The sequence below is a fragment of the Pantherophis guttatus genome, chromosome 1 (genome assembly GCF_059756535.1).
Source record: "Pantherophis guttatus breed Tessera chromosome 1, ASM5975653v1, whole genome shotgun sequence".
NCBI classification, from domain to species: domain Eukaryota; kingdom Metazoa; phylum Chordata; class Lepidosauria; order Squamata; family Colubridae; genus Pantherophis; species Pantherophis guttatus.
In genome coordinates, this window is record NC_142063.1 from 104400180 (window position 1) to 104472268 (window position 72089).

At 39.7% G+C, this 72089-nt stretch overlaps 1 protein-coding gene across 1 annotated transcript; it reads left to right on the top strand.

Moving 5' to 3' along the window:
- Positions 1–25365: 25365 nt before the first annotated feature.
- Positions 25366–53526, top strand: TH (tyrosine hydroxylase). The gene is made up of 13 exons (XM_034416882.3): positions 25366–25589; positions 33394–33600; positions 37248–37422; positions 39346–39434; positions 39813–39880; positions 41590–41640; positions 42563–42708; positions 44710–44845; positions 44943–45012; positions 47607–47663; positions 48098–48193; positions 48610–48743; positions 52717–53526. Exons 1-13 carry the CDS (start codon positions 25500–25502, stop codon positions 52874–52876), a joined length of 1479 nt encoding a protein of 492 aa, XP_034272773.1. The 5' UTR covers positions 25366–25499; the 3' UTR covers positions 52877–53526.
- Positions 53527–72089: the final 18563 nt, after the last annotated feature.

The following is a 72089-nucleotide window of genomic DNA, read 5'->3' on the forward strand; positions in this document are numbered from 1 at the left end:
GTTCATTTTGGTGATCTGTATTTTATTTCTGTCGATGATTCAGCCCAAAATTTCTACTGAATAAATAGGGATAGGGACTCAATGCGCTTGCTGCAAGCAGGAGTTGCGTCACTGGTAGAGGAATCAGCAGGAAGGCATTTTTGCATTTCCCTGTTCCTGTTTAACAAATATGCCTGCTCAAGTTTTTTTTTTCATTGAAAGTGATGTTTGCTTAGACTGAATGTGGCGATGTGATAGGAGCTATGATGAGATATGTTAGGCTTTCTTCCACTTTTATATATGATATGACGTAGGTGCTTGGGCCCTCTAGTACTCATTATTTTGTTTATTTATTTGATGTATTTGACTTAACGCAGCCTCCGCCAGCCTGATTTTCTATTGAAATTTATGTTTCATTAGGTATATTCAGAGGTGGTATTCAGCAGGTTGTGACCAGTTCTGGAGAACTGCTGGCAGAAATTTTGAATAGTTCGGAGAACCAGTAAATACCACCTCTGACTGGCCCTGCCCCCATTTATACTCTGCCTCCTGAGTCCCAGCTGATCAGGAGGAAATGGGGATTTTGCAGTAACCTTCCCCTGGAGTGGGTAGGGAATGGAGATTTTAAAGTGTCCTTCCCCTGCCATGCCCACCAAGCCATGCCCACCAAACCATGCCATGCCCACCAAGCCACACCCACAGAACCAGTAGTAAAAGATTTTGAATCCCACCACTGGGTATATTACATTAAGGTTGCGATCTACAGGCTGTTTTTTATTTCTGAGTTTCTGCTTCTTCTTTAGTTTCATTCTTCAGAAGTTTATCTTATGTATCAAAAATGGGCTGAGAAACTTTCATCCCATCTCAATGGATCTATACCTATATTTCTCACTTCGTGGGGTAGTCCAGGGAACCAGTGGTGGGATTCACCGATTGTAACAAATGTTTTAAAAATTGATCAAAGAAAATATTTTAGGATTTGAATATTCATGGACAAAGCTTAACTAATATTTAAAATTCAGTCCTTCACTCACTATCTGTTCTCCCTCCCTCCCTTTTCATGGTACGACTATTGATATGCTTTTTCTTTAGGGATAGTCATCCCTAAATCTCTATGACAGAAATTGAAGAATTTCCTTTATGCATACCTATTTCTCTGCACTACATCCTACAACATCTTGAATCTCCAAAGACCTACGCAAGGGTCCTCTTTGTAGACTTTAGTTCAGCATTCAGTACCATCATTCCAGACCTCTTCTAACTAAGCTAAACCAGCTACAGGTACCTGAACACACTTGTAAGTGGATCATAAGCTTCCTAACAAACAGCAAGCAGCAGGTGAAGCTAAGCAGAATCACATCAGATGTTAATGTTAATGTTAATTTTATTTATATACCGCCCTTCTCCCGAAGGACTCGGGGCGGTGTACAGCCAATTTAAAAACATAAATATACAGACATCATCATTAAAAGTAATTAAAATCAATTAAATAGTTTCGGCCAAAATTTAAAACCCCAAGTTAAAATTCCAATTTAAAAACCATTTAAATAGACAGCCCCTGTACAACAGCCCCTGTACAGACAGATACCTGTACAATTGGGCCCCCCAAGCTGTGCGCTCTCCCCACTTCTCTTCTCTCTGTATTCCAATGACTGCATCTCTAACCATCCATCTGTTAAACTACTGAAGTTCGCAGATGACACAACAGTGATTGGTCTCATTTGAGACAATGATGAATCTGCATACAGACTGGAGGTGAACAACTAGTCTCATGGTGTGACCGGAACAATCTGGAACTGAACACACTCAAAACCGTAGAAATGGTGGTAGATTTTAGGAGAAACCCTCCCATACTTCCACGTCTTACAATATTAGACAACACAGTATCAACAGTAGAGACCTTCAAATTTTTAAGTTCTACCATATCGCAAGATCTAAAATGGACAGTTAACATCAAAAATGTCATCAAAAAAGCACAACAAAGAATGTTCTTTCTGCGCCAACTCAGAAAGCTCAACTGCCCAGTTCTACAGAGGAATTATTGAGTCTGTCATCTGCACCTCTATAACTGTCTGGTTTGGTTCTGCAACCCAACAAGACAGACACAGACTTCAGAGGATAATTAGAACTGCAGAAAAAACAATTGCTATTATTCCCATCACCCATCTCCTTCCACTTATGATTGTATGACTTTGTTGCTTGTATCCTTACAATTTATATTAATATTGATTGTTTCCTGATTGCTTATTTGTACCCTATGACTATCATTAAGTGTTGTACCTTATGATTCTTGATGAACGTATCTTTTCTTTTATGTACACTGAGAGCATATACACCAAAGACAAATTCCTTGTGTGTCCAATCACACTTGGCCAATAAAAAATTCTATTCTATTCTATTCTTAATTTTCTTTGGAAATCAAAACTGGAGACCCTTATATTGGAACAATTACATTGAACACATACTAGCATTTTACCTTTCAGTGCTACAATATTATTTCACTGATCATTTCAGAAATAGATCTTTCATAAGTGACCACCTCTAATGGTTGTTTTCTATGCATAGGAAGAACACTATATTGAACACTATATTGAGCACATTATAATTTTATATTGTAAGGCACAAATGGCTGCTTCTGCATCATTATTTTTGCTGCCTTCAAAACTTACTATAGCTTCCTTATCAGAATATGTGTTTAGGCATTTGGTCACTAACTGTTAAGAACATTTGCCTTTATTTAAGTCTGTTTATCTTCTTTGAAAATTTCATTAATTAAATACTATTTATTTTTTAATATTTGTTCATACAATCAAATCATAGGTTGTTCACTAAAGGAAAATGACTCTAAATCTGTTCCAGACCAACATGGGATAACAGGTAGATTCAAATATCCATGTTTCAGAAAGTCAGATTATGGATCATATGTTAGGTTGTGCATTTGACCAGGACAGTTTGTAAAGGTATGGATCCAAACAAGCCAGATGATGTTTATGGCCTCATAATCCAGATCCCTCTTTATGTAAGTTGCTGCAGATACAAAGAAGAGCATCTTGGATTGCACTACTGGGTCTGCCATCTTGTATATTTTGATCAAGCCCTACCTTTGAGATGGCTTGGTATTTAGCCATATTATGATAAGGGATAGAAGTACAATGAAGGCTAAAAGAATATTAACCCTACCATTCCAGCCATTGTACATATATTTAAACAAATAAAAATAAATATTCCATTATATAAAAATATAACATTTTAGGAACCAGGTTTATTAATAAAGGTATAATGAAGTTATTGCCAAGAGAGAATTAGCTAAGTTACCCAGAGATATCCTGCTGAATTCCTACATCACAGCAGAGAGAAATTCAGCTGCAAATAGGCCAAAATGAATACGGTATGTTATCTGCAAAAACAAAGCCAACATGCCACTGGACACCAGCTGTTGGGAAATAGGAGTGAGATAGGGCTTATTTTTTCTCATATCTGAGGTATTTGCTTGGTCACCGAAGAAGACAGGTTGGTGCACTCTATGGTCCTCTGGTCTGATTCAAAGATTCTTCTTATGTTCTTAAACACTGGATATCAAAAAGTTATACTTTTATATCTTATGAATCAGTGGCGGGTTTGCTACCGGTTTGCCCCGGATCGGGCAAACTGGTAGCAGCGGCGGGAGGTGCAGTTATGTATGTTCTAAAACATATATTCAGACAATGTTAGTATTTAATGTATGATTACATAAATGCATCTAGAGAACTAATGGAAGATCCTATCACATATCTTTGTTCAGAGACTCCAAATATAATCAGCACTGAGGTTTAACCTCATAAGTCACTCAGTTCTTTCTCTCTCTCTCTCTCTCTCTCTCTCTCTCTCTCTCTCTCTCTCTCTCTCTCTCTCTCTCTCTCTGTGTGTGTGTGTGTGTGTGTGTGTGTGTTTGTGTATTTCCTTTTTCCCCACTTTCAATTTATATTAGTTTTAGTGATATTTAGGATCTGGCTGAAGTGACATTTGCCATGTTTCTACAAAAAAATATGAAACAATAATATTCTGCTAAACCTTTTGCTAGCCTCATCTAATCCTCATGCCTTGCTAGTTCTCTCAAGGATTAAAAAAATCATTTCATGTTTAAAGTAAGTTCATTGTTCTTTTTATAAAAATGATAAAAGCCAACCCTACAGGCATTCAGTTCAGTTTCTCACCTAGACTAGATAAACATTTAAAGATATCATGAAACTCATTGCACCAAAGTAAGGACATATTTCTTCTACGGAGTTGTGGATATGTTTGTTCTCTGATGCCATTGCCTTTTTATTTTTCAATTCTAAGCAAAGAGTATTTTAGATTATTTTTTCAAGATCTCTAAATTGTCAAAGATATTTTAGGGCTGTTTTTCATAAAATCCAGACAGCCACTTTGCTCCTGAAAAAGAGAGGAAATTATTCACAAAAGGGTAAAATCTATACAAAAAACCTGGATACCTGATTCTGGAATTCCAGTGTTTGAAAAATAATACCATATTATAACATATAATAGCATTACAACAATATTTTCAAATTACGGTATGTTTTAAAACAATCTTCACAATATTTACAATTGTTCCCAAATAATAATTCCATAATATCTGAGACACAGCATTAGCATCAGTTGTACACCAAGCTAGGTCTTTCTCTAAGAATTACATATTTTGATTATTGGAGGCTAACATTTTAGAAGTGCAAGATTTCAGTGGGAAATCTCTCTTCGAACATGTATTTTAGAATGTAAGAAGGGAGTGTGGGTGGGGGAAGTGGGGGTGTCAGAGCCAGCTTCCCCAGAAATCCTTCTGATCATTAAGAGAATCAATCCTTTATTATAAATCTTTTTTCTCAGTGAAGTCAGTCCTCTTTTGCATTATGTCTGTCATGCATTGGCTCAAGAATATTGCCAGAACATCGAGTCTTGTCACGAAATGGAGGCAACTCTGCATATTTCTGAAGACCTTTTATTTTCTAAATGAATGATTTAAATTAGTTCAACATTTAGCCTATTGCTAAAATGCACCAGGTAGATTTCTATGGAGATTCTCAGTCATCCAGGTCATGGTTGTCCCAAAGGTGCTTTTTCAAGAGGCAACTGGACTTCCTGGTTTTTCTTAGAAGATGTTTAGTTTCTCATCAGTGGTGGAATTCAAATTTTTTTATTACCGGTTCTGTGGGCGTGGCTTGGTGGGCATGGTGTGGCTTGGTGGGCAGGGCAGGGGAAGGATACTGCAAAATCTCCATTCCCACCCCACTCCAGGGGAAGGATACTGCAAAATCCCCATTCCCTCCCCACTCCTGGGGGAAGGAAGGTTCTTCCCCACTCCTGGGGGAAGGAAAGTTCTGACAGGTTCTCCAGAACCTGTCAGAACCTGCTGGATTTCACCCCTGTTTCTCATCCAAGATGTTTCACTTCTCATTCAGGAAGCTTCTTCAGCTCTGACTGGATGGTGGGGAATGGAAGTATTTATATTCCATGCAGACAGCTGATCATTTGCATTATTTTAGAGAGTCGTTGAGGACACTTGGAGGTTTGTCTGTTCCTCAGGGTCACCTGAGTAGTGCAAATGGGTGAGGAGCCTGTTTGAAACTGCTGAAAGGACCCCTGTAGTCTGCATTTTTTTTGGGAAATCCATTCATACTCCCGCACCATTTGAGGGTGTTCATCCCAAAGTGATAGCGAAATGTCTATGTAGATTCTCAGTCATCCAGCTCATGATTGTCCCAAAGGTGCTTTTTCAAGAGGCAACTAGACTTCCTTGTTTTGAATGCAAATGACTGTGGGCATGGAATACAAATCCTTCCATTCCCCACCATCCAGTCAGAACTGAAGAAGCTTCTTGGATGAGAAATGAAACTTCTTCTAAGAAAAACAAGGAAGTCCACTTGCCTCCTGAAAAAGCACCTTTGGAACCACCAGGCAGATGATGAAATGAGCCTCTGAAGATCAATTCCATAATCTGGGTCCCAAGAACATGTTTGGTGTATCTGCTAACCACACTTCCAACATTTGTGCAGGAAAACAATTACCTGCATCTTGGAAATATACTTTGGTGAATCCAAACCTAATTAGGAAATAAACTAACTGGAAATAAACTAACAAGGTGATAAGAAGACCAATATGCTTATTTTCCCCTCTACAGAATGGTCTGTATTTAATGGCAACACTTAAAAATAGGAAATGGAGTACACATGCTTAACCTGAGTTAAATCTTTGTATATAAAAACAGGTTATATACTTATAGATCATGAATCCCATCTTAGCCATGAAAGCCAGTTGGGTGACTTTGGGCCAGTCACTCTTTCTCAGCCCAACCCATCTCACAGAGTTGTTGTTGTGAGGAAAATAAAAGGAGAAGGTGTGTTGAATGTTTGCTGCCTTGAGTAATTTGTAAAAAATAATAAAGGTGGGATAAAGGTAAAGGTAAAGGTTCCCCTCGCACTTATGTGCCAGTCATTCCCGACTCTAGGGGGCGGTGCTCATCTCTATTTCAAAGCCGAAGCGCCAGCACTGTCCGAAGATGTCTCCGTGGTCATGTGGCCGGCATGACTAAATGCTAAAGGCGCACAGAACGCTCTTACCTTCCCACCAAAAGTGGTCCCTATTTTTCTACTTGCATTTGTTTTTGAAAGAAATTTTATTTTTTAAAACAAAACATAAAACATAAATCCATCATCCATACAATTGCAAACAGTGTGTCAGTCGGTTACAAGTCTTTTATGCTTCCTTACCATATTCATTACTTACTAATTATCTAATTTCTCATATTACCAGTCAAATGAATATCTTTGTAGTATAATCCTCATTAATTATTCAACTATGGCTTTCCCCTCTTTTCATAAAAATTATTTTCAAATATTTATATTATAACATTCATTTCTTCATCCTAAATTAACAATAGTCATACAACTTTGTATTTTATTTTGTATATTTCTATCATTCTTATATTATAATGGTCTCGTACCTATTTCATTTCCATGTTTTATTCTCTAGCCATTGATAAAATAAATCCCATATCTTACAATATTGTTTATCTTCTTGTTCTCTAATTTCAAATGTCAATTTGCTCATTTCAGTGCATTCCATAATTTTCTTAATAACTTCATTTTGCGTTGGTATTTTCTCATTTTTCCAGTTTTTAGCAAACACAATTCTAGCCGCTGTTAATACATTCACAATCAAATATCTCAATTCTCTATTGTATATTTCTGGTACAATCCCTAATAAAAAAATCTCTGGTTTAACTTGCATTTTTTACGTGCTTTCGAACTACTAGGTTGGCAGAAGCTGGGACAAGTAACAGGAACTCACCCTGTTTTGCGGCACTAGGAACTCACCAACAGGAACTCACCCTGTTATGCAGTCCACTGAACTGCAGACTTTCGATCGACAAGCTCAGCGTCTTAGCCACTGAGCCACCACATCCCTAAGAAGGATACAAACAAACAAATAAGTAAAGTGTAATATTTATTTAGCATGAATTCCAGGTAGGATGTAAATTTGTGATCAAACTCTGTGTGCGTCTGATTGTAATCTGGAAGGTTAAGATTAGATGGCAGCAACTCATGTGATCTTCAATGGTGTTGAATGCACTCCTTTAGGCAAGCATCATCTGACCATGTTGACTCACTGCACCAAATCTCTACAGCAGAGGTGGGGAACTATGGCCCTTTTATGACTTGTGGACTTCAACTTCCAGAATTCCTGAGCCAGCCTCTGCTCTACAGGAAGTCAACTGCTGGTGGCTTTATTGGGGCAGTGTGAATAAGTCTTTGAGGTGAGATGGCTTTGGCCACTTGATCCTAAGTGATTGGAATTAGAGATTTGGCAGGGATCTGATCCGATAAATGTCCAAAATCAAAGGCAAGAGCATAGGAAAGTGTTAAAAGAACTTTCCCTTAGTATCCGTTCTTATATAAAGAATAAAAAAGATAACAAACAAGGTAATCCTTCTTTAAATATCAAAATCAGCAGCTGAGTCAGTGGGAGCCTAAGACTGGAAATGTCACAGAGGAATTTAGATTCTCGGAGAGATTGCGAGCCTGCAATTATTGTTAAATCACTTGTGTGGACCCTTTTGGCCTTCTTTGCCCCAGAACATGGTGGGAGGCGGGAAGAGAGAAAGCAAAGGCAAGTGGAAAAACAAAAGTGGAATGGCTGGTAAAAGAAGTCCCATTGGGACTTCATATCCAAAATATGAAATGGCGATTCCCTTCAGGCAAAGGAGAACTGCAACAGTTCCCTCAGGAAAGTATGAAGTTATCAAGGGGAATTGAAGAGGATAAGAATCCCAAGTATAACAGATGTCCAGGCATGCAGGCTGAGGCTGATGGAAACTGGAATCAAACAAATCTGGATGGAATGATTTTGTTGAGGCTGAAATAAGAATTATCATGATGCTATTTGCATATGGGTTGGAAAATAAATCCCCATATTTCAAGAATAAACAATGGATCAGGAATTATACTTCACAACATGTAGTAGTTGCATGTGTCTTAACTTTAAATTAAACCATCTTATCCATCTCATGTAGTATCCCTAGATGTATCTTACCATCCTCTGGTTGCAATGATAAGATGGAAGTGGCAATGATAAGTGGCAAAAGGCTAACAAAAGAATGGCTGAAGCAAAAACAGCTACACTAGGAAGATTTCTCCAATAACTTTTTCAAAGAAAGTAAGATCAGACTGCTATGAGTTCGGTACACTGTCTTCACTTATACAAAATCCCAAGTTCCTGAAATATTTGGGATTTCCTATTTCAAGCTTTCCCAGTCTGGGTCCTTGCAGATATTTTAAAGAGTTTCTTCTATGTAGCTGATGATTTTTCATTGAGGTTAGGACCACATTTAGGCTAGAAAATCTTGTGGCCTTCAGATGCTTGGTTGACTTCTCCCATATGTTTTCCAGGCAGCATGGATATTAATGAGGGCTTACAGGAAGTGCAGTTCATCTACTCAAAATTATATTAGGCTGTATTTTTTTCTAGACTTCTTATATAGCTACTAATTTAATTATTATAGTTCTCCTTTTTTCTGAAAAAAAAATATTCAAAATATTATTCCAGATTTTTGTGGTTAGTCCAGACTTTGAACGGTCTCTGCCCCCTTCCAGCAGGTGGCTCCAGGTTAGCAGTGCCCATCTCACCGCGGAAGCCTCTTTTTCCCATGTGGCCCATCGCCTCTCTGTGTCCATGAGTTTGCGGGAGGTAGAGGCACAGGGCTGTAGGTTTCCTTGGCTATTTCTTTGGAGTAGCACTGCTGCCACTGCCACATCGCTGGCGTCTGCTTGGATAATGAAGAGTTGTTTGGAGTCAGGATGCTTCAGCACCAGTTCCTTTGCAAACAGTTCTTTTCGTGTTTCAAATGCCTTTTGGCAGGTTAGGTCCCACTGTAGGGGTTGTCCATGATTGTCATGGGTTTGGCAATTTTCATGAAGGAGGGGATGAATTGCCTGTAGAAATTTGAGAACCCTAGGAAACCTAAACAAAGATAAAACTGGCATCAATGACATCATACATCCCTATATCTGGTAGCAGATATTACAGCCTGAACACTGAGTGTTCAACAGCTTTTTATATTCTTCTGAGTGAATGTATTCTTATTCAGGGGTGAAATCCAGCGGGTTCTGACAGGTTCTGGAGAACCGGTAGTGGAAATTTTGAGGAGTTTGGAGAACCGGCAAATACCACCTCTGGCTGGCCCCAGAGTAGGGTGGGAATGGAGATTTTGCAATATCCTTCCCCCAGGAGTGGGGAGGGAATGGGAATTTTGCAGTATCCTTCCCCTGCCACGCCCACCAAGCCACGTCCACCAAGGCACACCATGACCACCAAGCCATGCCCAAAGAACCGGTAGTAAAATAATTTGGATTTCACCACTGTCATTATCCTCCATCTTGTAAGATGCAAGGGAAATTATATTCTATTAACATAAATGCACTTTTTTTGATGCCAGTGGGGACTTCAGAGAAATTTCCCCTCCATATCCTTTCAGAGGTGAAGAGGCAGCCTCCCAACATCACTGGAAGGATGGGGGGAGGGTGAGAGGTTTGGACCCATGGGTATGTGTACCCCAACCAATCCCGTCTTTCCCTTGTGATACTGTGGGCAATAGAAATACATTCCTCTCTTCCTTGGGGAGGGGAGTGGTCTTGTGCACTCTTGTGCATACAAGGTAAGAACCTTCAAAATTCTGTTCTTTCCCTCTTGCAGTCATAAGGAATAGGTTATTGAAAAGCTCTGTTTACAGGTGGTACCAGGCCCCCTTATTATAGATTCTTGGGATATGACGGGCATTCTCCAGACTTATTTCAACAATTGAATCCCTTGTTTCCGTATAGCAAATGTCATTTGAACAGCTAGCAAGAAGGAAGCATACTGAGTTCAGTAAGACCTTTATGGAATGAAGTAATGAATACAGAAGATCAGGTAGATGTGTGCTTATTATATTATTAGAAACCAGTTGATCACCTATACTGCTTAACACAGATTTTGCTGTAACCTGGAGTATTATTTAAAAGAAACCTGGAAACTATAACCTTAAAAAAAAATGCAAATCCAGTCTGCTCAGTCAAAAATTAGAAGGCAGCAAAAGCAGTTAAAAGAGGAAGTCGGATGGAATAAGAGAAAAGAGGGAATGAACATGCCAGCTATAATCACCCATGCTTCCTTGTCACAATACAGCTGTTGATTGGCTTGCTTGATAAATTAGTCTCTTAACAAAGTTGGAACATTATTTATTGTCTGACACATTGGTGATTGGTTCAGAAGTGGTCATTTTGTGTGCACCCTGGAGCAGAGAAAATGAATTCTGTATAGAATTTTGCCTAACTGAAAAATTGTGTAACCCCTCTGCAAAACAACCTATCTACTTGAATCTTCAAAATATCTGATTTCCGAAAGGTTACATAATCGGTACATCATAATATAAGCATTAGGTTATAAAATGTTGGTTGTAATTTGGCTGTTTGGCTGGGGATGTAAATTTGACTGTGCAAGTACATGCATTGTAGAGGTTTGAGACTAGAGTTCATCAGAGTCTACAATACAGTTACAATACAGAGGAAGAGATTTGAGCTCTCCTTTCTCTTCTGTAGTCCTGAAAACAAGTCATGCACATTTGTGGAGCACATCTGTAAGAAAGAGAGAAAAATTATTGGTGCTAAAGTAAATTTGTTTGTATTCAAGTTCTTTGTTATACTTGACAAGGGAATGCCCTTAAGCTTTACCAAAAACAGGAAATTACTCTAGGATTATAAACCCATTACTCTTGAAAACGTCATCAAATGGGCACAAGATTTGAGGATACAACAGTACATAAGACAAAAGCAGAGAAATGATCCTGGGAGTTTCAGTGGAGAAAAGAGAAACTATACCTTAAATAGTGAATTTTATTATAGAAAGCCTGAGGAGACAGAGGGAATGGGACAGGAGGACAGAAGGAAGAGCTACTACTATGAAAATAATGTGAGAAAATGGTCACATGAAACATTTACCCTAGTTCACGCAAAGACAAAATAAGGAAAGGGGAAGTACATTCACATTTGCAAGATTCTACTATTATAGCTGATACATTAAAAATAGTCCTGACTGTATAATATTTTAGATTTTAGATTTCATATTTTATATTTTTATTTCGGGTGGTTTTTTTTAATGGAAATGTGATGTGAATGTGCCATACAATAAATAATAATAATACATATTGGCTTCATAGTTTTTTGTTTTTTTTTAAATTTGATTTATATGCCGCCCTTCTCCGAAGACTCAGGGCAGCTTACAATGTGCTCAGCAAAAGTTTGGTCTAGTGTACCTTGTTGGATTGACAAAATCCAAGAAAGTTCAGTTTGAACCCAAGGCATATAGAGCTTTGTAGCCACTACTGAGTAAGTGTGGATCATGGAAAGATAGCCATCACATCCCAATGAGCAATCTGGGGCAGGTGGCTCAACTTTGGAATTGATTAAGTGTTCACAATGATTGGTCATCCATTCATTTTGAAAATACATAATGTTAGTTCCAAGTATAGCCAAAAATAGTTCTTCTATCATTACTTTTTTCTAACTACTGTCCTGCTTCCTTGCTATCAGTGTTTTAAATGCCTGTTTTATACTTAAAAGTTTCTGTATTGACTGAAGACAACTTCTGTATTTAGCTCCGTTGTTGAGTCATTAATATCCCTTTTTAAATGTTTTGTTTACTTCCTGCCCTTTTTCTGGGCCTTGTCAATTTTAATTGTTATAAATAGCATTTCCATGTGAAAAGTAAGATATGCTTTCTTTCTTATTTTGCGACTAAATAACAACAACAACAAAAGATCACTTCCCAATAATCTAACAAAGCCAAAACATTGTCTGCATTTTTAGAAAAAGAAATGTCAGCCAGCACTTCCCATCAGTGAACATCACATTTTGATGAAACTAAGAATAGTTTGAGATCAAAACTTCTTAACAACATTGTTGGAAGAAATGTCCATCTGGGTTCAGTTCCAAGTGGGAAGAAAGACACTGGAAACATGGAGACTGCTTGGAAAGATGGTTTAATGGTGGACAGGACCACGTGGTTTGAGGTCCTGGGCAAAAAGAGCACATGGGTGAGAGAGGGAGAGAGAAACCCTCTGTTGGGCTTTAAACTTGCTTCCTGTTCCTGTGGCAAGAAATGTATCCTGATTGGTTGTCAGACTCCTATGCTTGGTTGAATCTTGCTGGGTGATGTAATCTTCCCAGGTGCCATGTGGTGAGATAGGTAGAGGGCTAATCCTATTATGTCCTGAGCGTGAAGGACTTTTGTGTTGTAGATAAGCTGGCCCAGCCTTTTGTCTTGTAAATAACCAAAGTATCTGCTGGGGGAGGGAGCTGAGGCTGAGTTTCTGTCTTAAGATTTCTATTTCTCTTTTAGGAGAAATATTCTGCCTTTTAAATATTTCCTAGAATATTTCATTTTTCTAGGAGAGGGGTGGGTACTAACTTCCTACAACATCCAATCATATAACATTTGGGGTGGGGGTGGGGGACAACCACATTCAGTCCTCTTATTAGAATGTTTATATTTTTTCATTCAGTATTAGGTACCTGCCTGAAGTATTATCACAATATATTTACCTTTATAAAAGGCAGTTCTGTGTTTGAGGCAGAAGATTACTCTTAGTGAAGACTTTTTTTTTTTTTTTTTTAATTTGATTTATATGCCGCCCTTCTCCGAAGACTCAGGGCGGCTTACAATGTGCTCAGCAATAGCCTTCATCCTTTTGTATATTTATACAAAGTCAGCTTATTGCCCCCACAAACTGGGTCCTCATTTCACCTACCTTAGAAAGGATGGAAGGCTGAGTCAACCTTGAGCCTTGGCGAGATTCGAACCCTGCAGTAATTGCAGGCAGCTGGTCTTAAGCAGCTTAATAACAGGGTGCCTTAAACCCTAGTACTACCAAGGCTCTATGTCTGTATTTTCTATGTCTGTGTAAAAGGTGGGGGCCCACTCTAGGTGAAATGATCAACAAAGGACCTTCAGAACAGATAAAGGATCCTTGTAGTTCCTTACTAGCAGTGGAAAACAGATTGAACAATAACATGGGTGGATTGGTAGTTTTACCCAAGGTGATGAAATGTGTTGCATTTGTTTTCTAAGGAGTTCCCAATTTTCATCTATGCCTAAAAATTTCCTCTTGACATAACATACTGTATAGGATTGTTGTAAGAGTAAAAAAAAAGTGTCACATTGAACAATTTGGATTTTAATTAATAAAATACAGAAATATTGAAAAGTTGAAATTTACCATTAAATGCTCTTTTCTATGTTCATATCTGGGTGTAGTATATACAGTGATACCTTTTGTAAATTCAGTTTTAAAAGTTATTCAAATCACTCTTCTGTTTTGATATTTGTATGTTTTTTATAATATCAAGATGTCAAACGGTTTCATTTGTATATCCAATATATCATTTTTCCATATCATTCTTGCAATTTGTCATGTTTAAATCAATATTCTAGTCAATTTCAATCTTATCCAGTATGTTTTGTTCCTCTTCTGCCGCAACATTTGTACACCATCCTCTGTGAAGTTAAATACTTTTAAAATTAATTTCTGAGTCCATCATTCAGAAATGTTAATAAAAACTACTGATAAAGTGTTTGGCTCCATTTTGTAGTAATGTGTCAAATTAAAATATTCTTCTCCTTTAATTGTAATCTTTAGTTTCTTCCGGTCCCTTTTATTGTCCACAATTCAAAGACCCATGTTATTATGTTTTTTTCCAAAATAGTATAGCCACAGTTTCTCATAGGAAGGACTCTTATAATTAATATTAAATTCTTATTTCAAATCCATCTAGACTCTTAGTTTGGTTTTAGCTTTCCAAAATCAATACTCTAAACACTCTTTTGCTGTTTATTCCAAACATGTAATATGTTTAATCCTTAAATTCATATTTAAAACTTCTTTTATGAAGTTTTACTTAGTGAATGCAATACACTAAAATACAAACTTCCAAAGTTCTAAAGATACTTTAAAGGTTTTTTTTTTTAAAGCAGTAAAAACTAATTTCAAGGTGATTAAGAAATGAGGCTCCATTTTAGCTTTTTGTCCACAAAAGTTGCATTATGACTGTAAATTTAGAGCTTAATCCCTCAATTTACAGCCACTCAACTCATAAAATGACCATAAAACCCTCAGTTCCTGAGGTCTAATCACAAGGAATGGCTGCTCAGTGTGCACATGGGCAATTTTCTCCTTTTTTCCAGATAAATTTCGCTGGCCAAAGCTCCATATCCAGCCATCAATCTTGGCTGTAAGGCTGTCTTGTTTTGGCAGGATGTCTAGCTTGCCATGGTCTCACCAGAAGTCCCTAACAGAATTTGTCCTGATTAGTATTGAAGGTATGACTTACTTCTATAAGTCACAGCAGGAACACTTTACCTTGAAGTGAATGAAACTTTTTGTCTATCTTTCATTTTGCAGTAGCAATAGCACTTAGACTTATATACTGCTTCATAGTGCTTTACAGCCCTCTCTAAGTGGTTTACAAAGTCAGCATGTTGCCCCCAACAATCTGGGTCCTCATTTTACTGACCTTGGAAGGATGGAAGGCTGAGTCAACCTTGAGCCTGGTGAGATTCAAACTGACAAATTGCAGGCAGCCAGCAGTCAGCAGAAGAAGCCTGCAGTACTGCACTCTAACCACTGCGCCACCATGGTTCTTTTTGCTGTTTTTTTTTTTTTTTTAAACTCCCATGATAAAAGAGCTTTGCTCAAGCAGTTGCGATTCTGGGTAGGCTTCAATCAACAAGCAAGAAAAAAAATGCAATTAAAAACAAGAAGGATTAATTAATAGGCAACCCGAATCCTCCAGGTGGCAACTCCAGTCAACCTGGCCTCAACATTTCAGAAAACTGTGTTTTTAGAATGCTGTAAAAGGCCAGCAGGATTGGGAGCAATTGTACATTGGAGACCTTTTCCAAAAGGCAAGTGCTTCTGCTCCATCATTGAATTCAATTCCTGTGTTTGTAAGTCTCCTTGAACAAATGGAGGAAATACAACTCCAAGGAATTGTATGATGGGAGAGGTGTGAGTAGAATCTTCTTGAAAGTGAAACAACTAAGCAGAGTCTGATTATTCCTCCATTGATTTCAATCGGGGGTTCCTGAGCCTGCTTTTGATTTTAAAGCATTTTTTGTTTGTTTAACTAAGGCAGCCTATGTTTATTTGCAGGGAAAAACATAGACCCTGAAGGGGCCTGTCTTTAGAGCCCTCCTTCTGGAGTAGGACCATTCATTTCATTGGGATGACACAAAGAATTTGCCTATTTGCAGAATGCAATCAGCAGCCGACTTGCTATATAATGAAAGGGTCTGAAGATCATGTAACTATGCAGGATTTTAATTCTATTTTTCCTGTTGTCTCTCAAGTCCGAGAAAGGTTGCTGCTGGTGGCGCTAAGCCACGAAGAAGAATCATTATGGGTTATTAAACTCTATTGCTTTTGCTTTTCTTGATTGGAGCTGTAAAGGGAGAATGGCAGAGTTTTCAGTGAATGCCAAACGGTGCTGTAATTGCCTCAAGTGACAGACTGTAATTATTCAAGATTATAGGAGAGAGAGAGAGAGGGAGAAGGGAGAAACTATATGGAGATTGGGCTTCACAAATAGATCTGTATGAACTTTTCTGTTGGTTGTTTCCTCTTTTCATCATCTGTAAGTAATTGTCCTCTATGCATTTTTTTTTGTAGATGATATATTAATGTACATATGTGAACAAGATGGGACAATATTACCTGACGCTCAAAATGGAGAGCACAATTCAGTCTCTTACTTTGCGACAAGCAGTTTTGGCCAGAAATATTTTGCTGCTTGGACCAAAGCTGGCAATCAGCATTATTTTTCCTCCAAAGGTTTTTGTTATCTGCAATACGCAGTTTCCTCTATTGCACTCAATGGTGAAGGATATATCACCCAATATACAGCTTATTTCGCAACCCCTTGCTGAACCACCCAGCATCTAATATCAAGGCAGATGTTTCATTACATTAAATGTCAAGCCTTGGGCCAATGGATAAGACCAGTCCTGTCCAGATGTTGGTACTGGAATGAAAAACAACTTCATAGTTGCATAAGGAATAGTTTCTCTTTTCTACAGTCAGGTCCATAAATATTGGGACATTGACACAATTCTAACATCTTTGGCTGTATACACCACCACAATGGAGTTGGAATGAAACAAACACAATGTGCGTTAACTGCAGACTGTCAGCTTTAATTTGAGGGTTTGTACATCCAACTCAGGTGAACGGTGTAGGACTTACAGCAGTTTGTATATGTGCCTCCCACTTGTTAAGGGACCAAAAGTAATGGGACAATTGGCTTCTCAGCTGTTCCATGGCCAGGTGTGTGATATTCCCTCATTACCCCAATTACAATGTGCAGATAAAAGGCCCAGAGTTCATTTCAAGTGTGCTATTTGCATTTGGAATCTGTTGCTGTCAACTCTCAAGATGAGATCCAAAGAGCTGTCACTATCAGTGAAGCAAGCCATCATTAGGCTGAAGAAACAAAACAAACCCATCAGAGAGATAGCAAGAACATTAGGCGTGGCCAAAACAACTGTTTGAAACATTCTCAAAAAGAAGGAATGCACCGGTGAGCTCAGCAACACCAAAAGACCTGGGAGACCATGGAAAACAAGTGTGGTGGATGACCGAAGAATTATTTCCCTGGTGAAGAAAACACCCTTCACAACAGTTGGCCAGATCAAGAACACTCTCCAGGAGGTAGGTGTACGTGTGTCAAAGTCAACAGTCAAGAGAAGACTTCACCAGAGTGAATACAGAGGGTTCACCACAAGATGTAAACCATTGGTGAGCCTCAAAAACAGGAAGGCCAGATTAGAGTTTGCCAAACAACATCTAACAAAGCCTTCACAGTTCTGGAACAAGATCCTATGGACAGATGAGACCAAGATCAACTTGTACCAGAGTGATGGGAAGAGAAGAGTATGGAGAAGGAAAGGAATTGCTCATGATCCTAAGCATACCACCTCATCAGTGAAGCATGGTGGTGGCAGTGTCACAGCGTGGGCATGTATGGCTGCCAATGGAACTGGTTCTCTTGTATTTATTGATGATGTGACTGCTGACAAAAGCAGCAGGATGAATTCTGAAGTGTTTTGGGCAATATTATCTGCTCACATTCAGCCAAATGCTGCAGAACTCATTGGACAGCGCTTCACAGTGCAGATGGACAATGACCCAAAGCATACTGCAAAGAGCAACCAAAGAGTTTTTGAAGGGACAGAAGTGGAATGTTATGCAATGGCCAAGTCAATCACCTGACCTGAATCCCATTGAGCATGCATTTCACTTGCTGAAGACAAAACTGAAGGGAAAATGCCTCAAGAACAAGCAGGAACTGAAGACAGTTGCAGTAGAGGCCTGGCAGAGCATCACCAGGGATGAAACCCAGCGTCTGGTGATGTCTATGCGTTCCAGACTTCAGGCTGTGATTGACTGCAAAGGATTTGCAACCAAGTATTACGAAGGGAAAGTTTGATTTATGATTATTATTCTGTCCCATTACTTTTGGTCCCTTAACAAGTGGGAGGCACATATGCAAACTGCTGTAAGTCCTACACCGTTCACCTGAGTTGGATGTACATACCCTCAAATTAAAGCTGACAGTCTGCAGTTAACGCACATTGTGTTTGTTTCATTCCAACTCCATTGTGGTGGTGTATAGAGCCAAAGATGTTAGAATTGTGTCGATGTCCCAATATTTATGGACCTGACTGTATGTGAGGATCAGAGCTGGCAGTGACTGATGGGGAAAGAGATCTTAGAATAATGGTAAACAGTCCACGAAGGTGTAAAAGCAGTATACATCAACTTTAAATACAACAACCAACACCATGTTATGGATAATAAGAAATGGTATTTATTTATTTATTTATTGGTTCGATTTATATGCCGCCCTTTTCCGGAGACTCAGGGTGGCTTACAATGCATTAATGCATGGCTTAGGACCTGGTTATTTACGGGACCGCCTGCTACCACCAATAGCCTCCTGCTACCACCAATAGCCTCCCACCGGCCAGTACGCTCCCATAGAGAGGGGCTCCTCCAGGTGCCGTCGGCCAAACAATGTCGGCTGTCGGCCCCTAGGGGGAGAACCTTCTCTGTGGGGGCACCTACGATCTGGAACAAGCTCCCCCCGGAGATACGGAGGAGCCCGGATCTGCACACCTTCCGCCGCACGCTTAAGACTCTTCTATTCCATCAAGCTGGCCTGGCCTAAATCTTCCCCCTTTTTAAATGTGGAAATTTTAAATTTGTTTTAATTATAGGGTCATGGGTAAGGCGTTTTAAATTGGGGAGCCATTTTGGATTTAATTCGTATTTTTTGTTTTAAACGTATTTTAATGTTTATATTGTATGTTTTTAATCTTGGCTGTTCACCGCCCCGAGTCCTTCGGGAGAGGGGGCGGTATAAAAATCTAGTAAATAAAATAAAATAAATAAAATAAAATAAATTAAGCGATAGCCTTCATACTTTTGTATATATCTGCTTAGTAGGCCTTTCGCCCCCCCCGCAGTGTTCTTTTTTATACAAAGTCAGCTTATTGCCCCCACAAACCAGGTCCTCATTTTACCTACCTCGAAAGGATGGAAGGCTGAGTCAACCTTGAGTCTGGTGAGATTTGAACTTGCAATAATTGCAGGCAGCTGGTGTTACTTAACAGTGCTTTAGTCTGCTGCGCCACCAAGGCTCTTATTGAAAATAGAGATATTGTAATGCACTTATATGTAAATCAATGGTGTGAAGACATCAGCAATATTTAGGTCCATGGCACCTAGAAAGGATATAGGAGATCTAGAAAAGATTCAGAGGAGAACATTTAAGATGATCACAGGGGTGGAACAGCTTTGCTGAGAGGAAAGTGGTGGCATTTGCCACTTTTTAGTCTTGATTGAAGTGTACCAGTGTGGATAAAGTGGATGAGAAGAAACCATTTCTCCTTTTCCCAGATGCTGGAACTAGAGATCCCCAATGAAACTGAATCTTGGAAGAATCAGGACATTTTTTTAAATGCAGGCTGAGAAAGGAAAAGCCATTTTATAAAAGAATGCACAGCAAAAAATCAAGGAAATAATCTATGTCTCTTTGCCATTACATCTGTCTTCCAAAGTAGTCCAACACTTGTGGGACAATCAATCAATCAATCAATCAATCAATCACAAATCAATCAGAATAGAGCTGGAAGGCACCTTGGAGGTCTTCTAGTCCACCCCCCCGAATCAAGCAGGACACCCTATACCAGTGATGGTTAACCTTTTTGGTGCTGAGTGCTCAAAGCACGCATGCGCGCAAATTCACGCAAGCATGCCTGAACCCCCAAAATGCAATGCGAGCGCCCCCCTGTGCATGCGCCCTGCCCCTGAGGCTTTCCAGGCCCAAAATGGGGCCTCGAGCGCCCCCCATGCCATGTTTTAGCTTCCAGGTTGGTGCAGGAGGCCTTCCAGGCCCAAAATTGGGTGTGTGTGGGGGGACGCATGCACGCACACGAACCCACACATGCATATGCATCCCCCACATGCACCCCACCCTCGTGCATGCGTGGCAGAGACCTGAAGACCACCTGGCTGGTGGGAGGTGCATGCGTGGTGGAGCTGGGCTGGGGCAACAGCTGGCATGCCCACAGAAAGAGCTCTTTATGCCACCTGTGGCACTTATTTATTTATTTATTTATTTATTTTGTCGCATTTCTATGCCACCGAACTCTCAAGGGACTCTGGACGGCATAGGTTCATGATGACAAACCTACCATAGGTTCGTCATCACGGCCTTATGCTAGAACTCTTTAGAACACTATGAACATTCCTTAGAACACTATGCTAGAACTCCTTAGAAAAACACCTGCAAAAAGATACGATGGCAATGCCTGAACTAGACAGACAGCTCTTACTACATTCTTGGAAAATAATTATTCACTTTCCAAGAATGTATACAAAACCCATAAGAAAGGATTTGAGTGATGGGCACATTTCACATGGAACGTTAAAGTTATAATGTTCATACGCCTGGAAGGTATATTTTCCCTTCTTTATATCTCCAAAACAATGCTCAGAAGTCAAAGCAAGCATCCCAAGGATTTACATTGTTGCCCTTGATCATGCCATTTCTTTCATCTCCTTTGGATTTGTGTTTAAGCTCAGTCTGAACTGTTTCTCTCCTATTTGATCGGTTCCATTAAGTCAACTCCCCAGGGCAGTTTTCATTTTTCTGCTTGTTACAGGAACCACATCACATAAGTTCCTTGATGCATTGTACTCTAATCATCTTTTCAGATAGGATTTGAACTTTGGGAGAACAAAGTGACATTCATAATTCTCTTTAGATTCTATCTATCAACTTGTCTCTCTCTATTATCACATTTGACTACAAAGTCCCAAATGCTAAGATAGGCATAGATACCCATTAGTATTATGTGCAACTAAAGCAAAGAAATTAGTAGCTACATTGAGGGAATCTAAGGACTGTAAATATCAGCTGGATGTTACCCTGTTATATACAGCAATTCTTTCTTCTGGGAACTAAAATGCTCAGGATTATGTGATAGGAAAGATGAGGAGGCCAACTTGGTAATTCACTTCAATTATTCATTAAAAAATATGCTTACTTCTAAGAAATTGCTACTATATATCCATTTCTGTTACCATTCCAAAGAAGATATAGATCAGCCTCTCTTGCAATTTTACCCAATCTACTAGTTTTTTCCACCTTTTGGAAACAAAATAATTAAATTTCATTTTACAAAACATCTCCTACCCATGATGAGGCACTGGAAAAGAGGAACAAGAAAGGAAGAAAAGGAAAATTAACAAACCTGGTCAATAGTTTCTCATTCAACCAATTGATGAATCAGTGAATCCAAAAAGTTAGCTAAATCTTCTATCTCTGATCAGTAAATTATGCTGGGTAAAAACTAACTGGCAAAATCTTCATGTCAGTCTTTCCTTCATAATAATTAGACTTTAAAGTTTTTAGGCCAGTGTTTCTCAACCTCTCGGTTGGATTACTGCAATGCCCTCTACATGGGGCTGCCCTTGTGGTGCACCCGGAGGCTCCAGCTGGTCCAGAATGCGTCCGCGCAGGTTGTTACGGGAGCTTCCCATTATTCCCGTGCAACACCTCTCCTGCGCGAGCTGCACTGGCTGCTGGTGGCCTTCTGGATCCACTTCAAGGTGCTGGTATTGACCTATAAAGCCCTACATGGCATGGGCCCGGGATACTTGCAGGACCACCTCCTACTGGCCTCCAGTGCGTTCACATAGAGCCGCCTTCCTCCGGGGTGCCGTCGGCCAGACAATGTCGGCTGGCGACCCCTAGGATGAGGGGTTCTCTGTGGCCGCACCGACCCTCTGGAATGGGTTACCCACTGAGCTTCAGACAGCTCCCGATCTCCGCACTTTCCGCACTGGCCTGAAGACATGGCTGTTCCAGCAAACTCCCTGATCAACTACGAGGTTTTAATTTTGGAGATTTTAATTTTCATATTGGTTTTAGGTGTGATTGTTGTTGTTTTAGTTGTGTGAGCCGCCTGATCTGTCCCCGTCCACACACACACACAAACACAGCCAGCCGAGGGTTAAGGAAACACTTTGGCACACACCCAGGTCTTTATCTCCAACTTGGCAGCGATTTACACACCGTCTGCCAAGTGCATTTATTTCCACAAAACAGAAAGATAAGATACTTAGCGTACAAAAGTTCAATCAGAATAATATTCCTCTCAGCAGTTTCCGGACGACGCTTTAGTGACTATCCAAGGTTTACTTTTGTTCGTCACAAGGATCACTGGCCACCACCCTCTATTATATAGTCTCTGGGGTGTGGTCCAGTGACTCAGTTCTAATCCCTAGCATGCCTCCTGAGCTGCTGCAATCGTTTATCACGCCTTCGGAGGCGTGCGTCCAGGAATGATGTCTCTCCCTCGCTCTCATCCGAGCCACCTGTCTCCCTGCTAATCTCCTCTCCCTTGGCCGGCACCTGAGACAGTGCCAGAGGGGAGGGGCCTGGAGAGGGAGGCCTGGCTGACTCCTCTTCCTCATGCTCGGAGCTTTCTTCCTCCGATGGGATAGGCTCAGAAGGTGGGGCCACAACACCGCCCCAAGTCCTTCGGGAGAAGGGCGGCATATAAATTTTAATAATAAATAAATAAATAATAAATAAACCTTAGCAGTTTTAGGATGTGTGTGGACTTCAATTCCCAGAAGTCCCCAGCCAGGAATTGAAGGTCACATGTCTTCAAATTGCAAATGTTGGGAAACACTGATCTAGGTTCACTGTCAATTCGTCCATTCCTGATTTGGACTTGACAAAAGACTTCTTCCCACTCATTTACTATGCCTCTGGCCCTTCTTGTTCTCTGACCTGAGATGAGAGAAAAACCAGCACATTGGGCAACAGTGACAGCCATCCATTTTATCTCTATTTTACTGCCTAGCAAAGGTAGAAACCATCTGGCTATTGCTGAGGGGCCTTTGTAGGATTTTTTTTTCCAGTCTCAAACATTGGACGGGACTGTTAACCTTCAGAGAAAATCCACTTAGTTCACATTTTAATGTGAGTTTATTTAATTTTCACCTCTCAAAGCTTTGCACAAACTAGAACATAATTAAACAGTGATATCTGCAGCTTTTCAATTTTTTTTGCAATATAACCTATCACTTAAGAATACCTAAGAAAATGTGTATATTGGAATAGGAATATACACAAAAATATGTGAGGGAAAATAAAGCACATTAGAAACAGCTGCTTGTCATATTAGAATATAAAATATTGTTTAGCAGTGCCTCCTAAAATGAGTGTTGGTTTTTATAGGAAGATTTAGGTTGGTCTTAAAAGAAAAAAAGTCAAGCTCACTCAAAAAAGTAACAATACCAACGTAATACTGGAAAAATGTGAAACCAGAGAGAATCATACCTGACAAATTTGGCTATCTGTTATTGATGTGATTTTTTTGTGAAAAATATGGATAATAGTATCTTTATTCTTGATCCAGTAACCCTGATGCCAAAATAAAAAAAGCTAACAATAACACCAATATATTTGTCCTCATATGTTTATTTGCTCTTTTTATGAAATGTATGTAGATTTGCCTTCTATAGGATTGAGCAACTGGCAGTAGATCAATCAGAGAATGAACATAGCATATCTAAACATAACTCAATATACAGCTTAAGACCTAATTCTGAATTCTAGAATTTTCTCCACCTCATGAACTTACGTTTTAAAAGTGGAAATTTCCCTCCCTTTCTCCCTCTCCCTCTTTTTTGATTATTGCTAGTAGAGAAGGTCATTGAATCAAGAAACAAGCAACATGTTTGTGTGTGGGGAGGAAAGGGGCTGGAAAGAAAGGAAAAAAGACTGTTCCCTCCCCATTAAGTTTTTTTTTTAAAGTATACAGTTTATTTCAGGGAGTGAGAACACTCAGTATTCCTGCCTGTTGACCATGTTCATAATAGTTGTTGGGAGTTATCTCCTATTCTTGATCGAAAGGACATGGAACATTTCGTACTAGGATCCAGTAAAAAGTTCTGAGTTTTCAGCCTCACAGAAATATTTGAATACATTAATAATAATTAGCAGACTAAGCAGAAGTGAACATTTTATTAATTTATTCTGGAGAATTGTAAGCCTGCTTTGAAATGGATGATCAGGCAATGCACATAAACAAACAAACAAACAAACAAACAAACAAACAAACAAACAAACCAGATAGGCTTTCTGAGATATAGAAGATCTATAAAAGAAAGTAAACACAGCTCCCAGTCAACCTTACTGAGGTTGTTAAGGTAACTGTAATTTTTAACATGGAGAGTAGCAGTGAAATCTGGCCAGATCTATCCGACTCTTGTGAGCCGGTAGGACCGGCGGTGGGAGGCTCTGCCCATCCACTGGGATGTGCATTTTACCCAGGGGCGGGTTTCAAAACCCATTGCTACTGGTTCGCTCGTGAGCACTTGCACACTCATGCTCGCTGCTTCTGCGCATGCGCAGAAGTGTCCGGGTGGGTGGGCAGAGCCTCCCGCTGCCACCGCTACCGGTTCGCTCGAACTGGGGTGAACCAGTAGCTACCCACCACTGATTTTACCCCTGATGGAGAGTAGTTTTATTAATGTTTGTCAGCCTTGAAATTTAAGTCAAGCGTCTTTATTCTGATAGAACCCCAGCCTCTATATTTAGATGATAGTTGAGTGTCATGTGCGTGGAAGAGCAGGAGAACATTTACAGAATAAAGGCACTATTTCAGTGTTAGTAGATATATTCAATGTAGGTAAGCCCCAATTGTGTATTCCTGAAGGCTTGAAAGTTTGCCTTTTGTGGCTGTCTAGCATTTGCTGTTTGTAGCTATTTAGCATTTGTTGTGGAAGATCAGAAACCTTTCTACTCCTTACGTTTTAGACAAATGTTCCATTCTTCTGACCCGGCAAAATTTCCCCAAAGTTCTCCACCAAACACTTAACAATGATTTCAGACCCAGGCCCCCAAAACCTCTTTCTATCCTCTTTCTTTAACCACGTGACTCAACCCATACAACCAGCAAAATGTTGCTCTTATTTATTTTCACGTCTTTACATATTGCTTGGCAGGGCTAATACAGTCATATTTATCAAAGGCAGACTGCAGACAATTCACTGAGAATGTTCAGCATGCATATGACTAGAGGAAGCTGTGGTAAAAAGCCAGAGTAAATAACTGAGCAAATACTTTGGGTGCCAGGGAGTCAACTGTGAGTTTGCAGGAACTGGGTGCCTGTCATTTTTGTGGCAATTACATTTAATGGGACACAAGTGTTTTCTTCCTCTGCATCTCTTCCCTCCTCCTCTTTCCTCTCCCTGAGGCTGAAGGGAGGGAGGTGGACAGAGGGGATCAGAGAGGGTCTTTGACGTCAGACATGCCCTATAAAAACCCAGAATAAGAAGGGAAAACAGTGCTGGAAGCTAAGACAGTTCATCAGCCAGGATGCCAACCCCAAACGCCTCCAGTTCTTCAGCCAAAGGCTTCCGGCGGGCAGTATCGGAGCTGGACTCTAAACAAGCCGAGGCCATCATGGTAAGCAAAGATGCTCTCAGCCATCCCTGGGATGAGATGTTGATTTGCAGAGACAGGCAAATGTAGGGAAGGAAGAGAAATCTAACTTTGTATCATGAGCATCAACCTATTGTGAGAGAATCCAAAAGCTAGGCAGATCGGTCCTTAGAAATGTTGGTGCTAATTAATAGTACCAGAGAATAATGCAGTTGACCAAAAGAAGCATGCCATTTATAGAAGAAAAAGTGACAAAATAATATATATATATATATATTATAAAATGGGAAAAATGTGGAATCATATAAAAGCTAGGCTAAAGCTAAAACAATGACAAAAGGCTTTCTTTTATTATTGTATGCTTGAATTGCTTTGCATGTCTTATTATTGCCTAGCAATTGGAGTTTTACAATATTTTAGTTTAGTAGAAATTTGGTGCGGTTATATGCCTTGCTTTATTTGCTTGGTTTTGCATGAGAGAATAGTGATTTGTATCCAATGGCAAATTGCTAATACCTTCTTTGTAACACTGAATCTCAATTCAGTTCTGCATTTTTCCTTGCGGCAGCATCTGAGTTAAGTCTGTACTAGTAGATATGCACAGAGGGAAGGTTATAACTCCCCATGAGACCTTGATGTAACTGTATCAGACTGTATTAAAGTTTTATAGATATTGCTAGCTATAACTTTATGTGTGCCCATTGTACTTCTAGCACCAAAGGTAAATCTCTTATTTTTAATTTGCTCATATTTTTGACTGCCTATCATCAAGTACATAAGACTCAAGTACCGCATATATGTGTGTCAACCAACTTTTTGAGTGTTCTGGTTCATTAACTTGGAATCTTTATGAAGATGTCAGATAAACTACTCCACCCTAGCAGCTTTAGCATAAAACACTACTGAATACATTTCTCTTGCTTTCTTAGTTGCATTTCCACAGGGCATCAGTCTATAGCAAAATATACTTTGGTCCTATATTGCAGACCCAATGAAAATTGCCCCATCTTCCAAGAAACTGCGTTTCTTGGAAGATAGGGCAAGGAAGGACCCTGTGGTTGTTGCCCAGAAAATCTTGCACTGTGCAGCAAATAGGAGTTTTACTGTGAGGATTATTTGTTATTATTTGATTATTTATACTGTGAGGAAGAAAGGATTAAGACTTCACCCTTCATGGTCCTGAAATAAAGTATTTATCAGGTTATTCTTCAAAAACAACCACAAAATATAATGTAATTTGGCAACTGATGTTACTATTGGAAGGAAGGACAAACTGTTGAAATAATTCTGATTCTCTTTGGGTTAACAATTTCATATTTACTCTAAATGTACACTACTATTGATTTAGAGTAGTAAAGTCACTTCAGTGAAGAAAAGTTTGCTGATTGGCCCAATATGTTAAATTCTACAAGCAATCATGCTTTATACAGTTTCATACATTCTCCTCCAGTACATTCCTTGCAATTAATTAGTAAAAGATCTTAACCAAAATTGTCTATGAAACTAGAGTAATGTGCCTGAGAAGGAGAGGTTTTTAATCCCCCCCCATTAAAAACAACAATGGAATTATTGTAATAAATTTAGTTTTAAATCCAAGAGACATTTTCATAACAACAACGATATTTTGGGAAAGCAGAAGGGGAGGCAGGGAGTCAAAACATCTAAAACTAGATTAGCAGAAGTGATCCTAAAACAGCTCTTTAGATAACTTTTTAAATATTTTTTTTTACAAGAGAATAATAGGAAATAAATTGTAAACAGCATTTTAGTTACATTTAAATAAAAGATCATAGTTTCTCTGCTTACTGTCACTTCCCTTAAAAAGCACATTCCAGTTTTGATTTCATGCTATTTTTAAAAATATATAAAGAAAAATCATAATCAAATATTATTTTATATTTAGGGATTGGGAAGGAGTTAATATCAAGGTGGGAGGATTTGTTTCAGGGATGTTGAAATAAAATATTGGTTGTATTAAACCGCAAGTTTAAACAGTTCGTGTGAAATTCCAGCAGATGCATTTGTACAACCTAGGTTAATCTAGGTCTTGTTTATATTTTTTGTGGCATTTTATGAATCTAGCGCATTCAGTTAGTTTATGGCTAACTATGCTGTGTCAATCCACAACATGGATTTAATTCAGTAGCCCGCTAAACATATTTTATAATTGCAATCATTTAGTTCCATACCTAATTCATTCAAGTTTCAGAAGCCAGAAATTCTTGGTATTTTATGCAGCTTCTGAATTTTTTGGTGTCTTTGAGTCAGTTCTGACTGCTGGAGACTGCCTGAAAAAATCCCTCCAGTGTTTCCTGCTTGCCTGCTTCCTAGGGTTGAGAGAGAGGGAAGAACCCCAGGTCACCCAGCTGGCCTTGTGTCAAAAGTAGGACTAGAACTCATGGTCTCCCAGATTCTAGCCTGATGTCTTAACCACTACACCAAACTGGCTTTCTAGCCCTGCAAAATGTTTGCTCATTTTAACTTTGTGCTGGTTTTGGCTAAATGTGCAGTCCGTACAATTTTGTTTAGAACAGGAATAAGCAAGGTGCCACCTTCGGAGTGTTTTAGATCTCATCAGCTTCTATTAATTTTAGCCAGTGAGGTAAATCATAGACAACTGTAGAAACTATGGTCTAAAACATCTGAAGGTTCCTAAATTGCTTTCCTCTGATGTAGGGACCACAAGGGTGGTCCTGGGAGTTATTTTATGAATGGTTGGAAAATAAAAATAGAAGTTAGAAATAAATGGAGATCAGTGAAATGTAGAAAACATGTTAAGATAGAGGAGCAAACAATGTGATGATTTTTACTAATATGACTATTAAGATTATTATATTTAAGATTATTATATTCTTATTAGAAGATACGTTAAGAGGGAGAAATGAATAGATGTATTATGCTCATTATTATTATTATTGTAAGATTAGAGAATCAATATCAATGTAATGAATACTGTTGTAAATTTTGATTGTTATTGCACAGAGATATTTGTACCTTGATGACACACTGTTTAATGGAAGATGGTATGTTTAAGTTAAAAAAATTTTTTTTTAAAAAAAAGGGTGGTCCTGGTTTTGTTTTGCTTTCTCTGTCTGCAGTCAGGAAGTAAATTTTGCAAGATCTGTCAAGTGCCAGGCAAATACCACCCTGCCATCCCAATAGTGATGTTCATTGTTGCCTTTGTGCAAAGAATGGAACTGAATTCTCCTACGCAAGCAAAGATATAAAATCCTGTCCCACTCTTCAGGCGAGGTTCCAGGGTTTATTCATATGGAAAGCTAGCCAAGTAACTCTTAGATACAAGCAGTCTTGATTCACTGCTTTGTAAAACACAATTTTTTTTTAACTGAGCAGATGCAAGGGCATTGCTTGAACTCATAGTAAAAAAAAAAGAGAGGGAAGCTTAAAGCTACCATATTTATCTTTAATTTCTTTTCCCCCAAATATATATAGAGAAGTAATGCTACACAATAAGGTGGAAAGGTCTTTTGGACCCAGATGGCTGTTGCGTGACCTATAATGAAACACCGGCTTGAAATCACAAACTAAAAAAGTACCGTTAGGAATAAAACCCGCCGCTTTCAGCTTTCATTATCCTCTCTTCCTTATTTAATGTAGCAGGTTGCATTTCAAACAAGATTAACCTATATCGGATAGGCAGTGTAGTAAGCAATTGTGATTCCCCCCGCTTTTTTCTGCAAATAAAAGCAAAAGTGATCACCAATCTTCCTCAATAGAGAAAATTGTCTGTTGAGTGCTGGTGGAAATAAATGAATAAAAAAGCCAACACAGTTCTGGGCTGCATAAACAGAGGGATAGAATCAAGATCACGTGAAGTGTTAATACCACTTTATAATGCCTTGGTAAGGTCACACTTGGAATATTGCATTCAGTTTTGGTCGTCACGATGTAAAAAAGATGTTGAGATTCTAGAAAGAGTGCAGAGAAGAGCAACAAAGATGATTAGGGGACTGGAGGCTAAAACATATGAAGAACGGTTGCAGGAACTGGGTATGTCTAGTTTAACGAAGAGAAGGACTAGGGGAGACATGATAGGAGTGTTCCAATATCTCAGGGGTTGCCACAAAGAAGAGGGAGTCAAACTATTCTTCAAAGCACCTGAGGGTAGAACAAGAAGCAATGGGTGGAAACTAATCAAGGAGAGAAGCAACTTAGAACTAAGGAGAAATTTCTTGACAGTTAGAACAATTAATAAGTGGAACAACTTGCCTGCAGAAGTTGTGAATGCTCCAACACTGGAAATTTTTAAGAAGATGTTGGATAACCCTTTGTCTGAAGTGGTGTAGGGTTTCCTGCCTGGGCAGGGGTTGGACTAGAAGACCTCCAAAGGTCCCTTCTCTGTTATTCTATTCTATTCTAAATAATTAATAAATATTAAAAATTAATAAAAAAAATAATAAATGAAGTAACCTGTACCTTCTGTTCAAAGGGAGATAGAGATGAGTGTATCTTATTCCTCAGGGATGAACAAAAAAAGTTTTTCACAGAAACACTCTGCCTACGGCTTGGACGTAAATAACACATCAAGTTAAATAACTGAAGCACTGAAGCAGCATCACCATAAAATCAACCAAAAGACCATAGTCCCATATAGGAGTTTTTCTCAACCTAACATTGCCTAGATAATTTAGGATTGCAATTCCTAGAACAACCAATCATTTGGAGCCAATAAGATTCTGGGAATTTGGAAGGTACTAGGTTGGAAATGTCAGGCATTACAAGCTGGGATATTATAAAAAAAAATCAACAGGGTTTTTTACTACATAAGATATAATTTAGATTAGACAACATCACCACATTTAAGAGTATATGCTGATACACATTCATACAAAAGTAAATCCTATAAATAGCATTAATTGTAGGTAAGTAGGTATATACTGGTTTCTAGAACTATGTTCACATTGTTTCCATATCTGGTTTCACCTGTTTCCTTGAACGCATTCTACGTCAGCTTCAGATATTGGCGTGAGGGCAATGAGGAGCCTTCCCATTTTATCTGCTCTGTCACCTTGACCTTTGGTCATGCTTTCTAGTTGAGTTGTTCTACAATTATCAACCACAGGTATCAACAATCAAGCCCAGATAGCTTATCCACCAATAGTGTAGGTAGTCGGAGATTTTAGGGGTTAAAATCCATCAAGTGTATAGAGCATGAGGTCGGGGAAGGAAATATTACATAGTAAGAAAGAGGCAAATCCTCATCGGACTGAGTAATGAACCTCTAAATGACTATTTAATACTATCACTATATATGGAAATTCTTTCAAATGCTTTATATTTGCCTTTTTATGTTTTTTTCTTCTTCCATTCGATGGTGTCTGATTCTCAGATATGTCCCTGCAGTTTTCTTAACAAGATTTTTCAAAAGCGGTTTGCCATTTCCTGCTTCCTAAGGCTAAAATAGTGGAACCAGCCAAAGGTGGTTTTGCCTAAAGCAGGATTCACAAGCTCTCCAGTTTCTAACCAGGTTGGAAACTGGCTCTCATTTTTAATCTCTATCTGCTTTTTAACACATCTCACAGTTACCCGGTTGGCACAATTTCTACTGAATACCTCCAGTTTGCAAATAATATCATATTAGCGGTAAGCTTGGCAAAAGTATTTTGCTGGAAAACAGACAAGCATGGGTTGGATGTGCTTTTGAATAGATAAAGCTGCTATTTATGCATTTATGCTCTCCTTTTCACTCTATATTATTATATATGCTCCCAGATGTGCAAAAATTATTTCCAGTGTTTTGAAAATAAAGAGAGATGGGGGTGGAAAGCAAATAATTGAGCATGCTTTCAGGCAATTATCTCAAAAGCCCACTCCTTTTTTTTCTATAAAACTCCCCAAAAGCAAAGACATAAACAAACAAACAAAAAAACGCCTCAACTTACCAAAGGGAGTCTTTTGGGTCATTGTCCACCCTAAAAGGACCAACACAAAGTTCCTTCTTTTAAAAGGCAGCCTTTGGAGTTGTATTGATGGGTAGCCCTTTCTTTTAACATTCGGCTCTTTCTCTGCAAGCTGCTTGATGTCAGTAGTGGCTGATTATATGCGAGATTAAGGTTTTTGCTCTTTATGCCTCCCTGAGCTGGGGCAATGCAGAGGTTTACGGCTAGGAAAAATACCTGATTCATCAGAAGGGAACTGATGCCCACATCTCCACTTGGGGCAAACTGTTATAAAATCGTTGCCATAAATTAGTTAAAAATTAGCAAAATGATTGAATACATTTTGGAAAATAACAGCTTGTTGCTTTCGACATCGATATCGGCATGCTAAAGAAATTGATTGCCACCGTAGGTTTTACAGCCTGAAATAATTTAGCATTGTGTATATTTCAGTAATGTATTTAATGCATGGTGTATTATTTATTTGTATGCTATAACATTTGTATTTTGCCAATTCAATATAGGCTTTTAACAGTTCACATAAATACACAACAATAATCACAAAGCTTAAAAATGTTTGATACAGATATATTAAAGTTGTGATAAAAATTATCCATCCTCTCTCCCAAGCACCTAACTCAGCAATATTAAAAAGTAAATGTTCTTCAAAACAATCCAGCCTTTACTACCTTCCTAAAAAGCATCATAGAAGATGCCATCCAAATAAAAAGTGGTCTTGTCCACTGTGATGGAGCATATAGTGAAAACATAGTTCTGCTCCCCATCCCTCAATATTGTATAGGGGAGAACCTTTAGAATCCCTCATGGGGAGGTGCACATGAAGTGTGTTGGCATCACTCAAGGCAGACACTCAAGGCAGTCTTATCAGTTCCTAGGTGCCACTATATATTGGAATTTATCAGTGATTATATAGTGTTTGAATGATACTTGGAAGCCAGTGGTGGGTTGCTCCAGGTTCACCCCAGTTCAGGCGAACCGGTAGCGGCAGTGGCGGGAGGCTCCGCCCACCCGCTCAGAGGTAATCAAAAATGCTCTGCGCATGTGCAGAAGCTTCTGCACATGTGCAGAAGTGCTGCATGCTTGCAAAGCAAGTGCACGCACCCGTGCGCTACCAATAGCGACTGGTAGCACCAGGATTTGAAACCCACTACTGTTGGAAGCCCGTTGGCTACTGAGACAGTACCTGCAACATTAATGTTAGATATTCAGCCAGAACATGGGCTGTTGGTCTGAGTCAACTGTGGCTTCTTAGTAGTCTCCAAAAGCAGACCTACATAAAATAGTAGTCTGGGATAATGAAAGTCTGGAAGTTTGTTGCCAGGGTGGCAACTAGCACATTAACCAAAGCTGGACAGCCTTGCCAGTAGTGACCTCCATTTGTCCATCTTGTAGCAGATGTGAGTCTAGAGTGACCCCTAAGATATCAACTTGCTCCTTTAGAGGTAATAGTACCCTATCTAGAGTGATAACTAGAGTCAATCAAGAATCTGATGGCTTCCTGATAAACAATATCAGAATTTAAATTCTACTTATTCCCCCCTCCTCAATCCCTTACTGCTTCCAGACCCTGAGTCAAGACATCAACAGCCTCTCTGGCCCATACTTGGATACCAGATGTTGTCATCTCAAGCTCCCTCATATAGATATTAAACAGTAAGGATGGGAATATGACTGAGAAGGGTTCGTCTCCCCCATATCACTGATTGAAACATCATGTCTATAGGAATGAAATTGCTGAAACAAGTGTCCTGACCTAGCATATTATCCAGGAGGATACCAGAAGGATAATTAAATAGTTACATTTGGGCTAGATGAAGCAGAAGTAGGCTGATTATTCATATATTGCATAGAGATGAGCATCATTTTCCATGACTGTTGAAATTTCTCTTCTTGTGCTCTTTGCCCAGTCTCCACAATTCATAGGTAGACGTCAGAGTCTTATTGAAGATGCCAGAAAGGAGAGAGAAGCTGCTGCAGCTGCTGCATCTGAAGCTGCTGAATTGACTGAGACCATTGTCTTTGATGAGAAGGATGGGATAGCCGTGTTGAATCTTCTGTTCACACTTAAAGGAGGGAAGACTTCACTCCCATCTCGTGCACTTAAAATCTTTGAGGTGAGGAGGCAGGGTTGACTCTTATACTCAGATGGGATAGGCAAATGTTTGCAATGAGTCAGGAGGCACAATGGTCATATGAAACACTTTGAAGATCTAGAAGTTGGCAGGGCAGGGATAGGGCTATTACTCAATGGACATCTCCCTCACCAAGTGGTTGCAGCTAAAGCAGTAGTGTGTGTGTGTATGTGTGTGTGTGTGTGTGTGTGTATAAAAGGGGGGGGGGAGAAGAGAGAAAGGGAAGAGAGGAAAAGAAAAGAGAAAGAAAGGATACCTTATTCCACTTTAAGATTCTTAGACTAACTTTTAAGATAAGAATTGAAATCAGAAAAAAATCATGGATTACACATCTTATTTTAAGTAGTCAGACACAGCTCTGGCAGAATTTCTCAACATTTCTTAGATTAGACTTCTGACTGGATGCATTCAGGGATATCAGTTTCTTAGTAGGATTTATTGGATGCATTTTTCAGTATTTGCTTGCTTTCCTGTTTAGCCAGAATTGGGTTTGCAAATAGATTCTTTCTAATATTGGTCAGGTCAAAAGCCAACATTATAATAACAAATAACAATAATGCCAGGAACCCAGAAATTACCATTATGTGTTTTTTTTTAACAGGCTATTCCAAAAGCAAAAATAATTACAAAGCACAGGATTAAATGGGAAAATATTTAAACAAACTGAAAAGAAAATTGAAGTACTAAAATGTGAGCTCAGTATCTTTAAGGCAAACAAAGCTAATCCAGAGATGGAGAGAATTTAGTTATTGTTTCCATAATTCCTATGAAAGCTCAGAAATGTTGCAGAAAGTATATATGATAAGGCCCAAAGGTAATTTGTTATGTTTCTTAGTATCCATTTTTTAAATAAATGAACTGTTTGTGTGTGTGTATGTATACACAAATGTGCATGAAAATTATTTTACAGTCAGCTGAATAAGATTAATAATAACACTCCAGAAGAGTTTAAAGATTTGTAAGACTAAAGGACATTTATCTGAAGAGCATTGAGACCTTCAAGAGATTTTCAGGACTGCAAAGCTCTTCTGGGCAATCATGAAGTGGTGTGTAAGGAAAGTAAACACCAATGCACACCAGGCTTCCACAGTGAAAGATTCATTATTCCGATCCCTCCGGCACTGCAGGTAGAAGATATGAAAACAGATGGGTGTAATGACATTTGCCTGTTGATGAAAAAGGCAGTGGGCAGCCTCGTTTCCCTCTGCTGTTTTACATTATATACAACTAAAGCAAGTGTAATGCAATCAGATCTGTCAGATTAATGCTGAGGTATTGATTGTTCTACATCCCACATTCAAACAATGCATCTACAAAACATGGAGCTAAATTGAATTTATTCGTGACATTGCTTTCTCTTCCCTTGGTCTATCTCTGATTAAGTAAAAATGGCAGCCTTTCCCCTATTGTATCTCTGAGGAGGAGATAGTTTAACTCTTGAAGAAGTAGAAGCAAAAGCCTTGTTATTAGCATTAGATATGGACGTACGAACAGGAATTTTGCATGGATGAGAACGTTTGGCATCAATGAAATGTAATATCTATGGCAGAAGCAGGCGGACCTCAGATTTTGATACACCAGTTAGAGCTGAATTCATGATGGAGGCTCATGTAGGAAGACATATTCTAAAAACTAAGGAATGTTGTAAGACATACTCAGTCCAGGAATTTGCAATCAATAAACAGAAGCAAGCTCATAAATCTTTTTGATTTATGAACTCACACAAATCAACCCTGACTTCATCCTAAGTATCTTTTTTCAACAACCTGAAGGTTATTTTGGGGGTGTGGAGGCTAGGTCAAGGGACGTTGGAAATCCTTGTCATTCTGTCCCAAAGATCTACCAATCAATCACATTCTGTCTGTAGATTTTTCAGGAGTGAAAATGTGGAAAGGAGAAAGCTTGCTTATTTCCTTATCCATTTCACCCAGGGATTAATTTTAGTCTTAAGGAAGATTTTTTTTTTTTTAAAGAGAAGATTGTAGAACTGGATGTGGGACTATTTAACCTTTCCCCCCCTCCTTCCAGTGTGTGCTTCTCCTGGGGCATGACACTTATATAGGAGTTGTGCCAATCAAAAGGTTCAGAAGGAATTTGTCCTAGAAGTCAAAGCACTTCTCTTGATAGTTTACATTCAGCACCTTGGCCAGAGCATAGTGCTGGGGCTATTCAAAAACTATATGGAAAGTAAGACATTCAGCTTTCTTAAAAATACCCAGGCTTCAATTTATCTTGACATACTTGTAATGATGTGATATAATTGAATTAATAGTGTATTAATAAAAGTAGTGTCATTACCCTATATGATGCAAGAGTAAGTACAGTATCATTCATCATCCTACAATAGCTTTAGGTATTAAGCTGTGTCACCAGTGTTACAAGAATCGTTTCTCTAGCACATCTTTATTCTTATAGTGCAACTAGGATAGCAGTGGGCTAAAAATATTGTGTTCATAATGGTACACTTAGAACTGGACCTTTCTAGCCTATAGCTTCTAGCTGTTATGAAATAATAGCTTCCACAAATGATGTATCTGTTGACTTGGAAAATTCTTCAGAAGTGATCTGACTGAGTGTAAGAACAATATTCCAGACAGTTGACTGGCCAGTATTTATTTATATATGTGGATATAGGTAATCCTTACTTACCAACTATGACTGACAATTCCATTGCCAAGTGATATAGTTGTAAAATTAAATATGTGACTGTCCCCAACGTATGACATCAGTTCCAGCTATGCTTGTTAGTGAATCCCACGTGGTCATTCAGTGCAATGACACTTGACCTTAACTTGCAACTGTCTGCTGTCTTCCCCATTGACTTCGTTGGAAGTCACTGTAAAGCTTGCAAATGGTAATCACATGATCTGCAATGCTGCAATTGTAAATGTGTACTGGCTGCCAAGAGCCTAAATTGTGATCATGTGACTGCAGGGAAGTTGTAATGGCAATTCCAAGGATCAATTGTAAATCTCTTTTTTCAGTGCTATTGTAACTTTGAATAGTCACTGAATGATTAGTTGGTAAGCAAGGACATCTGTAACACCTTCCTACAGTTGCCTATTCCACTGTATCATTTTTATCAGCTTTATCATTTTGAAATTTCTCTAAATATTTAGTCAAAATGCACTTTTGTGATATTCCCAACCATTGGCTATAGCCCTGACTAAGAGGTATATCTTCCTTATTAGTCCTAAATGAGACAAATTTAATAATAATATATACTGAAGAAACAATGAACCATATAGTTAGCTCCTGCAAGGTCAACAGATTGCCACAAAAACAGCATGACGAAGTAGCATCAATGGTGCATTGGCATATCTGCAAGAAATACCACTTGTCTGCAAGCAAAAATTAGTGAGACCTGAAATTAGATAAATAATAAAAAATGAAATAAAATTTCTATTACCATTTCCCCCTTACTTCTATCCTTTTAAAAAAAATTAAATTTCATTTTTCTTTTATTACATTGAAAAATTCTAATAAAAGTAGTTTTAAAAGATAAATAGCAGCTTACTTAAAGTTTTATTTAATGTAATATTTATTCCTTGTTTTATCTGGGAGTAACCCAGGGAGAAACCTCCTTATTTTTGTCTCAGTTACTGTTTCCCTTCTCTCTGTCTCTAAAGACCTTTGAAGCCAAAATCCATCATTTGGAAACAAGGCCCAGTAAGAAAGTACAAGAAGGTTCTACTGAGCTGGAATACTTTGTGCGATGTGAACTCCATTGCTCTGCACTGAGCACATTCATCAGTTCCCTTAAAAGGGTGTCAGAAGATGTAAGGAGCACAAAAGAAGACAAGTGTAAGAAAGACTTTGTAGCTTGTATGATGTATTAGGAACAGGAGATATTGATGAAGTGGAATCACTGATAAAGGAGTGGGGGGGGGGCTTTTTGGAGAAGTAAAATGACATTCCAGGTTAGAGCTGTTTCGGAGGAGGGAACATTTGAAATCAAATCTCTAGGTCTATATTTGCCATTTCCCAAGGGAAAGCAGACTGTCTGACAAGATTTCTGTCATATAGGTGATCAGCACAAAGGTGATCAGCAATAAAGCTTTTACTAGGGCCTATTTATTTATTTATTTATTGGTTCGATTTATATGCCGCCCTTCTCCAGAGACTCAGGGTGGCTTACAATGCGTTAAGCAGTAGCCTTCATACTTTTGTATATACTTGCTTAGTAGGGCTTTCGGGCCCCCCTTTTATTCATGATAAAAGGGACATGGTGGCTCAGTGGCTAAGATGCTGAGCTTGTCGATCGAAAGGTCGGCGGTTCAGCGGTTCGAATCCCTAGTGCTGCGTATCAGGGTGAGCTCCCATTACTTGTCCCAGCTTCTGCCAACCTAGCAGTTCAAACGCACATAAAAAATGCAAGTAGAAAAATAGGGACCACCTTTGATGGGAAGGTAACAGTGTTCCATGCACTATGGCGTTTAGTCATGCTGGCCACATGACCACGGAGACGTCTTCGGACAGTGCTGGCTCTTTGGCTTTGAAACGGAGATGAGCACCGCCCCCTAGAGTCTGGAACGACTAGCACATATGTGCGAGGGGAACCTTTACCTTTACCTTTATTCATGATGTGGTTCTGGTTTGCTTATGCCTGACAATTTCATAAATCACTTTTTCAGGTGCTTTGCATTGCAATCTTCTAATTATTCAGCAAAACTTTAAGAAACATACACATCTACTGTTTTCTTCAAAGTGATATCTAACTTTTCACATATGTTTCTAGACATGTGGATCTAACTAGTAACTCTTGTTAATTTCACTGAGATTCAGAGGACTACATCCCTGATCTCACAGAACATCCTGAATGAAGCCAATTCCATTAACTCCCCCCTTCCCAGATATAAGGTTGACCTCATCACTCTTGAGCTCCTGAAGTTCTCTCAAAACTTGTTAAAACCTGTTAACAGCAGGGGACAGGTGAACCCGTGCGATGGCTGCCTTACTATTAATATCACTCCACTTTTTATTCTCTTTCCCCATTCTAGCTTGTTTTTCTAATTTTTAATTCATTTTAATAATCATTATAGAAAGGTTTGAGTTAGTGATTTATTTACTATTTTTACTGGAGTAAAAATGCCACCTAGAGTCATTTTCTGTGAAATGAGTAGCCATAGGAATCTGCTAAATCAATCAAAAACTGATTGAAAACTGCATGGTCATCATGGCTATACCGGCTGCGATTACGAGATTTGAAGTCAAATGCATATGGATAAGACTAAATTGGGAAAGGCTATTTTAGATCATCCAGTAGTGACCAGTGCTGATAGATTGGAATCGTCAAAGACCACCCATTCCCAGTCTGCTTCCTGATGGGCCAATGACAAACACCCAAATCAGAACTTCTGTTTGATCAGTTTTCCCAGTTCTACTGCGTCTAAGAATGCCTATGCTAATCTTCAGACTTATTCTGTTGGAATTTCTCCATATTATTCAATAAAATCTTTGGTCCTTTCACCTAGGGATTTATCTCTGTTTTACATTCCAGTAAAAGAATGGTGGTAAAAAAAGATTATAGAATTACCCAGTTATTATGTTATGCTAAAGGAGATACTACCCCGTATTAAAAGATAAATCCAGTTCTGATATTAAATAGAAGCAACTATTTTATATTTCTGCTTTTGATCTTCTTAGATAAAATTCAACATTCCCACCATCATCAACTCACTTTGTGGGGCTTTCACCTAACTTCCTCTTTCTTATTTTGGATTTCAGTTCATTGGTTTCCAAGAAAAATTTCGGAGTTAGATCTATGTCACCATTTAGTTACCAAATTTGACCCTGATTTGGATCTGGATCACCCAGTAAGTAAACATTTTTTCATTATTTCTTTAGGAGGATAATCTAAACATTCCATTTTATGGGATAAGAAATTGTCCTTCTTATTGATCTCAGCAGTTCAAGTGTTAAAGTGATTTAAATTGAGGAAAAATCCCAATTTCACGTATGCACTGATGAAAATCTGAACTGTCTGCCCTGAGGTCATAACATGCTTATGACAAATGTAAAAAGGCAAATTCTATGCTAGGGAGCACTAGCAAAGGGATTTAAAATAAAACAGCCAGTGTTGGAATGTCTTTAGACAAGTGATTCCTTTATATCAGCTCTTGCTTCTTGAATCTTTAATAAGAATTTGGCATCTTCTTAAATAATACTGTTGGTCTTTTTTTTTTCCCTCCAAGGGATTTTCTGACCAAGTATATCGTGAGCGAAGGAAAATGATTGCAGAAATTGCTTTTCACTATAAACAGTAAGACTTGCCACCTTTCCCACTGTTATCTATGGATTCCTCTAAACATATTTTATTTTTCTCCCTTCCCTGCTTCATCCTTCTTCTCTTTCATACTCTTGCTCCCAGTGTTCCATGTTTGCCAGTTGTGTGTGACACTATTTCCTTCCATCAATTCACACATTCAAACTTGAATCAAATTACTGCTACCTAATTCTAAATTAGAGTATTGGCTACTCTCTTCCTAGAGCTGAAAGATATTCAGATTTGTGGCCACCTTTAATTAAAAAGAAGACGGGATAGTTAGCTGATTGTAAAATAAAGCATCGGCTTCAAGCTTTAAAACTGTATTTTATCAGTGCCTCTGGGCACCACTTAATAAGGTGTGCAGCTTTCAGATCCCAAGTCAGAAAGATGCTTTGAATCTGGTAGGAATGTACTTACTATAGCCCTTAGTGCAGGGATCTGCAACCTTAAACACTCAAAGAGCCATTTGGACCCGTTTCCCACAGAAAAAAAAACACCAGAAGCCACAAAACCTGGGTGGGCGTGGCCAACTCAACCTCACTCACTTCCACCAGTCACATGACACCACCCCCCCGGCCATGCCTACTCAGACGGTCATTAGGGCAGAGAACCGGTTGTTAAAAAACACTGGAAACCACAAAACCCTTTTGACATCTCTCTCTCTCTCTCCCTCCCCCCCTCTCTCCCCCTCTCTCTGTATCTCTCTGTCTCTGCCCTGGCTGCTTCTCCATCCCCCACTGTCGCCCTTACCTTCTCAGGCCAGACGAGGAGTGATGGGGGGGAGGGCAAGGGGCGGGGCCAGCCAATGGTGAGATCACCCAACAGGGAGCCACAGCAGAGGGCCCAAAGAGCCACAAGTTGCTGACACCCGCCTTAGTGGATGCTTTGGAAAAGCTACATACTTGTATAGCTATGCAGTGCCAGGAAAATACATGTTTGAGGAACTGTAATAGAGGTTTGGATGGGGAAGGGGTGGGGTCAAATGTGTATATATATTTTTTGAGACAACACATTTGCCAAGAAAGCCTTTTACCCCCAAAAGGTGCAGAAGGTCTTTAATGAACTATTGACAGATACAGCAAGCACACCCATATTGGCTCTGAGGTGGCTTTTTCATTTGGATCTAAATATTGAACACCTTCACTCTGGACCATTTTTAGAAAAAGATTATGATAATTGTTACTGCATCTCACTGTTTTGTTTTCCTTCTGGTATGTGAGTGACTTGGGAACAGCCACGCCCACAATGGCTGCCATGATCTCAAAATTCCAAGTGGCCCCTTTGGCTCAAAACACTGAGGCTCTAAGGGATCACACTTGATCTACCATGTAAATGAGTGCTCCTACTTACAGTGACCATATTTTCTTAGAAAAAGGAGAGGACAAATCTGAAAAAAAGGGCATACTTGAAAGAGGCTCATAGGGATAAAAAATATTTTTGTTTATAATTTTGCTTTACAATGGAAAATTCAATAACTAAACCAAGAAAATAAATACTTAAATAAATCTAAAGGATAGTTTTTTTTAACAAAGGGCTGTTATTGATGTCATTTAGTTTAAGGTACTCCATAATCCAGCACACGGTAGTCTGTGACAGATTTTGGGCATGACTGGATACGACTTTAATTAAATATTGCAGGGCTTGTCTGTACTACTTGCTACACTGTTATTTTTAAGTACCTGTTCCTTGTATTCTTCTAATAGTGGAGACCCAATTCCTCGAGTTGAATACACAGAAGAGGAGATTACTACTTGGTAAGTGAGAAGGAACCATTTCTAGATCTTTTCTTAGATCCTTTCAGAAAAGTCAAATTGCCTTTTCTAGCAGAGTAGCTGCCCTATCATTTTCATCTGAATTCTTAAAATATCATTTGACTCATGATCACTCTAGATCAGAAGAAGATTCTTGGCCATTCATTTGCACTCTTTTTTAGTTATGCTTTTATAAATTTTAAACATCTCATAGTTTCCACTCTGGTGTAGTGGTTAAGGTACCAAGCTAGAAACAAGATTGGAACAATTCTAGTTCCAATTTAGGTACAAAGCCAGCTGAGTGACCTTGGGCCAGACACTCTCTCAGAGCCCTAGGAAGGTGGAATGGGACAACTTGCCACAGCCAACTCATAGTGACCAATTCGCTGTGGCTAACTCACCACGGGCAACTCGCCATGGGCAACTTGGTGTAGGAGAACTCGCCACAACCAACTCACTGTGAGACAACTTGTTGCGGGACAATTTAACAATTCTATTTAATTATTTAAAATAAATAAAAATTAATTTAATTGTTGCCATTCACATTTCATTCTGTCCTCCTTTTGCATGCTTTCTATAACAATTCTATTCCACCATTTCTTTGACGTTAGTGTAACTCTTGTCCCACAGTGAGTTGTCCTGTGATGAGTTGGCTGTGATGAGTTGGCTGTGGCGAATTGTCATAGACCGTAGGAAGGATGCAATAGCAAACCACTTCTGAAAACTGCAGGGTCATTTCCAGGCAGTCTCTGAGTGTTGAGACAGATTCAAATACAAAATAATATAATAAAATAATAAAATAAAATAAAAACATAAAATAATGTTTCAATCAACAATACTAAACAGATTGCCAGAATTCTAAGGTAACTATCTTTTCCATGTAAATACTCTGGAAAGATATGAATGACACCTTTTTTGTTTAAAGGAGGGAAGTGTATAGTACTTTGAAGAGTCTTTATCCCACTCATGCCTGCAAAGAACACCTGGATGCCTTTCATTTACTGGAGAGGTACAGTGGCTATAGTGAAAACAACATCCCTCAGCTGGACGATGTCTCTTGCTTCCTGAAAGGTAAGTATGTGGTCATGTTTAGAGAACTGTACATTTGTATGGTGTTAACCCTGCTTGAAGCTTTGCACTTCTGTATTTTAATAGATTTGCTGCCCAATTTCAGCAGTACTTCTGGGACCTCTGGGAGGGGGGGGTCTAGTTGAAGGGACTTTGTGGGCAGCAAAGCAGAATGACCACCCTTGATCTAGATATATAAGATCATGTTTAAAACTCAGAAGTACTGCCCCCTGAACCACAGAGATGGTGACTGGAGAACAACATTGCAATACTTCCCTGGGAATTTTCTGCAATAAAATTCTAGTCTTTATCCCAGACAAAATCTATGAGACAATATAAAACACTGTTCTCCAGTCTTCAAATCTGTATATTCATTTATTATGCAAAATAAGCATTCAATTTCAGTTTTGCTCTCAGAAAAAAATGCTCTATAATATTTAGGTTACATCGCCTTGGCCAGGTAAAGAAAACAGTCTTCCAAAGTTCAGCAAAATTCACTGTTCATAAAACATCAAAAGATTATTATGGTTTCTGCAAGAGGGAGATCAAGAGGAAGCCTCCAAAATGCTCTGTAAAGTTGCTCAGTAGAGGAGAACATCCATAAGGCTATTGTTCATCCAAAGAAAAAGGATGCTTCAGGAATCTATGCTTTGCTCATTTTGAGAAGAACAAATCTGCTTCGCTTCTTCTGGACTAATGGGTAGATCCCAAGAATTATCCATTGGGATTTTGCATTTTTGAAGAATTTTGTACTGCAGGTTTTGCTCAAGAAATCCTACCAAAATATGTAATTAAACTGCACTTTAGGAGGAAATATAGAAATTTAAAAGATAAACATTAAGACTATAATCTTTAATATTTGTGGTGACTCAAATTGCATTTGTCAATGCAGTCGATTTTCCAACAGACATTATAGGATTCCATCAATAGAAATATATTTTCCAATAATAATATAGATCTGGAATGAATAGACTTCCAAAAGAATATGTACAAAATTTAAAAAAAGATTAGAAAAAGACCAATTGTATAACTCCATAAAATTCAGCACTGAATGTACTTGAACAGCTACAGTATAACACAAAGTCCAGTACTAAAGGCTGTTCATGCTTTGAAAATAATGAAGAAAAATTGTTTCCATTATCATTGGCCTGATTATTTTCAGGCTTCCTGGAAAGCCTGCACGTCCCTCCTCCCCCAAAAATGTTATGGCTGTTTTAAAGAATCAAAACATTAAAGTTAATGTGATCTTTAAAGCAGCTACAATTTTCTTTTGCGCAAGATCGAGAGCACGTCTCCCAAATCATGTTTGAAGCAAATACAGCCTTACTTTGATGATGATGATGATAATAATAATAATAATAATAATAATAATAATAATAATAATAATAATAATAATAATAATAATAAGTTTATTTCTATACCGCCCTTCTCCCGAAGGACTCAGGGCGGTGTACAGCCAATTTAAAAACACAAGACACAACAATGATTAAAAATTAAAATAATTAAATAGATTTGGCCGATTTAAAACCCCCAAAATTTAAAATACCCCAATTTAAAATTATTATGTTTTGCTGAGCACATTGTAAACCGCCCTGAGTCTTCGGAGAAGGGCGGCATATAAATCAAATAAAAAAAAATAAAAAAAATAAAAAATAATAATAAAAAAATTATGTTGATAGCCCGGCCTGGCGGGTCTTCAATGCGCAGCGAAACACCCGGATGTCGGAGATCTTACACATTTCCGGGGGCAGTTCATTCCACAGGGCTGGGGCTCCCACAGAGAAGGCCCTCCCCCTGGGTGTCGCCAGCTGACATAACTTGGCTGATGGCACCCTGAGGAGACCCTCTCTGTGGGAGTGGACTGGTCGGTGGGAGGCTATTGGTGGCAGAAGACAGTTTCGAAGGTACCCAGGTCCTATGCCATGGAGACCCAGTTAAGCTCTTAATGTTCATCCTTTCTTAAATGATACAACCAAATATAAGAGATAGTTTGGATTGTTTCAGAGAGAACTGGATTCCAACTCCGACCAGTAGCTGGCCTTCTTTCAGCTCGGGATTTCTTAGCCAGTTTAGCCTTCAGGGTGTTTCAGTGCACACAGTACATCCGGCATGCTTCTTCTCCCATGCACTCTCCAGAGCCGTGAGTACCACCTCATAGAATTGGCTTCTTTAGTGCTTAGCTTGCTGTTTCAGAGTCAGAGAAGACTGCAAAACAGTGGCTGTTTTTCTTTCCAAAGGGACTGCTGTCATGAACTTCTGGGACACGTACCAATGTTGGCTGATAAGACATTTGCACAGTTTTCTCAGGTGAGCAAAAGGTGGATCACCTTATGATGAAGGTACAATTTCTATTTTGCCACTAGAGCAGTCATTGGCCATGCTGACTGGGATGGTAACAGTTGAAAAATAATTCAACCAGAAGGTGCTCCCAGATCAAAGAAGCACCCTGACATTTTATAAAAGTGCCAAAATCCATAAGAAACATGATGATATTATCCATTCAGTCATGTCTGACTCTTGGCAATTCTGTGGGCCAGCTGTCTCCATACCTTCAGATTTTGCACTACTCCTTTGAGTTGTTCTATGTTCTGACTGGTGTCAGCTTTGAGAGTGTCCAGTCACTGTGTTCTTTGGCAGCCTGGTTTCCTTTTACCTCTAACTCTTGCAAAAATAATTGCTTTCTCCAGTGAATCCCACCACACGACATGGCCAAAATAAGTGAGATGCAGTTTTGTGATTTTGTCTTCACATAACCATTGTAAAAGGTGGATTTTCAAATGTTTTTCCCCCACTGGGATTCATGGGATTTCATTTTCTACTGTTAACTAGTAGGCTAAGACTGGGTGAGCTTTAATGCACCTTGTACCTTTCACTTCTCATACTGAAAGGCTGCTAAAAAAATGCCCATCAACTCCTCTACAGTAACAGCACTCTTGAGAAAAGATTGTTCATTTAGGTGACTACCCAAATCGATTTTGCTACCTCTCATCTCCTGTGGCAAAAGTGGGAAATCCATAGGACACGTGTCCCCTCCTCATTCTTGGCACCTTATTGTAGAATATCAATCTTAAAATGACCAAATATTATGATTTTCAAGTTTTCCCCTATTGTATTTTTAGCATTATAGCCACTTAGGTGGTTTAAGTAGCTAATTTCCAATTGATTTCAGCCAAACAGAAGCTGAAGCTGGTGGTGCAGTAGTTAGAATACAGTATTGCAGGCTAGCTCTGCCCACAGTCAGGAGTTTGATCCTGGCAGGGCTCAAGGTCAACTCAGCCTTCCATCCTTCTGAGGTTGGTAAAATGAGGATCCAAATTTTGGGGGGCAATATGTTGACATTGTAAAGTGCCCATAGGGTGCTGTAAAGTCCCATAAGCGCTATTGCTAAAAGGGAAATGTTTTTCAGAATTTAAAAGATGGGGAGTGGATAAAAGGTCATTAGAAGTGAACTAATCCTAACACCCCCCCCAACTACTGTGCCAAACAATGGTGCATCATCAACCTCTAAAATAATGATTTGGGGCATGGATAAGATTGAAAGTGGAGATGGGTGTAGTTTCTATTTCTATTTCTACTAAACTCCTCCTGCCCTCCCTCCTAAGAATGCTAATAGTCACTTCATTGTAGGTACTATCACTATAACATCTAATGGCCTCATAGAATTTCTGAAAACTCAGAAGGCAGAATTGTGGCCCAATCCTTCAAATGTTCCTTAAATAGGATGTCCTTCCCCTTCATGTTTAATCAAAATCTCATTTCTTATCATTTCTCCCCATTTGTTCTTGTTTAGCAATTGAAAATGAACCTCTTTTATCTGCTGCAAAGTTTCCCTTCATTGGGTGGGCTCCAATTAGTTTTTTTTTAAAAAAGGAAGATTAAAGCCATGTGTATGCACCAGAGCACCCCAAACAGAATTGTAGCATTCCAAAGAGATTCTTAAATGTCAAAATAGAGATAACAATTACAAGAATTGTAAAAAAAGTTAAATACAGTTTGGTGTATACTGGAGTCTCTCCTTGAGAGAGATGAGCAGTCTAGAAACATGAATTATAAAGAAATATGTAATAGAATATCTTGAAATACTTATAAAAATAATTTCAAGATTGCAAGCAGGCAATAAACTATGCAATCCTATCTGCATTCAGTATACAACGATTTATAGACTTCCCATGATTTAATATCATAATGAGTTATGAGATAATGGGCTTTTACAAATATGGTTGAAATAAGAACTCATCAATTAGGCTGTAGCATATCCAGCTGTTTCTTGACAAGCCAGGATCATAATTTCCTAGCCAGTGTTCAGGAGATTGCCATCTTATAATTAGAAGCATTTGCCAATCTGGCTATGAATTATGGGACTTCCACTAATTTTTGGAGGAGATGAAGTTGGGAAGTTGTAATATACTGAATTTTGACCCAACCTACCAAATCCTAAGGGACGCGGTGGCTCAGTGGCTAAGTCGCTGAGCTTGTTGATCGAAAGGTCGGCAGTTCAGCGGTTCAAAACCCTAGTGCCGCGTAATGGGGTGAGCTCCCGTTACTTGTCCCAGCTTCTGCCAACCTAGCAGTTTGAAAGCATAAAAAATGCAAGTAGAAAAATAGGGACCACCTTTGGTGGGAAGGTAACAGCGTTCCGTGCGCCTTTGGCATTTAGTCATGCCGGCCACATGACCACGGAGACATCTTCGGACAACGCTGGCTCTTCGGCTTTGAAACGGAGATGAGCACCACCCCATAGAGTCAGGAATGACTAGGACATATATGCGAGGGGAATCTTTACCTTTACTTTACCAAATCCTATTGTATGATCCATAAAAATGGAGCTGTGCCCACAAAATATATAATGGTCATGGGAAAAACACATAATAATTAGATAATGGTTTTCCTTTTGCTCCTAGGACATTGGACTTGCATCTTTGGGTGCAACTGATGAGGAGATTGAAAAACTTGCAACAGTAAGTCCTTAATTCTAGGATACACAAATAGAGCTGTAATTGCCTCTGTGAAATTCTGCTCTACATATATATCTTGATCGTAAATGTTGATATGAAATGCCAATTTTGGCTCTGCTAATCAGAATTTCTAGGAATTGTAGCCAAACTGGGATAGAATAATCTGGTATAGGTTTTCAATATAAAGAGTAGCAGATACCAGGAAATAATATTATTAGTAGATATTCCAGCATAAACACGACAAAGAGAAAACAAACACTGATTTCTATGAACAAAGAAAAAAGCATTTTTTTTCTCAGAGGAGCTTCTAATTGCCTTCCCAAATGCAATGCAAAAAAGGAACAGATGCAATAAAACCCCCAAATTTATCTTTCTAATATGGAAAAGAAAATGCTAACCATCATTGTTTTTCTTTTCCATTCCACTTTTCTCGGCAGCTTTATTGGTTCACGGTGGAGTTTGGGCTCTGCAAGCAAAATGGAATCATTAAAGCCTATGGAGCTGGCCTCCTCTCTTCCTATGGAGAGCTCATAGTAAGTGTTGCCCCCCATCCAGGGGTGAAATCCAGCAAGTTCTGGAGAACTGGTAGTGGAAATTTTGAGTAGTTCGGAGAACCGGCAAATACCACCTCTGGCTGGCCCCAAAATGGTGTGGGAATGGAGATTTTGCAATATCCTTCCCCCAGGAGTGGGGAGGGAATGGAGATTTTGCAGTATCCTTCCCCTGCCACGCCTACCAAGCCACGCCCACCAAGCCACGCCCACAGAACCGGTAGTAAAAAAAATTGGATTTCACCACTGCTCCCATTTACCTCCATCCAACTAAACTGAAGAGTGCAGCAGCTGCTTCTGAGCTTGGGTGAGCCTATTCGGTCGATCAAGTTAGTCTTGCTGCAGTAATCAATTTATGGGGTTTTCCTGCTTTCTTCTCCCTCCTTTCCTTCATTTAGCATTCTTTGTCTGATGAACCGGAACTACGGGACTTTGACCCTGACGTTACGGCCATGCAACCCTATCAAGATCAGACCTATCAGCCTGTTTATTTCGTATCAGAGAGTTTCAATGATGCCAAAGCTAAACTCAGGTAAGGATCATTATTGGTCATATCATTGGAAAATGGGGATATGTCTAGTTACACCAATATGGAGTTTTGATTGCTGCAGATTATGAATGATTTCTTTTTTTAACCAAATCATTAGATGAAGGTTTTTCCTCCAAACAAAATTTTTAAAAAGAATCTTTTTACTGTTGCTTTTTAAATGAAATCTAAATTACAGCATTGGTAAGCACGGAATAAATGAAATTTGTTCTGATTGTATAGGTATATGCATTTACGACTGATTTGTTGATTTACTTCTTTGTTAATTTATTTTTTACTATCACTTTCCTTCAACAAGATAATCAGGGTAGCAAACATAATTGAATGAGAACATTAAAACATAAAATATACCATGTTTCCCCAAAAATAAGCCCTCCCCGAAAATATTTAACCGCATGCACAGCTGGTCTCCGCCATTTCCTCTGGTTAGGGTTAGGGAGACAGAGCTGGAAATCAGGTAAGATGGCAAGAGGAGCCCCCGTCTTGCTCCACGCGCCCCAAAATAATAAGACCTCCCCAAAAATAAGGCCAAGCACTTGTTTCAGGGATCAAAAAATATATAAGACAGGGTCTTATTTTTGTGGAAACACGGTATACAAAAGTGAAAAATATTTTTTATAATACATTAGATGACTATTCCATTCAATAGCACTTATAGATATGTATGTTTAAGACTGTAATTGATCACTTCCAAAGAGAAATGCTCTTTCCAGAATAACTCCTGGATCCACTTAGAGCAGTGTTGGCGAACCTTTTTGGCACCGTGTGTCAAAATGGGAGCATGCACATGTGTGTGCCGGAAACCGGAAGAGAAGATGCCCGGTGCGCATGCTGGGAAGATGATCTTCTGGTTTCCAGTGTGTCCATATGTAGCGGCCACCTGATGTTCCAGTTTCTGGTGCGAATGTGCATGCAAAGTATAGCTGGCTGGCACGCATCTGCGCCCCGGAAACTGGAAGATCATCTTGAATGGAAGCTGCTCTTCCAGTTCCTGGTGCTCCCATGTGCATGAAAACCAGCTGGCCAGCATGCTGGAACCCAGAATAGCAACAGGCAACGACTCATGTGCCCAGAGAGATGGCTCTGTGTGCCACTTCTGGCATGCGTGCCATAGGTTTGCCATCACAGACTTAGAGACATCTGATGAGACATCTAGAAATACCTAACTAGTGAGTAAAGATTTGAATAGCCTTGATAGTGAAATAGATACTTAAGAAATCATGAAAAATCAGGTAACTTATTATAAATCACTATGACGATATGATCTTTTTTTTTTTTAATTTGATTTATATGCCGCCCTTCTCCGGAGACTCAGGGCGGCTTATAATAGCCTTAGCTATTACAATAGCAATAGCCTTCATACTTTTGTATATTTATACAAAGTCAGCTTATTACCCCCACAAACTGGGTCCTCAATTTACCTACCTTAGAAAGGATGGAAGGCTGAGTCAACCTTGAGCCTGGCGAGATTCGAACTTACAGTAATTGCAGACAGCTGGTGTTAATCACAATGCTATTAGTCTGCTGAGCCACCAGACCCATATCTTCTAGATATTCAAACTTTTGCAACATGGGTATCACATTTCATCAGGAATGACTGCTGGTTACATTATAATGGGTTACGGAATGATGGGAATGACCACTGGATTCAGGGATGGGTTCTACTTACCTTTACTACCGCAACGGGATTGTGCTTCACTCATGCGCATGCTTTGCTTCTGCGCATGTGCAGAATGGCGACATCCAGGGTGGTGGGCGGGGCCTCCTGCCAGTTTTACTACCAGTTCTTGTGAACCGGTCCGAACCAGGGGCAACCCACCACTGACTGGATTACAGCAAATCCTTGGTTATCATCTAGTTCAGGGATCCCCAACCCCCAGTCCGCGACCCACTACTGGGCTGCGGTCTGTTTGAAACCGGGCCACGGAAGAGATGGGCATGCATGCCATGTGTGAAGCTTCACTCATGTGAGCGGCAGGCAAGCATGTGTGTGCAAAGCTCCATTTGCATGGATGGAGCTTTGCATGCTGATGCCCTCTGCTTGTGTGAGTGGAGCTTCATGCACATCGGTGTGCGCTGCCTCCGCTTAAGCACAAGTGCCTGCCACTCTCATGAGTGGAACTTCACGTGTGAGTGCAAGGACTTCCTCTCACGCACAAAGCTCCATTTGTGTGAGTGAAGGGCACTAATGTATGAAGCTCCCACAAATGGAGTTGTGCATGCGGATGTGTGCCTGCCACTCACATGTCCCCACCAAGTTAGAATGATTGGGGACCGCTGATTTAGTTAACAACTGCTTTTTTCCCGAGGGCCCATTCTGATACCTCCATTAACCAGGGTTGCATTTCTCCAAATACTGCACTATTCTCAAAAGATTCAGTGAAACTTGCTTTTCAGTAGGCTGCTGTTATAAATTATGCAGTGCATTGACTCTCATTAAAGATCCAAGGAAGTTTATGTTAGGGAAGAAAGTAATATTCCATATGTTTTCATTCCGCCAATATTTTTAAAGAGGAAGATAAGAAGTGCACATGAGTGAAATATATGTACAGGAAAGAACTCCAATTGTAGTAGCACATACTACCACGTAAAACGTTGTATGGTCCTTACAGCTTCTCTCTTAATTTGTGAAGGGACACTAACCAAAGCCAGATTTTGAAAGACCATTCTCATAATTTCTTCTGAAGAGAATATTTGCACACAGCATCCCAAGATAAATCTAAATATTAGTACGAACCAGTGACCAAAGGCAGTCACACAGTAACACAAGAGAAGGGATTAATAGTTGCCTGGTTGGTATTTTTGGGACAAGTTAATATTATTTCTCAAAGCCACTAGGTGGTGTCATAACATAAATAATCTGGAATTATTGTGTCCTATAGAGATTCCTTCCTTACTACATTAGGTTCTCTGGGCTACATCTCCAACAGTTATAGATAAAGCTTCATCAGATGAAGAGGGAAAAGGCATACATTTACAGGGGTGTCAAACTGGCAGCCCATGGGCCGGATGCGTCACGCGCAGGCCACCCCCACCCCCATTCCACAAAGGAAAAAAGTCACGAAATATTATGTGTTGGCAACATGGCAACGCAAGTTTGACAGCCGTGGCATACAATATCATCTCAACTTTTTTAAAAAAATTTTTTTACAGTAAGAATGATTGTAACTATATGTACGTGTGCAATCAGCAGCTAAATTTTCCAGTTCAGTCTGGTGACTTAATTTTTACCTTGTCTGTGACATAAAACTCTGCGGAGTTGAGCCTCTAGTTTATAGCCTTTTTGCTAATACAATTAGTTTCATAACCTTCATCAGTTCAAGTGGCTTCCATCCTTGGTTACAAAGTGGCCAGCTATTTGCAATAGTAGCTTTTGGCTCTATTGAAATACATTGCAACATATCATTTATGATATTGGCTGACCTTCAGCGAGCAAGGGACATGTTGCATGCTTAACTTACCTAAGCACAATGTGGATTTTTGTTTAAAATAGAAGCCCTGTGATATAATCAAAAGAGGTAGAAAGAAATAAAAAAACGTAGTGAAATTTCTTGGACAAAAAGTGGAAAATTTATTTCTATTTTATATACAGCATGGTAGAGATGCCAGTTTCCTTAGAATGAATTTATATTTAGGCTAAGGGCAGGGTTGAGTTTAGATAGTCTTATATATTTTTAGACTAAAATATGTAAGGTTGAACTAAATTGAATTGAACCTTATATATTTAATGATTCTTGACAATCTTAACCCTCTGCTCCCAGATTAATTCCCATAATCCTAGAGAACATCAAACAGAGCTGCCATATTCCAAGACAATCAATGGCCATGTTGTTCTCCAAGGTCCAGGCTAAGGAGAGCTGGTTTACACACAATATGCCTTTCCTTGCTTCCTTATCTCTTAACATTTTCAGGAGCCCACCTACATTACCATCTTTGATGTCTGCCCTCTTCTTTTCAGGGTCTACGCAGCACATATCAAGCGACCTTTTTCTGTGAAATATGATCCTTACACCTACAGTATTGAGCTCTTGGACCACCCACAGAAGATCTGCCACTCCCTGGCAAATGTGCGTGATGAGCTCCACTCATTAATTGATGCGCTCAATATTATCAGCTAACACAAGATTTGGACACAAGCCTTCCCCCCCCCTCCAAGCCAATGTCTTTTACTGTACCTGCAAACTTGGTTTCCTGCCATGGCTACTATTCACTGCACTGTTTGGGCCAACAATGTCACTATGATTTCTTTTAGGGTTTTGTGTTGCTTTCTCATGCCACAATAATACCTATGGTGTGAATTGTGCCCCACATGCCATGATATGCAGGCATTTTAGTGACAAGCTTGGTTGAAGAAAGGAAAGTAAATGAATCTTAGGAGCTTAATCCTGAATCCCTTGGGTATTTTTTTTTTTTATTAATAGCAAGGGATCTGGATTGGAACAGATGCTATAGGAAATAATTGCACAGCACACTGTAAATTCCCCTTTAAAGAGAAAGAAAAGCAATGTGTTCCCAAAACATTAATTGTTCCCCCAAATTATATTTTTAAAATTATTTAAAATATGAGAGACAAGCACAGAAGAGACCAAATAGTTCCTTACACTACCAGGTTCAAAACAGTTTAACTCCACTTTCTGAAACTCAGTTCTGCTCAATTCTGCCCCCTTGGAAATGAGAAGAACAAAACACCCAAATCAAAAGAGGCAGAGAGAAGTTTTAATTTTTGCATCTCTGAGGAAGGCTTCCATTAAAGAACTTGGTCAATTTACTAGTTTATTATATTCTTCATGTTTTTGTCTCCTCCCTTTGTAATTTTGCAACATCTTCTATGACTTTGTTTTTCCCAGAAAGACCAAACATTCCATTAGTAATTCTTTGTTATGATCAGAATTCTCTCAGCCCTTTTGCTTAAATGGTTTCAGACAGGTACAAGCCTTAGGGGACTGCCCCACACTAAGATTGTACTGGTAACAGGAGTTCTGAAGAATTCCAAGGGATGACTCAGAACAAGGCCCAATGAACTTTTCTCATCTGACTGGAACATCTTTCTCATCATCTCTAATCTTTCCATCTGGGAAAAATTCTTCCAGGATGAGCAAAGTTTTGACTAATGAACATTGGCTACAGTTGTCGGTAGGCTTGTTTTGTGGCCCTATGAAACTCGGTGGAATCTCTTGCCAAGCATGCGATAAAGAGAAGCACCGGCTTCTCAAATCAAAATGAGGTCCAACTCCTATCAACAAACTGAGCTGACCCAGACCAGAATCACATCTGCAATGCTGCTAATGCTACCATGTCACCAGCAGCACTTTTCACTCTACAGCCCATCATACTGTGTTATCAGATAGGTACTACTTGGAAAATAGGGAGCGTGGATTAGAATCAAGTCCAGTTTCAGGTCTGTTCCCATTAGTGCTACTTACAGTAGGAAGGAGGCCCCTTGGGAAGCCTATATGGAATAAGTGATTTCTGCTAAAGGCAGAAGAATCCACAGAATTGAGAACGAAGTCTTCTGAACTCTTAGACCCTTGGCAGCAACCGTCTGTCCACAAACCTAGAGTGCTGTGTTGGGTAGAATGAATAGCAGGAAATGGCTAATGGATATTAAAAGTGCTGATCTTGCTCTTCTGATTTCTTTTCCTCCTCTGAGGATGAAGGTAAGTGATGAAATGTGTGGCATGATATCTTGGCACAAGGTCTTTGACTTCTGTACTTGCAGCAGGGCTTTGAATCGAGATGTCACGTTGCACGTTTTGTCATTTTTTGTGTGTGTATCAATATGGCTTGCACTTCTGTCTAAAAACCAGCACTTGAATGGTTTTAAAGGGCCCAAATGGCTCCTGGTTCTGACCTCAGCAGGCCTACCTAAAGTGAGAGAAGAACCAAAGAGCACCACAGTGGTGTGATGACTAACACATATAGTCTGTACTTTCCCTGTTCTGCTTAATTCTTAGACTGTTGACTTCAGGGTTACAATGCCTAGTCTAATTTTAGGACATTTCTGCTTCTTCTCCTTGCTCCTTGTGCCCTTCACCTGAACAACAACATAACAAAAAGAATCTGAACAATTCAGAAACTTGAGCACACTTTATTGAAACTGTAACTTGATTGTAAATATTGGCCAGCCAGTTTCCAGTCTCAGGCCTGAATGAGCATCTCAACATTTAAGTATGATATTGTTCCAGTACTTTATAAGCCTTCTGTCACCCTATACCAGTGATGGCGAACCTTTTAGGCACCGAGTGCCCAAACTGCAAGGCGCGGGTGCATGCACATGCGCCCTGCACATGTGTGCATCCCCATGCAGGTGCATGCACCCATGCATGCACCCGCACCCTGTGCATGCGCCCGCACCCCACCGAAACTGCAAGGTGCGTGTGCCCCGCACATGTGTGCACAACCCATGTATCCACCCACACCCCGCACATGTGCAACAGAGACCCGAAGACCAGCTGGCCAGTGGAAGGTGTGCCTGCATGTGCGGCAGAAACCTGAAACAGAGCTAGGGCAATGGCACGCATGACCACAGAGAGGGCAGTGCATGCCACATCTGGCACATGTGCCATAGGTTCGCTACCACTGCCCTATACAGACTTTAATAGTGCTGAAAGGCACTGATAGCATTCTGATAAGGGAGCAAGAAATGCCCAGGTATGTCTTAGCACTATCAAGGCATAAAGCTTTTCATTCTAAGACACTTCCTGTTCTAAAGTTCTGTCTATTAGAGTGGATGAAAAAATAGAAGCTGGGTCACTTGAGAAACTAAACAGTCATCATATTTTTTTGAAAAAGAAAGAAAATGTAACCATGTATGTGTAGGATTTTTGTTTTCATTTTGCAGACAAGAAAATTTATTAAAAATATCCATTCAACACGAACAGGGAATCATTTATAGTAACCTTGTTAGGAATGCATACACTTAGCTTAAAGAAATTCTCAGTGGCTAACTATTCAAGTCAGTTGAAGCCTTCATTAACTGCAATGGACTTGGGTGTATTGTGGTACTTGCAACATAATTCAGGTCTCATAAACATTCTATGGCATTTACAGCACCATATTGGTTGAATGCATGCTATGATTTCACAAAATCTCAAAATGTGTTTTTTTTTTTTTTGTTTACGATAGATAAGTATAGTTATCATAGATAACTATGAAATTTCTTGGATAATTCATAAAACCTTAAGCTAACAATTGCAATAGTGACTGATGATGATAGCAGATACAATCCACAAATCTGAAAACGAATATGTCTGAATATGGTCTATATATTCTATGAAGCTATATGGAACAAGGATGCCTTGAAATGTCCTGAAGAGATGGCAAAAGTAGTTAACATTCTTCCTGGTGAGGAAAGTCACTGGTTGAATTTCTTCCTGTTGAGAGTGAGACTCAAAAAGACAATGAAGAGATGCTTCCTTTTTTGTCTTGCTTGGTACCATATTTCATGGTACTTGTGTGTGTATTCACCATACAGCTTGAAAGAACAGGTGCCAATATTACTGCTGCTATTGCTGCTGCTATTGTGAAGTGGATCTGTTTCTCTTGCTCCATAAAGAATATATTTGTTTCTCATGCAGCTGCTGCTGATTTGCTATGAATAAAATCATATTTCTGGCCTTGCAGTTTTTATTTGTCTTCCTGAACTCACCTGCCACGACTGTCTTATTTTGAATGCGCTGATTTCAGAACGGCTGTTTCTGTCACAGTTTTATACTTAGAGAAGCACCAAAATAACAAAGTATCTCATGAAACTAAGCGGTTTATTATTGCATAAAGTTTCATGCATCACCGTAGCTTTAGTTCAATTTTTCTTGAACAGTAGCCATTAGTTAATTACTTCTTTCAACCATCCAATGTTGAAAGGGGACTTCAGATCTATACATTCAGATGGACTGTGCAGACTGGATTCATCATATAGTTCACTAAGCTCTATATCCAATATGATCCATAAAAAAGTTCATTTGCTGTGCAAACTTTCAGAGAACTTAAATTCCATTCAATTCAAAGAGGAAGCCTCTCTGGTTCTGCTGGCCTTTGGTTTCTCTATGTCCAAAACGGCCTTCTGATTGTTCCGCCGACTCTTCTGTTCCGAATACCTAAAAGTGTCAAACACAGCTGTGATATTGCACAATAATTTATCTTCCAGTGATCAATGACCTATACACTTTACATGTTGCATAGCATATTCTATGGTAGTCATGGTAGTCACAAACATTCCCCACATCACTATTATGAGACCAACAATTTTCTGTTTTCTCCATATTCATAACAACAACATAGTACATTTTTCTGGATTGTTTTATTTTAGAGTTTATGTCCCCTATATACTCCAACAGTAACTCATAGTGCAATTATTAGTGTAGTGTAGAATAGTGTATTCCCACTATTATCACAATTGGATGAATCATCAGTTGTATGACTTCCTCAGCAGTAGGGCTAAATTGTAAAAGAGAATCCTACAAATGGTATTGATCTATAGTTGCTGTTTCATGGGAAAGTGCCAAAAGTCTGAATGGTCTTGTTGCACTTTGATTCATGCTTCATTTTTCTGTTCTACAAGATGTTCCAGTGCTTGTGGATTCAGAGAGAAGCAGAAGCTTGTTGTGCAAGGTCAAATTCATTCTCATTGTGGTTGGGGAAAAAGTTGGTATAACCTGGGGGACTTCAAAACTGAACAACTAACCACATAACCCAAATCCCATCCATCAATATTAGCAGTGGTACAAAAACATTGATTAATCAAGAGAGAGAGATATGCTGCAGCTGATTACTATTTATCCATATCAACCTGTAATAAGAATATCCCACAAAGTCAATAAGACAGAGGTGAGGTGAGGGAAAGTGGAAAAAAAAAAGATTAATATTTTTGTTCTGCTCTATGCAGATTCCTATGGATGTTTCTGTTTCTTTTGGCTTGTAAATAACCCCAGCTTTCAACAGTTGAAGGCTATTGGTCTTCCCTAACTCTTTTCAGTTGAAGGTGCTGAGTTAGTTTTCCCCAGATCTATTATGAAAAATAAAATCTGCTTCAGTTGCCCCACTATGTGGAGGTTACATGATATACCTTGTTGCAAGTCACAATTCAATCTCCTTGCAAGTGACCCCATATTCTTGAATTTCTGTTTCTTCTCAACAGTGGCTTTCTTAATTATGTGAAGCTCCTTAATACAGTCCAAAGCTTATGCCACCAATCAAATTGCTCCACCTTGGATTTGAAGTGGTTTTGGGTGATGTGAGTCTTTTTACTTCTCAAGGATATCATTCATGGAGCCAACTTGATCAGAAGATTCAACAGCTTCTCTTGCCCAAGAATTAATTCCCACAGTTTCATGAATCACTAAAAAAGTTTTAGAAACTGACTGATGAGATGTTCTCCTCCTGAACCACTGCCATGTTCACCTTGCTTACAGCACCATAACCTTCTTGAAATGTGTGGATATTTTCCCCACACCAAAATCTAATATACATACTCTGAATCATGCTGTCAACACAAAAGCTCAAATGTTCTTCTCAGAATTTCCTCAAAATTCAAAACCTCCAATATCTCTGAATCCTAAAATTAATCTCAATTTCAAAAGAAAAAATTCCCAAAGTATAATCTTCACTGTCCATTGTGTTCCTTGCTGATGACTGTCTGGATTTTCCACTGTTCTTGGGAAGGAGAAAATATAGATATTCCCTCTCTCTCAGGATTGTGTTCAAATGGGAACAATCTCTATAGGAGGCAACAGTATATGGTACTATACAAAAATTGCACAGGCTTGTTTAATCAAACTTTGAGTACAATTGTTGTTTTAATATATTTTCTAGTGCTAGTGTGACTAATTAGTTATTCACAGTGCTGATCAACACAATTTTCTCAACCGATGTAAATAGAAAGGTTATCTAAATTACTAAACAGCTACTGAAGTTGTGTTGTGGCACTCTGATTCTTGAAAAATCTAAGACTAAAAATTTCCCAGTATGAAAAAATAGTAGAAATAATAATAGGTGAAAAGAAGAAAACTATGGAATGGAAAATCTTTTATACTCTACACCAGAGGTGGTATTCAGCAGGTTCTGACCAGTTCTGGAGAACTGGTAGCAGAAATTTTGAGTAGTTTGGAGAACCGGTAATAAAAATTCTGACTGGCCCTGCCCCCATCTATTCTCTGCCTCCCAAGTCCCAGCTGATTGGGAGGAAATGGGGATTTTGCAGTAACCTTCCCCTGGAGTGGGGAGGAAATGGAGATTTTACAGTATTCTTCCCCTGCCATGCCACCAAGCCACGCCCACCAAGCCATGCCATGCCCACCAAGCCACGCCCAAAGAACTGGTAGTAAAAAATTTTGAATCCCACCACTGTTCTACACACAACCTTCGGACATTTAGAGTTTCTTTTTGTCTCCTATGGGAATCTGACCAACTTGTTTTCTTTAGTTTTGTCCTGCAATATTGTTACAATGTAGAAGATAGGTCTACTTCTTCAGCAGTTCTCAATCTTAGAAGTACACTTCCCGACCCTTGGTAATGTCACTTCATTCATATTTTGATATGCTCCTAATCTTTGTCACATCATTATTTTAGGTCACCATAGCATGCTATGGAACTTCCATGCACCTGTTTGCATGGGGTAGATGTACTTCATTAGACTGAGTATTTAACTATATCATCCATCCAGATCATTAGAAAAAGTTATTTGCTGAGCATGCCTGCAAAAAGGTCACATTCTTTTCAAACATGATTAATTTTTAGTTCAGGCAGCCTTCCATTATCTGGAGGTACACCTTTCCCCCATTGTTTCTGTCCACTCTGTACATTCAGGCAGAGTTGGTGAGCGTTGGGTCCCTTCTATTAAACAGGGTCATCTTATGGATCTGCCTTTCTGTCTAGGTTCTCACCTTCTGGAACAGCATTCCCCAGAGAGATGGATGGCACTCTTTCTCCTGGGGTTCTGAGAAACAGTAAAAACCTACTTTGATCTCAGTCTAATGTGTTTCATGTGTATCAGAGGTGGTATTCAGCAAGTTCTGACCAATTCTGGAGAACCGGTAGTGGAAATTTTGAGTAGTTCGGAGTACCGGTAAATGCCACCTCTGACTGGCCCCGCTCCCATCTAGTCTCTGCCTCCCGAGTCCCAGCTGATCGGGAGGAAATGGGGATTTTGCAGTAACCTTCCCCTGGAGTGGGGTGGGAATGGAGATTTCACAGTATCCTTCCCCTGGAGTGGGGTGGGAATGGAGATTTCACAGTATCCTTCCCCTGGAGTGGGGTGGGAATGGAGATTTTACAGTATCCTTCCCCTGCCACGCCCACCAAGCCATGCCCACCAAGCCACGCCCACAGAACTGGTAGTAAAAATTTTTGAAACCCACCACTGATGTGTATATTTGTCTGTCATCGTTTGTTTTAATGCTTTTGTTCCAGGATGTTTTGGTTGTATGTCTGTGTTTATTATTTTAACTGATCTAATTTAGTATTACATTTTGTAAGCTGCCCAGAATCCATTGAAGAGTGTGGCTGCACTAAATCTAATATAGTCATAAGAAAGCAAAATTAGTAATAATAATAACAACAATAACAATAACAACAGCAATAGCAATAGCAATAGCAATAGCAATAGCAATAACAATAATAGGTGCCTTGGATGCAGTCCCAAAACATCTGCAGCACCACTTCAACACCAATTGACAAAATCACCACCAGTCAATTGCAAAACAGTTTATATCCTGCCATGATACCTGTAACACCATCAAACAAACTTCTGACTATCCCAGGTCCTTGGGAAGAACTTGATAGGTGGGTAAAACTGCGAAATCCAGTCTAAACATCTGGCTGACTGTGTGATCAACCATACATATGGATATGTCTGTTGGCTCACTCCCCATCTGAACACAATAATTGCTGGTATAAAAGCCCCTTGAGGCCTTAAGTCTCTAAGGAAAAAAGTCACAAGCATCTAAAGGAAATATGACTAAAAAGATCAGCTCTTAGAGATAGAGTTCAGTGATTTCCTGAGCAAAAGTTTATTTTCAAGAATTCATTAACTATATGCTGCACAAGTGACTTCTGTTACATAATAAGAGCCAGGGATTCACTAAATAGTAACAATACTAATTAGATAAAGATAGTTGACAATGAACAATGAACCTTACCATCGGGCTTTAAAAGCTTTTCAGCTGCTTAAGTGCCTTGTCTTCGGTCCCTCTTGGCATTTTAACACACTTCCTGTGAACTGTTTGTGAACACAAGATCTTGGCGTTTATAGGTATTTACAAAAGTTATAAAGTTCTGTCTGCTTTCGTAAGTCTCCTGGATGTGCCTGTGAGGTGTACAGAGAATGAGCAGCAAAATGCACACCCAGCCCTGTACGTGCTGACATCATCAGCTCCTAGGGCGTTTTACCTGGGGTAGGTAAGGAAAGGCAGAACAGGTGGGAAGCCAAGGTGCTGTGAGTCTGGTGCCCGCCCACATGCAAGGGTTTGTACAGATCCGGATCAGGTCGGGTACAGTTGAAATCTGAAGCAGTTCAACTTTCCCACCCCATTTTCAGTGGCTGCTTTCAAGGGATGTTAGAAGAAGCATGCCATTTTTGTATTCTCCAATTGACTAGGGCAGTGACTGAGTCACAACTGGTTCTGGTTTTGTTAGCATTCAAGATGGCAATTGTAAAGATAACCATGGACCAAACTGCTTCTAAAGAATTGGGCAGTAAAATTGAGCACAGCAAAGATTTATCATCATTCTGCCATATCCCTTGGAAGTTTGTGATTTACAATCTGAAAAAATTCTATGACAGAAATTCTCTTGTTTTTATTTCCCCTTGAAGATGTTACTATGGCATGGAGAGGCCTGGAGAATGGAGGTAGAAATTATAGTAAAGGACACTGAATTGATTACCTCATAGCTTACTAAAAACAAACAAAAAATCTGGTAGAATATTAGCCTCCACTCTATCAGGATTCCATGGACATTTTTTCCTAGTTTCCCAATTATAGCAACTTCTAATGTCATCCAGCCATTACTGAGCCGATGTGAAACATGCCCCCATTACTTTAATGTCAGCACAAGAGTGATTGGACAGCTGATAGAGATGCTAACGTTACTAGTGGGGACCCTGCTTATGTTAGAGCATATATGTATTAACAGTTAATAGCATCAACCAGCCAGGGTCGTAAGGCACTAATGAGATAGATCAGTGATGGCTAACCTTTTTGCCATCGCATGCCAGGAAAGGGGGAGGGGGGGTCATGCGCATGTGTGCCCACACCTATAATTCTATGTGCCCTGCCCTCATGCATGGGTATGTGACCCCCCCACTCCCCCTGCTCCTGGCATGCAATGGCCCGGTGGGCCCGGTAGGCCCGTTTTTCTCTCTCCCCAGGCTCCAGAGCCTTTCTAGGAGCTTGGGAAGGGTGAAAATGGCCTTCCCCACACCCCCGGAGGCCCTCTGGAGGCAGGAAACAGCCTGTTTCTCTAGTTCCAGTGGGCCCAGAAGGCCCAAAAATCAGCTGCCCGCCCTGACAGGGCATGAGCGCCGGAGCTGAGCTCGCATGCCCACTGATATGGCTACACATGCCACCTGTGGAATGTGTGCCATAAGTTCGCCATCACGGAGATAGATGTTGTACCACTACTCCAATGGACAGATAATTCTATCCATCACTATTGTGAAAGACATGAACATGCTGTCCAAATACAAGCCTAATTCTGATGACTGATGTTTCTCTTCCTGTTCTGATGTGGAACTTGTTGGATTCTCTCCAATTTGTCCCCACTTCCCAAGCCAAGCATAATCTGTCAGTTTGAAAACAACCACCAATCAACCTCGCTAAGTTGCAGTGGGATGAGTAAATGTAAGTGGGTGTTTGTTCCTGTATGGTTAGCTACTTGTCATATTGCCTGGCTTACAGTTGTGCTCTGTACCTATGATTATTCAGGCTATTTCTAAACAGAGGTCTAGAATTCTTCTATAAGAGCATTCACTCTGTGTCCCAAAATGACCTCACTGACACGACACAGGTGTGGAAGAAGAGTATAGGGTGAGGCAGAAGAGAGCAACTGGCAACAAGAAAGCTCTACCATGCTTCAAAAATTGTGCTCCATGAGTGATTATAGCTGCACTGCTCGGAAGTAACACATGAAATAGTGTCAAAGCCAAGCCACTATCCCATCTAAGCAGTAAAAATGGTTTAAAAGTATGGTTAAATCCCTTTGTTTGCAGAGGAGGCAAAGAATTTGTAATTCATTGATGACAGAACCAGCAAGGTACATCTGGCAAAATCTGACTCTTTCTTGGTTTAATTCAACCTTCAGTGCTACACTGATCTGTGTTTAAACCTACTTTTAAACATAGGTTTGATATTTTGTTCAAAAGACCACTAAATATGTGTGTCTAGCACGTCCACATAATGCTTGAAAAAAGCTGAAGAAACCACCAGCAAGGCGTTATAGGGGTTTGTTGGGGGCAATAGGCTGACTCTGTAAACCGCTTAGAGAGGGCTGTAAAGCACTGTGAAGCAGTATATAGGTCTAAGTGCTATTGCTATTACGTGTCTCTATGAAAATCAGGCACCTGCTTTTTCCCACAACTTAAGCCTCTAAGGAAGGAAGTGCCAGAGGAGAAAGGTGTATCTATAGAAGCCCAAAGATGCCAATAAAATCTCTTCCATGATCGTCTCAGTAACCACATTACTAGCAAAGCACATTAGATCATAATCCATGGCCAAAACTATCAGAAGAAATAGATACATGATTTTAACTTTCTTTAGATGAGTGTTGGGGATGAGACTAAGGCTGTGGTGGGTTGCTACCAGTTCGCCCCGGGTCGGGTGAACCAGTAGCGGTGGCATTAGGAGGCTCCGCCCACCCACCTGGATGCTTCTGTGCAGGGGTGAAATGCTCCCGGTTCGGACCGGATTGCCCGATCCGGTAGCGATAGCGGCGGTTGGTTGGGAGAACCGGTAGCAAAAATCCCTGCGCCCCCCCCACCATGCCCAGCTGAGCCGCATGATCATCAGAGGCTTTTTTTTTTTTTTACTTTTTAAAGCATTTTTTCTACAACCTCTTCCGATGAAAAAATGCTTTTAAAAGTAAAAAAAATAAAGCCTCTGATGATCGTGCGCCTCAGCTGGGATCGTCAGAGCCTTTTCAAAGCATTTTTTTCTGCAACCTCTTGGCCGAAGAGGTGGTTAAAAAAATGCTTTGAAAAGTCTCTGACGATCCCAGCTGAGTTGCCTGATCGTCAGAGAGGCTTTTCAAAGCATTAGAAAAAATGCTTTAAAAAAAAAAAAAGTTGGCCACTCCCACTCAGTCACATTACCCCCCCCACCAAGCCACACCCACAGAACCGGTAGTAACAAATTTTACATTTCATTCCTGCTTCTGTGCATATGTACATGAGCAGAAGTGTTGCGCACGAGCGTGAGCACGCGCGGGGCCCCGAGCAAACTGGTAGCAACAGGTTTTGAAACCCGCCCCTGGACTAAGGCAATAGCATAATAATATTGCTGGGATTAGGGAGAACATAACGATAAACCTTTAATAACGTGTAGAAAAATGGTCAATTGAATGGTGTATAGTTTGAAAACAGGTGGTAAAAATATAAAAACAAGACCAGGAAGATTGGTGGCCCTTGTTTTCCAAAATGTTTACATTACATTTCATTTAGAACTATTAATGTACCACAAAACATATTTGGGCTTCACTAATATTTGTAAAGGATGTGTAATGAGCATGCAGTAGGCTTAGTACCGGAAATAGGACAGGAGGCTGGAATGAGAAAACAGGCATTGATGGATCACAGGCATACAAATATAGTTTAGGATGCAGGTAGATATTAGTTATCAAAATGTTCAAAAGTATGTCTGACTTAATGTATGTTCCAAATCTTTCAGTCCAATTGTAGCTTTGGTGAAGTGGGAAAAAGCTACCCAAAGGAAAGGGTGGCTCCCATTTCTTACATAAAATACACATGGGCAGTGCATGGACAGATGCTTTTGTGAATACACAAGAATAGACTTAAACCAGAGGTGGGTTTCAGCAGGTTCTGACCAGTTCTGTGGAACCAATAGCGGAAATTTTGAGTAGTTCGGAGAACCGGTAGAAAAAATTCTGACTGGCCCTGCCCCCATCTATTCTCTGCCTCCCGAGTCCCAGCTGATTGGGAGGAAATGGGGATTTTGCAGTAACCTTCCCCTGAGAGGGGTGGGAATGGAGATATTACAGTATCCTTCCCCTGCCACGTCCACCAAGCCACGCCCACCAAGCCATGCCATGCCATGCCATGCCATGCCCACCAAGCCACACCCATACCCACAGAACTGGTGGTAAAAGTTTTTGAAACCCAACTCACTGACCTAGACCTTCATCTGGAACTCACTCCAAACCAAGTTTATCTTTGAAAATAAATAACACAGATTCACATGGTTATTATTATTTTTTGAGAGGGGGAGTGGAGGAGTTGAATGAAGGTTGTACTTGATCTATTCTTTAAATGGGCCAGCTGTTAAATCAGTTTCTCTAGGTGCAAAAAGTAGAAGTGTCAGTTTGTTAGGAAATTGCTATTTTTATAAGAGATCAAGAAAATAGGAAAGATTTAAGCACACACACTTAGATACATATGTGAAGAGATTTTGCAGCCCGCTCATATTGTTTAAAAGGGGATTAGAGAGCTCAGATGGGGAGGCTTGAGTTTAAGAGACGGCAGAGTCAACTCTGGAAGTAATAAACATCTGCATGTGTTACAATAGGCTCAGCAGAATGCCTCTGAGGGATATTTTGAAACCTGCATACAATTAAGTGACCCAACAGCCTGGCCCAGTAGAGATCATGTTTAACTTTTGCAGAACAAACCCCTAAAGCTGCAGGGTTATTCAGGGCCTCCTAAAGGTTGAATGTGCATCAATAAGAGGGAATTACACGCTGGAGAGATAGAGAGAAAAAATGATATGTGTACTTCAATGGATCTATCCACCAGTGTTCTGCTCCTCTCCCTCTTTGTAGGAAGATTTCCAAAAATATACAATTATGGGCAGCAGAGTACTTCTAGAAATCTTGAGGTGGAATGATGGGTCCTCATTAAGGATCCATCTCTTGGATTCATTCCCACAGATGGCAGAAACTACCTTCTTGATTACAGAGGTGTCAACTTAGCCACTTCTCAGCCTTGGGAAAGATAGGGCAACTCCACAGAAAGGCTCGGTACCTGTTCAGGTCTATCCTCAGAAATGTAAAATTGCGTACTTTGGGCAGCTTCTTTTTGATTTTCTGATTCCTCAAGATTTTCCTGCAAATGGGACAAAACTGCCATTTTTTTTTACAATGCCACAGTTTTTCTCTACTGATTTATTTATTTATTTATTTATTTATTTATTTATTTATTTATTTATTTATTTATTTATTTATTTATTTATTTATTTATTTATTTATTCGATTTATATGCCGCCCTTCTCCGGAGACTCTGGGCGGCTTACAATGCTTTAAGCAATAGCCTTCATACTTTTGTATATACCTGCTTATTAGAGCTTTTTTTTTTGGGCCCCCCAAGCGGTGTTCTATTTTATACAAAGTCAGCTTATTGCCCCCACAAACCAGGTCCTCATTTTACCTACCTCGAAAGGATGGAAGGCTGAGTCAACCTTGAGCCTGGTGAGAATTGAACTCGCAGTAATTGCAGGCAGCTGGCAGCTAAGTGCTACTTTAACAGCACTTTTTTTAGTCCGCTTCGTCACCAAGGCTCTGATAATAGCACTTAGAGTTATATACCGCTTTACAGTGCTTTATAGCCCTCCCTAAGCAGTTTACAGAATCAGCATATTGGCCCCAACAATCTGGGTCCTCATTTCACCCACCTCGGAAGGAGGGAAGGCTGAATCAACCTTGAGCCTGGTGAGATTTGAACTGCCAAATTGCAGTCAGCTGGCAGTCAGCAGAAGTAGCCTGAAGTACTTACATTCTAACCACTGAACCATAGCGGGTCATAAGCAATATATCCCCCCCCCAACTCCTGGGTTCTAATAAGTCACTTTTTTATCTTTAGAAACTTTTAAAAGCAGTAAAGGAATGATAATAAGACAGGTTGGATGTTTCCTTTTTCCTCCAGTAGTTTCCCATTGCAGCAACATAGACATTTATTACTTTTTTTAACACTGAATGGGGGTGAAATTTTTTTTTCTTAAACTGGAACCTACAATGGCTCAAGAGATGGGCTATTGACCAAACTCCATTCTTCATACTTTCCAACTGGTCAGCCAGAAGAAGCACTGATTGGATTAGGTGTGTTTTTGGTCAACTGAAATAACCACAAGCCAGTTGCAATTTATTTATCGTATTTATGGAGAATGTGAACATGGCCATAGTAGACAGAGGTACACTCAGTTTGTGGCCTGGTGGAATGTTTGCCCACAAATCAGAACTTATGAGTAATGTATACATGTAAGATCTTTCTTATGAGCAGAAACACGCCAAGGAAATAGATGGTGGTCAGCAGCTGAGTATGGCATGCAAAGGAGTCCATTGAGAAATCAGAGACAGGCTCAGGATGAGTCATGCGTTACAATACAAATCCTGTATTGGACATATTTGGGTCTGATGTTGGAATGCAAGTATGAAAGAGTGGCATTTGTTATGATGTCACCAGTGTGTCATCACATTTTCATCATTGTGACTCACCGCCTATGAAATCAGGCATAAATATTTTCTGTTGTTCTTGGAATAAAATCTTTTTCCTATATCCCTATTGATTGGTTTTGCCCATTCTGTATCTGTTACTATATAGGACTTGTAGCAGGGGTGGGTTCTAAATTTTTTTACTACCGGTTCTGTGGGCATGGCTTATTTTGTGAGCGTGGCTTGATTATCATATGACAATTCTTTAGGATTTAGCAGAGGTACTGGTTTACCACGCTTTTAATTGCTTGCAGAGCTGTAAAGGTCTACTCATTTACTTTTGCAGGCACTGGTCTACCCATTTATTTTTGCAGGCACCGGTCTACCCATTTGTTTTCTTTTAACACTGATCAGCTGTAGGGCGGCCCTTTGAAGCCCCGCGGCAAGAGTTTAAACAGTTTTTTTCCCTCTAGCCGATCAGCTAGGACTCAGGAAGCAGCAATAGATTGGGGGTGGCGCCAAATAAAAGGTAAAAATAATGCAGGGGTGGTGGGGGTGGGGTGGTTGGGGCGGGGGTGGTGGAGGCAGAACCAGTTTGGTGATGTCATATCATCACCGCTACCGCTTCGGTGGAACCGGGCCGAACCGGGAGGAACCCACCACTGACTTGTAGTACCGGATTTAGAAGTTGTATCTGCTGAACATAGGCAGTTTTGTTCCAAGAAGGATATCTATCACTATTACCCATCAAATCTGGGCTGCAAAAAATCCAGGCAATCAACGCATGGTAATAATGGATTGAAGTTTTCTCTATTTCTCTGCAGCCAACTAGTTGTCCTGATTTAATGGAGCTTTTAATCATTTGGGTTTGTTCACTTTGATTCTGCTTCCATTTTTCATTCAGATTGGTTAAGTGGTCCCAAAGGTGCTTTTTTTTTCAAAAGACAACTGGATGGACTTTGTTTTTCTTCAAGATTCTCCAAGATTCTTGGATGAGAAACAAAACATCTTCAAGAAAAAACAAAGTCCAGTTGCCTTTTGAAAAAAAGCACCTTTGGGACAATTATGATCTGGATGATTGAGAATCTCCATAAAGATTGGTTAAGTTGTTCCAGCATTCCATGCATTATTGAACCAGGTTCCACATCTCTTTGAGAACTCATGGTAAGTGGGTTAGACAACATCTCTCATCATCTCTAGTTAGCTGATGAACCCCTCAGCTTTCTTTGATCCTCGGTTGGTAAACCTGTTCCAGACCCTGGAACTAAATCCAGCACTTGTACAGAAGAATTACAATTTTAAATACATGTTCATTCTTAAACGTGTTTGCTTAGATGGAATCGCTGTTACCTCAGAATAATGTTCATTAGAGCCATTAGGGGAGAGAAATAAGTCAGGGCTTAATCAAAACATTGCTTAGATGTTGGGGGAGTTCTAACACATTTCAACAGCAGCTGAAAAACCTGAGGCAAGCAAGTTCAAGGTTACCTTCCAGATTCTCTCCTCTACATGCTTATCAGTGTTTAGAAACGTGAAGTTGCTTGCTGATGCTTTGGAGTTTTATATTTTGTATCCTTATCGGTAATATCTCTACCCTCGAGAGAGAGGCAGGTGAATTATTCAGGAAGAGTAGCAGCCCAAGCAAAATAACATGAAAGGGAGAAAGCAAAGAAGGGACAAAGTATTTTTTTTTCCAAACTGGCAGTCTCTGTCTCACTCATGAAAACATCCCAACCACAAAAATCTCTGCATTTTTTTGCATGTGCAAGCTAAAATAAAAATATCAGTTAACATGTGCCCCGTATGCTTTGAGCAAGAACACAAGACCAGTGATGGCAGGAAGAGGCAAAGAAGGAAATGTTAACAATGCACTTGCTCGTCTGGATTGTGAAATATTCTGTCCTCCAAACGCACCACAATCTCCAGTAATCCATGCAAGCCAAAGGCTTTATGTGTCCTGTAGTAACTTTTTAAAGTGATTCTAACAATGCTCTTTCTTGTTGCTCCCTCTGAAGGAAGGCCAAACTGACAAGCCATTCCACTCTTTTACTGCAGTGGTAAGTAGTGCATCGGTGGTCCTCTGGATAGACAAGTCCCCTTTCGTCACATTTTAGATTCTACCTACAGGCAGGAGTTTTAGGTTGAATTCTGAAACCAGGAGTTCTAGTGCTATGAAGTGATTTGCACCAATCTGAGATTCGTAGAAGGAGTTTATAACAATGGCACATGCAGGACTGGCTCAAGAGTTTGCTGTCTGAGGCAGTTTGCACTTTCTTCTATTTCATTTTCCACCATACATAGACAGATAATCCTCAACTTACAACAGTTCATTTACTTGACTGTTCAAAGTTACACCGGCACTGCAACTTTGACCATTTTTCACACTTATGACTGTTGCAGCATCCCCATGGGTCATGTGACTTACAATCGAATGCTTGACAACTGGTTCATATTTATGACAGTTGCAGTGTCCTGGGGGTCACATGATTTTCTTCTGCGACCTTCTGACAAGCAGAGTCAAGGGGGAAGCCAGATTTACTTAACAACCATGTTACTAATTTAGCAACTGCAGTGATTCACTTAACAAAACTGGCAAAACTCACTTAACAAATTTCTCACTTAGCAACATAAGTTCTGGGCTCAATTGTGGTCATAAATCGAGGATTACTTGTATCACACACACACACACACACACACACACACACACACACACACACACAGAGAGATGTATAGAGTGACTAAATTACATGGAGATGAAGCAGGGGTAAAATCCAAAATTTTTCCCTACCGGTTCTGTGGGGGTGGCTTGGTGGGCATGGCAGGGGAAGGATATTGCAAAATCTCTACTCCAACCACACTCCAGGGGAAGGATACTACAAAATCTCCATTCCCACCCACTCTGGGGCCAGCCAGAGGTGGTATTTGCTGGTTCTCCGAACTACTCAAAATTTCCACTGCCGGTTCTCCAGAACCTGTTAGAACCTGCTGGATTTCACCCCTGAGATGAAGCATAGGAAAGGAAGAACAGATGTTGGATTTCTATATTGAAATGCTTTCACCAACAAATGCAAACCACAATTATTGATTAAAAAATCCATTTATGCAACAATTTCAATATGAGAGAACAAGATACCATGCAAGGCCTCAAGAATAACAGCAATGTCATAATCAAACAAACTGATGAAGGAAGGGGCATTATGAATATGATAGAATACATCAAGGAAGTCAAGGGGCATCTCTTTCAAGATCTGTCCTCAGATCACAAAGAACTCTACAATGAGATGAAAAAAATCCCAAGTACATGTACTGTAAGTCTACATCTATATTGAAAAACTCCATGAACCCCTGGTATGCATTTTATCACTTCCCAAAATATACAAACCAGATAATCTGGGTCATTTTATTGTCTTAGGCATTGGAACTAACAGAACTACAATATCAGTTTTTGTGGGGTCTGTTTTCAGATCTGATGCCACTCCCAGATAGGGAAGGAGACACCATAAACTTTCTAAGAAGTGTGAAATTCATTAGTGGATTCCCTAATAACTCTACTTTAGCTGCTTTAGAGGTTGAGGTACTGTCCACTTACATCTTCCACAAACATAGCCTTCAAACCATCCGGAACCTGATCACTTGCCACACAGCACACCTTATTATTAGATGGTGTAACTTTGAAATTACCCATAACAAGCTTGCCTTTGACAGCAACATACACTTACAAAACAATTGCACAGCCACGTAAACACTCATTGCTCCAAAGTATGCCAATATCTTCATAGCTGACCTAGAACAATGGTTTCACTATTCTTACCCTTGAAGCCACTCCTTTCATTATTGACATTTTCATCATCTGGATCCATGGAAAAGAATATTTCATCAGTGTGGCCTCAGCTATCTACAAAACAGGTCCACTGAACCGATGCCTTGGTAGAACTACACAAAGGACGAATGAACACCATGCAATGCAGGAAACCTTCAGATTGCCATGTATACTTCAGCTAGAAATCAAATCTATTGTCTATAGAGTCAACAAATCTATTATCTGCAGTCAGGCTCTACACTACCGTCGACTGCATTCATACTGGCCTATTTGACAGAACTGAGGCAATTAATCTAGGCATTCAGGAGACTACTACACATTAAGTGAGACCAATAGACAAACCAATAGAAGCAATAAATTCGCAGGGATTAATTATTAAAATACAGATCACAAAAGCAGAATAACAAGAAACAATTGGCTACATCTTCAGATCAAATGACTGTTTTAATGATAAACTACATTACTCATACCGAACAATGACACTGCATTTTCTCAGCCCCATTTTTGCATACGGACACCCAACATGAAGCAGATTCTTAGAAGCAAAAAGAAACAGCAGAACAATGATGTTGACATGGAAATGAGAACCTGTATCCAATCTAGATGTCTACTTTGCCTCTACATTTGTACCACAGTACTATCCCAGTTCCCACAGCTTCACACAGAAGATTAGAGGTGTCCTCACATGCTCTTCTTCTCCTGTGATATATCCCATTATCTGCTAATAGTGGTCTTCTGGGTTCTATGTAGACAAACAGGCCAAACATTATAAAATAATTAATTGACTTCAGGATTCAAAGCACGAACAAAGTAATAGCACAATGTTTTAACCTCCCAGGATGTTCTATTCTCCAGTACAGTTTTCAAAGTAGCCATTTTAGAAAAGTTATCAGCATGATAAGGCAAGAAACTACTGAACTCAT

Excerpts from the sequence above, each read along its gene's own strand:
- TH (XM_034416882.3), top strand. The coding sequence starts at position 25,500 with ATGCCAACCCCAAACGCCTCCAGTTCTTCAGCCAAAGGCTTCCGGCGG. Across the intron at positions 25,590-33,393 it reads AACAAGCCGAGGCCATCATG|TCTCCACAATTCATAGGTAG; the intron begins GTAAGCAAAGAT and ends CTCTTTGCCCAG. Across the intron at positions 48,194-48,609 it reads CTTCCTATGGAGAGCTCATA|CATTCTTTGTCTGATGAACC; the intron begins GTAAGTGTTGCC and ends TCCTTCATTTAG.